Here is a 72089-nt window from a genome sequence, read left to right as displayed (position 1 = left end):
AGACTTAGAACTACTTAAACCTAACTACCCTAAGGACATCACACACATCCATGCCCGAGACAGGATTCGAACCTGCGACCGTAGCAGAAGCGCGGTTCCGGACTGAAGAGCCTAGAGCCGCTCGGTCACAGCGGCTGGCTTCACGAAGAATCTCCGTAATATTCGCGTGCTGATCGAACCTACGGTTAACAAATCTAGCTCCACAGAGCCGCCGTAGCTGAAATTTTGGAGCATTGTTAGGGACCATCCTAGAGATTTGCAATGAGTAAGGAAATATTCACCTGTAGCCTTGGCTACATTTATTGAAGAACGCGAATTTATTTACTCACTTTCGGCCGATTTCGACTTTACAACAATCCAAAGTGGACAGTGATTGCCACTTTGACTGCTAATCTCGTCAACTGAAGGGACACGAAAATTGCGGTCGACTGCAGATGCTGTCATTTGACGGGGTACGATTTCTCCCAATTTTAAGTACGAAACCACGCATACTGACTGGATGGATCTGTCTCCATTGTGTTGCGAGGGACATGAAGTTCTTAAAACGGCCGTTTGTTGTATGAAAACATGCTGCCCGAGGGCAGCAGTTGTTCATTCAGAACGCAAAGAAACTAAAGACGTGGCTTTGCGGGAACTGGAGAAAGATTTCGTTGACAATGACAGTAGGATGCAGAGGATGATCACGACTTTGTGCAAGGAGAATTATGTCAAATCTCAGGTGGACATGTCTCGTTTTTGTTTTTTTTTTTCGTAAAACGTTTGCTGAGACGTTACGTTCTTTTATGATGTTCTTTTTCATTTTTCTGAAAGTTGAAACTTTCTTTTGTTTGTTAGGGGTAAAATGGAAAGGCTGGAAGCAAAGACGCTTGGTAGAGTTCAGTGAATGCAAACTCGCGATGTGCAGAGAGCCCTGTTTCAAAGTGTATCACACAAAACTATTATACTGTTTGAAAAAGGATGTGTAACAATTTGTAATTATGGTTTTAGGATTTAAACCTTCAATTATTGAAAGCAGAATAGTGGACTAGCGTAATAAATAAAAACTATTTTGACTTTGTTAAACTTTCATATTTTTCAAAAATTCATTAAAAACGTAATGAAAACGCTATAGATTCAAAGAAGCTAGACATAAGTAGTCCAGAAGAAAAAAGTTTCAGGATTTCGTGAAAGTTTAGTATCACAGTTAACTATTGCCTAGTGTTCTCAGTGATCCCAATAAAAAATATTGAAAAACCATTAAAATGGTCAGCATTCTGAGATACGGCAAGGCTTACGGGCTGGCAGTGAAAGTGTTAAAGCCGATGTCGGCCGATCGTTTTTTAACAATATGTGTTACCAAGATGGGGGACTGATATATCCTTCTCAATGAATGTTAACTGACGGTGGAAAACTGCTGACCAATGTGAGACACTCGACTGTCGTGAAAAGAGACGACTGGGGTGTTTACATTGACTTTAGCTCTGTAGTGAGCATCTTGAGGGCAACCGGCACATTACCCAGCACTTTTAACAAACTACTAAAAAAAGGCTTTCTGCAGTCTGATGAACTGCTTATTTTTTTCCTTCAATCGGAAACCACATTTTCAATACTCTTTTTGCCAGAAGAAATCGCCACGTGCTCGTACATCCACCTGTGTGACAGAGGTAAAAGTGAAACCCCTTATTTCTGAGTGTAATTCAGTATTCTAGGCGCGCAGTCTGGAACCGTGCGACTGCTACGGTCGCAGGTTCGAATCCTGCCTCGGGCATGGATGTGTGTGATGTCCTTAGGTTAGTTAGGTTTCAGTAGATCTAAGTTCTAGGGGACTAATGACCACAGCAGTTGAGTCCCATAGTGCTCAGAGCCATTTGAACAATTTTTTGTAATTCAGTAGAGTGCTCTTTCGCTCCGTTCGCCAACGGCAGAATCAGCTGGTGTGCAGCGTCCAGGTTGTCTGCGTGCCCAGAACAGTGATTTCCAGCTCAGCCCGTGGCGGAATGTCGTCCCTACGCAGCAAAAAGCCTTGTCAGCAAGGGGAAGTTGCACGCTGAATTGGCGCATACCAAAGTGACGCCACTAGGACATTTAACGGCTACCGTCAAAGACAAATCATTAAAGCACTCCGTTGTACAATAAGGTCACAACATGATCCAGTTATTTTTTTGCGCTACATGAGTTTTTGATTTTCATTTATATCCAAGCAGGTATTAAAGTGTAATTTGTTTATGTACGAAAGTAAAAATATGTATAGAAAAATTATTTTGGATGAAGCAGCGTAATACTGTGAAATCTGTGAAACGTATTTTGTCCTCTTGAAATGACCAGTAATGTTAATCATAGTTTTTATAATTTTCTACTATTACTTACGGCATTAATTTTGAATTTAAAAATAATAAAATCAAAGCACTACATTGTAAACGAAAAAATATAATTAAACATAATTTCATCTCAATGTCATATAGCACTTCTGCGTAGTTAGATGTATCTTTGTTCACTTTGCGTTCTGAAAGAACTGAGTAGTTGTGAGTCAAGTCTGTAGTTTTGTGGTGTTAAGGTGGACATTTGCTATAAGGATGTATATTATTTGACGGTCATGAATATTGTGAACTGTTCTTCAAAAGAAGTTTTTAAAACAGAGATACACACTATTCTTAAGGCTGGAAATATACAGGGTGTCCAGCAAAGGAGTCCCTGATTTCAGAATTAAATATCTTGATAAATGAGATCGACAGACAAGTGCAACAATCGGTATGTTTCTTGTGAAAGCCGTAAGAATTTAATACAAAAGTTTCAAAGTAGTTCGAAAATCTGCAAACTGACGGCACTGTAATCGCAATATGCAGGGCCTATAAATAGTGGAGCGACCAGTCCCACCGTTGCTAGCGCACCGAAGGAAGAGGTCTAAATCACGTCTTCTATTGAAAGTGTTTTTCTGCTACTGGAATATCACAGAATAGAATACAGTCCTATGGTAACAAGTCGCAGTTTTAAAGCACGATTTAATGTTCCAAAATGATCTGATGCGTAAAACCATTTGCAAGCTATTTGCCGAATTCCAAAGGGCACGCAGGTGGGTGAGGAACTAGCTTGGAATGTTGGCCCCAGACAAATTAGTTCCCCCAGAAAATATCACTATACTTTCTGTAATTGTTCAGAAAAATACAAGGATATCCCTCCGATAGATTTCAGTAGAGACTGGTTTGAAGAGTACCAGCCCGCAGGAAATACTGAAGTAAAGCCCACACATGCTTCCATTCAAAATAAAATTCCACCTGGTCATACCTGTACGAGGTGTGTGACGGAGAGCCGACTTTTCGAACTAGATTCTTACATAGTAAGTATTTTATGTTGGTTGCATCTGATTCACAGATGAAGCACCCTTTCACCTGAATGGAGTCCTGAATAAACAAAATTGACGATTTTGGGGTTTCGAAAATGCTCATTTGTGTGAAGCGAAATTGCTGTATTCTTCCAAAGTTACTGTTTGGGCTGCATTATTGGCCCTTCCTCATGGGAGAAACGATCACTAGTGAACGTTACGCTTGCAATCTCGCAACAGTTTGTCGCCACACAGCTAGCGGCGGAATATCGACCAGGAACCGAGTGGTTCATGCACGATAGAGCACGACCACATCGTACCGCACAGGTGTTTCGCTTTTTGCGGGAAATACGTAGGGAATACAGTTATTGCTTTGGATTATTGCACATTTACTAACGTATGCGTGAACTGCCCTCCACATTTGGTGGATCTGACTCATTGCTACTAATTTTTGTGGGACACATTGAAAGACATTATCTACTGGAACCATCTCACCACTCTGGACGAGCTTGAATCGGAGATCTGTGTGGCATCTGACTCCGTTTCGGTTGAGACACTACAAGATGTGAAGCCAAATTTCATTGTTCATTTGTACCAACTAGAGACTGTGAGCGGTGGACTTTTCGAAAAGACTGTGATGTGACTCCAAACACTGCTTACAGAGGACGAGTTTAATTATGCAACGCTGATACCCTACGAGCTGCACAGCGCACGGCGTCATCTGTTAGCATCTTTTCGAACTATTTTGAAACTTCCGCATAAAATTCTTACTGCTTTCACAAGGTACATACATCTTGTTTCACTCATCTCTCGATCTTAGTTTTCGAGATATTTAATTTTGAAATCAGGGACATCTTCGCTGGATATCCTTTACCAAGAGGCATGCTACGCCAACGAGATCCGTCGAGTACCCTACGAATTAGAAATACCACTATTAAAAACTATTTGGAGGTTGTAATTATCAATAAACGTTTTAACCATTTGTCTTTCCCTGTCCTCAAAATATTTAGAACTATTTAAGCGAACCAGATCATTGTTACAGAAGTGTTTGCCGAAAATAATGCAGTAATATTACTTTTATGCTAATACAGATGGGAATGTTAGGGGTCAATCACGAAAAACTTGCTTAATCAAACAAGCATCATGGCGCACGAAAAAAATCTGTAACAGAATCTGTTACAACAGAAACAAGCGTAACTTCAGGTGTGCCCCAGGGCAGCGTAATAGGTCCGCTGCTTTTTACGATTTACATAAGCGATCTGGTTGGTGGTATTGACAGCGGCATTAGACTGTTGCCGATGATGCTGTAGTCTACAAGAAAGTAGTATCACACGAAAGTTGTGAACAAATCATTGAGGATTTGTAGATGTAGATGTATGTAGATGTATCAGTGGGGTTAGGTCCTTGTCAATTGGGAATGCAGGATTTGTCTGAAGCCCCGTATTCGTTCTAGATGGGGAGGTGGCCTCGGCTACCAGTGCTCATCACAGCCACACCCCCCCACATATTCGGCGGGGAGGTGGGTCAGTCATATCTTGTGCCATTATCATATACGGATGTTCATTTCCTCCTATGGCTACGATGATATTTTGAGGGCTGTGAAGTCATGGGACACGACCCTGTATATTGTTATCTAGCCATACATTCAACATTTCCACGATGTGTTTGTCTATATACATACACGTACATACCTCACAAGTCACTATATGGTGCATGGCAGAGGGTACCTAGTACCATTAACAGTCATCCTCTTTCCGGTTCCAGTCGCAAATGGAGTCCTAATTTCTCTTGTCCTCGTTGTCCTTACGGCAAATGTACGTTGGCGGAAGCCCAACAGTTCTGCATTCAGTCGCAAATGTCAAAAATGGTTCAAATGGCTCTGAGCACTATGGGACTTAACAGATAAGGTCATCAGTCCCCTAGAACTTAGAACTACTTAAACCTAACTAACCTAAGGACATCACACACATCCATGCCCGAGGCAGGACTCGAACCTGCGACCGTAACAGTCACGCGGTTCCGGACAGTCGTAAAAAAAAAAAAAAAAAAAAAAATGGCGCCCTTCCAGGGATTCCCATTTGAGTACACGAAGCGTCTCCGCAATACTCCTGCGTTGATCGAACCTACTGGTAACCAACCTAGCAGCACGCCTGTGAATTGCTCCAATGCCTTCCTTTAATTCGATCTGGTGGGGACCCCAAACACTCGAACAGTTTTCAAGGATTTCTACTAGTGCTATATACGCGATCTGTAGATGAGCTATACTTTCCCATGTTCTAGACCAAAGGCTCCCAACCTTTCTGAGATAATTACCCGTGGACAAGATCAGCTATCATGCAGTGCCTTAAACATTATTTTACTCCTAACCGAACATTAGACTAAAAAAATTAACGCTCCTTTTCTTAAAGTTACAAATGATTTATAATAGTTAGTGCTCAAACAGCTTCACGAAACCAAAAAAATAATGATTCAACTGAGTGTCTATTTCTGCTTGTGTCTAACAACGTTTTTATATTTCATTTTGTCCGCCATTGCACAAAGGAAGTCGTGTATCAAGTTCATTCAGGTTTTAGCTTTTGTTTTTATCGCTACCGTAATCGAAAGTCTACTTTCACACCTGCAATTTGTGGCGAATGGAATCGGTATAGCAACTAACGACAGTCAGTTCGCAAAACAAGTTCTGTTCTCTATATGAAACTGTTAATAGTGTATTGGCCTTTGCAAGGTTCAAGAAATCTGATTTTTTATCGAATTTCACTACCTGAAAATATTCCTTCATCCACTGAAACTGGTCAGTTAACCAAATCTGAAAAAAATAGAATTTATTACTGACAGCAAGTGATTACTATCACTGGATGGACAGGGAAAGCAATAAATAGAACAGTAAAGCTGACCTTGAGTGCTATTGTAAACGAAAAAAATTCCAAAATGAAGCTTTTAATGTGTATGAAACTGAACGTTAACAGACAATTCGTATTAAGAGTTTTGATTCTCAACAGTGAGATGTGATATTTTAACACAATGGCATTCTAATTTTGGGGATGACTCATCGACTGAATGAGAAATGCTTGTTGCAAATTACTGGGAGAGGGAGGAAAGAAAAGTAATTGGATTAGGGAGTAGATTAGAGTGGGAGACGTAACTATGATACTAATGAAAGTTAGTGGAGATGGGCTGAAGAGCACTCAGTAAGATGGATGGTAAGTACCCAAAGAAGTTCTTTTCTGTATGCCAAGAAATGAGAGAAGACTGACCACGCAAACTAAGTGAAGTCAGATAGCTGACGTTACAAGATATGCAAGAGCGACAATTGATTCGTGTCTCTGAAGACCGCAATGCATTGAGTTTCTAGAGGAGGCTTTTATCCTGCAGTGGACATCAGATGCCTGATGATTTGTTATATACAATTGCCCAGAATTTTGGTAACAGAGATCTTTTTTAACGAATTAATTTGAATGGTCAATAAAACTTCATCGAAAACATTTTTTTTTTACCCCCAACAAATTTTCATTTTACGACTTTAGCGGTAATTACCCCCAAGTTCGGAAGCACAGGTTTAGGCGGAAATATACGATCACATTGTTCCCAAATAGGGAACATCTTCCTCGAAGGTGTAGGAATCAACCGCATGGAATTCGGTATCTGCTTATATGAAACCGACCTTCTCGGACTCTGGATGACCTCAAGAGGGTCGAGAGGTGGGGTAGATTTGAACAGCAACTTCTCGACCACATTGTAGACAGCTTGCCAAGGAGCAACCAAACATCTTACAATGCATCAAGTGTAGTAACACTGTACTGAATGTTACCAGCAGGAGAGAATTGATTTTAAAGCTGTACATTCTGCCTTAAGTTAGTTATTGTTTTGTTTTTGTTATACAGTAATTTTTATAGTTTCATAATGCTTGTTCTTTCAGCCCCGGCTGCCCTTGAATCGACATTTATTGACGTCCTCGGATACGTAAATGATCCAAAAATTTTTGCGAGCAGCTGACACTGAGAAGGCTTACCTGGAGTGCAGGGGATGTGGCCCGGCGGCAGTGAGCGAGTACTGCAGTACGTGCACCTTCTCGGCGTGCCCCCAGCTCGCCTTGACTGACAGCCGGACGCGACGCGCTAGCAGGTTGATGGCCCAGACTGCCACTCCCCCTTCGACGTGAGGAATGGACCCAGGTCTCGCGCATGCGCTGAAGGCGTGCACATGCGATCGGTTACCGGCAAGACGCGTGTCCAGCACGGTGCGTCCCACCAACCGCTTGTGTAGTACCGACACCCAGTATTCCTGAAATACCGTGTGAGATCCTTAACGATACACACTTAAATCCTAAAAAAATAGCTAACAAATTATGGGAGTTACGTGTGCACTAGGCAATCGACACAGTATTGACACTGTGTGACAAAGAAACTGAAGCAGCCAGAAGACATGGTCGGATGCCAGTGTAACTACACTACTGGCCATTAAAACTGCTACACCACGAAGATGACGTGCTACAGACGCGAAATTTAACCGACAGGAAGAAGATGCTGTGATATGCAAATGATTAGCTTTTCAGAGCATTCACACAAGGTTGGCGCCGGTGGCGACACCTACAACGTGCTGACATGAGGAAAGTTTCCAACCGATTTCTCATACACAAACAGCAGTTGACCGGCGTTGTCTGGTGAAACGTTGTTGTGATGCCTCGTGTAAGGAGGAGACATGCGTACCATCACGTTTACGACTTTGATAAAGGTCGGAATGTAGCCTATCGCGATTGCGGTTTCTCATATCGCGACATTGCTGCTCGCGTTGGTCGAGATCCAATGACTGTTAGCAGAATATGGAATCGGTCGGTTCAGGAGAGTAATACGGAACGCCGTGCTGGATCCCAACGGTCTCGCATCACTAGCAGTCGAGATGAAAGGCATCTTATCCGCATGGCTGTAACGGATCGTGCAGCCACGTCTCGATCCCTGAGTCAACAGATGGGGACGTTTGCAAGACAACAACCATCTGCACGAACAGTTCGACGACGTTTGCAGCAGCATGGACTATCAGCTCGGAGACCACGGCTGCGGTTACCCTTGACGCTGCATCACAGACAGGAGCGCCTGCGATGGTGTACTCAACAACGTACCTGGGTGCACGAATGGCAAAACGTCATTTTTTCGGATGAATCCAGGTACTGTTTACAGCATCATGATGGTCGCATCCGTGTTTGGTGACATCGCGGTGAACCCTCGTTGGAAGCGTGTATTCGTCATCGCCATACTGGCATATCACCCGGCGTGATGGTATAGGGTGCCATCGGCTACACGTCTCGATCACCTCTTGTTCGCATTGACGGCACTTTGAACAGTGGACTTTACATTTCAGATGTGTTACGACCCGTGGCTCTAACCTTCATTCGATCCCTGCGAAACCCTACATTTCAGCAGGATAATGCACGACCGCATGTTGCAGGTCCTGTAGGGGCCTTTCTGGATACAGAAAATGTTCGACTGCTGCCCTGGCCAGCACATTCACCAGATCTCTCACCAATTGAAAACGTCTGGTCAATGGTGGCCGAGCAACTGGCTCGCCACAATACGCCAGTCACTACTCTTGATGAACTGTGGTATCGTATTGAAGCTGTATGGGCAGCTGTACCTGTACGCGCCATCCAAGCTCTGTTTCACTCAATGGCTAGGCGTATCAAGGCCGTTATTACTGCCAGAGGTGGTTGTTCTGGGTACTGATTTCTTAGGATCTGTGCACCCAAATTGCGTGAAAATGTAATCACTTGTCAGTTCTAGTATAATAAATTTGTCCAATGAATACCCGTTTATCATCTGCATTTCTTCTTGGTGTAGCAATTTTAATGGCCGGTAGTGTATGTTCATCATTGGCGGCCTTGTAAATGATGAGAGTGATTCTCTGTGACAGGTACAACTGCTGCCAGACTTCATTAGTGTCGTTGGTGTTAAGTGTTATTACCAGGACTTAGAGGGAATATGAGGGACATTAGCGTTAGATGATAAGTGATCACTGTGAAGACACTGAGATGCCGTACATCCGTATGAGATAGCGTTATCAGAACCTGACGGTGTTTGAAAGGCGGCTCATCATGGGTTTCCACTTGGCCGGCTGGCAGAATCGTGCAACATCCAGAGCTGTGGAGGACTGGGATGTGACAGCGGCTCGATGACAGACTGGATGGGAAAGTGAGGGCAGGCATGTTCGTCGTCAGGGTTCTGGTCGGCCACGTCTGACCACCATTATGGATAATGGCGCTAAGCACATCGTTAGCCCTTCGCGTCTTCACCTGCCCTCCGAGAACAAGTAATGGACTCTCAGCAACATTCGGTGTCATGATGCACTGTTGATCAGAGACTATCAACAGCCGTACTAGGTAACTGCGATCGCGTGCTTAGGCTGCTGTCACCACCACAACTAAAACTGGTGCTTTTGATGTGGCATCACGGTCACGGAGCATAGTCTGCATGGTTACCTCTCATGCTACAGTATCGTGATGCCTTTTCTCAACAGAGGACAATAGTCATCCACACATGGAACATGTGTTTATGAAGTCTGCTTGACGATGAGGTACCCCCATCGCCCGTAAGGTCTCCAGATCTGTCTCTGACAGAACATGTGTGGACCAATTCGGACGTCAACTCTGTCCCGTTGCCAGTATACAGCATCTGAAGGAATAGTTACAAGAGATGTCGGGCAGCTTGCCTCGGGAGAGGATACAGTGGGTTTATGACACCATTTTCAACCGAATAAGGGCTTGCACCCAGAACAAATGGGCTCATACCGCAAAGTTCTTCGTAAACTTGAGTCGATTTGGCAATCACTGGAATGATATCTATTACCCTCTCAACCCGTGAAGTTCCATTTCATTTTTCCCCTCCCCTGCTGAACAATTCACTTTTTTGTCAGACGTGTGTTTACAGGACAGAGTCTCTCGCTAAAAACATCATAGAAATCGACAGTTTTGATTGTGCAGATAGCCAAGCCTGTGGTGGTGGCCTGGATGTCATTGTTCAACTGGCCTGCTGTAGTACTGACGACAGTTCCCGAGAAGCAGCGAGCTTAAACTCTTATCGGAACGGAGTCATCGTAGTAAGCTAGGCTCATTTGCCACTGACCACAGTTCTCAACAAGAATACAGCCAAATATTTTCCGTAGTCGGATGATGCAGGTGAAAGTCTGATTACAGTCAAGAACAACATATATGTGGCTCAGTACAACGGAAATCAGGTAGGCATAACTCTATGCTGAGGGGTACAGAACGGGACTCAGAAGGTTTACTATTGGCGTGACTTCCTGTAGTTGGTTGGTTACAAGGGTTACCTCAAAGCTGGCTAAATGACAGCTACTGAAACTGGTGTATATTGCCTGGATTATTTGGGTACTGTAAAGTGGGACATTCTACTTGATGAACGTTGTAGAAGCTAAAGTGGACAATATTTTGAATGACTCTAAAGCATGGATATCACGAGGTTCTTACCTTATTTCTTTCATCTGTCTGTTCACATTTTGATGGTTGACAATAAATTCCAATGATATTCCAATATCAGCACCTACGCACATCTACACACTTACGGTTTCTGATGTCACCTAGCATTGGATTACAGCTTAAACATTAATATGTTGTTGTTGTGGTCTTCAGTCCACAGACTGGTTTGATGCAGATCTCCATGCTACTCTATCCTGTGCAAGCTTCTTCATCTCCCAGTACCTACTGCAACCTACATCCTTCTGAATCTGCTTAGTGTATTCATCTCTTGGTCTCCCTCTATGATTTTTACCCTCCACGCTGCCCTCCAATACTAAATTGGTAATCCCTTGATGCCTCAGAACATGTCCTACCAACCGATCCCTTCTTCTAGTCAAGTTGTGCCACAAACTCCTCTTCTCCCCAATCCTATTCAATACCTCCTCATTAGTTACGTGATCTACCCATCTAATCTTCAGCATTCTTCTGTAGCATCACATTTCGAAAGCTTCTATTCTGTTCTTGTCTAAACTATTTATCGTTCATGTTTCACTTCCATACATGGGTACACTCCATACAGATACTTTCAGAAACGACTTCCTGACATTTAAATCTATACTCGATGTTAACAAATTTCTCTTCTTCAGAAACGCTATCCTTGCCATTGCCAGTCTATATTTTATATCCACTTCACTACTACATTAATAATCAAATACTACTTTCTGTTCTACTATTCCCGCTGTCGTTCGATTAGTTGGTACTCCTTGATTCAGTAAATGTCATGCAAGTCTTTGTACTCGTTTTGTAAGAGTTCTTTTATCTTCTTCCTCTTTGAAACATTTGTATCGCCCTGTTTTGTAGTATCCTAGCTGTCAACAGCGTACAAGACGTCACAAAGGAAGTGGACCACGCCATTTGCTCAGGATTTCTGATATTTACGTCTTTTTTAACATAAACATACTGTCCAGTTATATTAATGTGGCCAGCTTTGAAAAGCCTTTTGCAGCGCAAGACGTGCAGGAAGAAAGTCATTGAGGTTCAGGAAGGTACCGACAGGCATGTCGAGCCATGCTCACTCCAGTGCTGTGGCCAGGTGCGCTAGGTTTCTTGGTTGATGATCGAATGCGCGGACGGCCCGATTGTGGTGGTCCCACACTTTCTCGACCGGGATTAAATCCGGGGAGTCTAGTGGCCAGAGAAGTACGGTAAAGTCACCCTGGTGCTCTTCGAACCATGAATGTACTCTATGAGCTGTGTGACTCGTCGCTTCTAGATGCCACCATGCAGAGGAAACAAAAACTTCACGTACAGGTGCGCATGGTCTCCAAAGATAGATACAAACTTGTATTGATCTATTGTGCCTTCCAGAATGACGAAATCGCCCGTTTTCGTAGCCGATGAACAGTACTTAGCATGGATGCACGAACCGAGCGCCTGCTGCGGGGGCTCATACGCATCAAGGTTCATTGAACGCTCTTTGAAGGGACACTGCTGCTAGCCCCTTGGTTCATCTGGGCGGTCAGTTGCTCAATAGTTACTCGTCTGTTCGCAGCCGTCGTTCAGCCCTGTCATCTACGGCCCTTACCGCACCACAGTTGCCTCAGCGCCGGTAACGTCCGTCAAGTATCTGGGTGTGACTATTCGAAATGATCTCAAAAGGAATGATCATATTACACAAGTAACGGGTAAGGCGAACTCTAGATTGCGGTTTATAGGTAGAATCCTGAAGCGATGCTGTCCTTCAACAAAGGAAATAGCTTACAATACGTTAGTTCGTCCAGTCTTGGAGTATTGTTCGTCTGTGTGGGACCCTTACCAGTTGGGTCTGATTCAAGAGATTGAGAAGGTCCAAAGAAGAGCGGCAAGATTCGTGACTGGTACATTTAGCCATCGTGAGAGCGTTACAAATCTCATAGAAAGTTTGAAGAGGGACACTCTTGGAGATAGACGGAGCGCTAAACAGAAGGGGCTGCTCACTAAATTCCGAAATCCGATCTTCACCCAGGATGTAGATCATATGTTGTTACCACCAACTTTCAAATCGCGCAATGATCACCATTCAAAGGACTTATGACCTCAGCAGTTGAGTCCCATAGTGCTCAGAGCCATTTGAACCATTTTGAACCATTCAAAGACAAGGGAAATAAGAGCTCGTACTGAGTCGTTCAGACAGTCGTTTTTCGCTCTCGCGATCCGCGACTGGAACAGAGGGGGGAATATAACTTTGGCGCGAATTGTGCCCACCGCCACACACCGCTTGGTGGCTAGCGGAGTATATATGTAGATGTAGGTTTTGGATAGCGCCAGCTTGCCGTGCACGGTATGCTTTAACGATGGCGGCACGCAAACAGTTTACAAATTTAGGCATTCCGGAAATGCTTCCACCCTTGACCCGGAAATCGATGGTCTTGCCCTTTTGGACGTCAGATAAATCACTCCATTTCTGCATTACAACGACTGCATTATGATTTCTAAGACTTTCCCGGCAGTACAGCCGATCCTACGAGATAACGACTGCATTGTTTTCCGCATCCCCCTGACACGCTCTGCCGCCTGCCGTCTCCGAGTGATTACTGAACGTTGACGTCGAAAATAGGTGATGGTCACATTAATGTAACTAGGCCGAGTATGATACTTTGGTGCGATTAATGCATATTAGGACTTTAGACGTGTCTCTGCAAAGAAACAAAAATAATTACGTAACTTTACTTTTTTGAAGTGATAACTAAAACTTTACGGCTAACGCTCATACGCGTGTGAGTTGCGGGAGTATTTTAGTGAGATATTCTTGGAAGTTGACAGGTGTACCGAACTACGAGTTTCATAAGTCACGGCTGCAAAATACTAACAAGAATCCTTTACAGACGAATGGAAACACTATTAGAAGCCGACCTCGGGGAAGATCAGTTTGGATTCTGTAGAAATATTGGAACACGTGAGGCAATACTGACCCTACGACTTATCTTAGAAGATAGATTAAGGAAAGACAAACCTACGTTTCTAGCATTTGTAGACTTAGAGAAAGCTTTTGAAAATGTTGACTGGAATACTTTCTTTGAAATTCTTATGGTGGGAGGGACAAAATACAGGGAGCGAAAGGCTATTTGCGATTTGTACAGAAGGCAGATGGCAGTTATAAGAGTCGAGGGGCATGAAAGGGAAGCAGTGGTTGGGAAGGGATTGAGACAGGGTTGTAGCGTCTCCCCGATGTCATTCAATCTGTATATTGAGCAAGCAGTAAAGGAAATAAAGGAAAAATTCGGAGAAGGAATTAAAATCCATGGAGAAGAAATAAAAACTTTGAGGTTCCCTGATAACATCGTAATTCTGTGAGAGACAGCACAGAACCTGAAAGATCAGTTGAACGGAATGGACATTGTCTTGAAAGGTGGATATAAGATGAACGTCAACAAAAGCAAAACCAAGATAATGGAATGTAGCCTAATTAAATCGGGTGATGCTGAGGGAATTACATTAGGAAATGAGACACTTAAAGTAGTAAATGAGTTTTGCTATTTGGGGAGCAAAATAACTGATGATGGTCAAAGTAGAGAGGATATAAAATGTAGACTGGCAATGGCAAGGAAAGCGTTTCTGAAGAAGAGAAATTTGTTAACCTCGAGTATAGATTTAAATGTCAGGAAGTCGTTTCTGAAAGTATTTGTATGGAGTGTACCCATGCATCGAAGTGAAACATGAACGATAAATAGTTTAGACAAGAAGAGAATAGAAGCTTTCGAAATGTGGTGCTACAGAAGAATGCTGAAGATTAGATAGGTAGATCACAACTAATGAGCAGATACTGAATAGAATTGGGGAGAAGAGAAATTTGTGGCACAACTTGACTAGGAGAAGGGATCGGTTGGTAGGACACGCTCTGAGGCATCAAGGGATCACCAATTTAGTATTAGAGGGCAGCGTGGAGGGTAAAAATCGTAGCGGGAGCCCAAGAGATGAATACACTAAGCAGATTCAGAAGGATGTAGGTTGCAGTAGGTACTGGGAGATGAAGAAGCTTGCACAGGATAGAGTAGCATGGAGAGCTGCATCAAACCAGTCTCTGGACTGAAGACCACAACAACAAAAATATTCTTGGAAGTTTTAATCAGTGATGAAAGTACGCTGTTTTTAGTAGTGGTGAAGGTTTAGTAGGCAGGCGGCACGCACCGGCGTGGGCGTGCTGAAGGCCCTGGGGTCGGGCTGTCGGAAGACGACACTGGCGCCGGTTCGAGTGACCACGCCCAGCTTGTGCGCCCATTGCAGCGCGTCCACGAACCAGCCACGGCTCTCCCCGCTGTGTGACTCCGCTGCAACACACACGCACTCTGGCTCACTACACAGGCACACTTATGTCATTATCGTTATGTCTCATGTGCCTAGTTACCAACATTCCGAAGCCAATTTCCTAAGAGTGATGACCTCAGATGTTAAGTCCCATAGTGCTCAGAGCCATTTGACCCATTTGACCCAATTTTCTAACGTTAGAGATATGCCATTGGAGTCTTTCTCGGCGTATTCAAAATCAAATGTGTGTGACATCTTATGGGACTTAACTGCTAAGGTCATCAGTCTCTAAGCTTACACACTGCTTAACCTAAATTATCCTAAGGACAAACACACACACCCATGCCCGAGGGAGGACTCGAACCTCCGCCGGGACCAGCCGCACAGTCCGTGACTGCAGCGCCTCTGACCGCTCGGCTAATTCCGCGCGGCTCGGCGTATTCCAATGATGAATTCTTTTCGGGTTATCGACCGAGTGGTGGCGTCTCTTGTCGCAATGTTTAGATGAGTTTCGTAGCCATCATCTTGTGGTGAAGTGAAGTGACTTCGCCAGAAGATGATGGGTAGGAAACTCATCGAAACGTTGCGACAAGAGACGCCACCACTCGGTCGATAACCCGCGAAGAATTCATCAACATTAGGGATGCATTTACTGGGAGAAATTTTTAGTTCATACACGAATGTAGTGTCTTACGAAACACTTCTTCGACGGAGTCTTGAATTTTGTTCGTCTCCCTGGGAGCCTCGCCAAGCAGTATTGATACACTCAAAGGGGAAAAAAAAAGTTGCACTAAGAAGGAATTATCCGAATGGGACGGAAATCGGTACATGTGAAGTAACAGTACAGACAAACAGCTGATTACAAATTCAGAAAAACTATATGTTAATTCAAGAGAAAGAGCTTACAAACTTAGCAAGTCAATAATGCGTTGGCCCATCTCTGGCCCTTATGCAAGTAGTTATTCGGCTTGGCATTGATTGAAAGAGTTTCTGGATGTCCTTCTGAAGGATATCGTGCCAAATTCTGTCCAACTGGTGTAGTAGATCGTCAAAATCCCGAGGTAGTTGGAGAGCCCTGCGCATAATGCTGCAAACGTTCTCAACTGGGGAGAGATCCGGCGACCTTGTTGGCCATGGTAGGGTCTGGCAAGCGGGAAGACAAGCAGTAGAACTCTCGCCGTGTGTGGTGAGCCCAGGGTCGCTTGCCGTGAAGGACAACAAAACGTGACGTAGAATATCGTCGACGTACCAGCGTGCTGTAATGGTGCCGCGGATGACAACCAAGGAGGTCCTGCTATTAAAAAAAAAAAAAAGGGGGCATTTCAGAACATCATTCCTGGTGGTCGGGCACCACGGCGGGCGCAGTCAGGTTGGTATTCCGTCACTGTCTGGGGCGTCCCCAGACAAGTCTTTGCTGGTTATTAGGGCTCAGTTCTAATCGGGACTCACAACTGAAAACAATTCTATTCCAGTCAGTGAGATTCCATGCCGAAGACATGTCCAGAAATTCCTCGGGCAGTGATGGGATACTAGCCTGACTGTCGCCCCCCAAATGTCCCGACAGCTGGGATTGAGGATCTAGGGTACCACTTCTTTTCGTAGCAGGATCACTTTGGTTGTCACTGCGGCACCCTTACAGCACAGCGGTAAGCGACGATGTTCTACGCATCGTCTTGTTGCCATCCTGGGCTTATATTTCAGGAAGATAATGCCTACCCACAGACGTCGAGTGTCTCTACTGCTTGTCCTTGTGGTTTCCGAATCCTACCTTGGTCAGAAAGGCTCCGGATCTCTGCCGAATTGAGAACTTTTGGAGCATTATGCACGAGGCGCTCCAACCAGCTCGGGATTCTGACGATCTAACGCGCCAACTGGACAGCATGTTGGTATGTTTGCCACTATACGTTTCTTAGCGTGTCTGATCACATAAGTGATACGTATTCTTTGGCTACCAGAGGCTTATTACCGAGTAGAGCTCGGGCAAGTGAGTGAGTGGGTTGCAGAGAGGGAGAAAGGGAGTTGTGTCGTCGCAGATGTTGGATGGCGAACGTGCGGTACAAAGAATGGAATTTTATTTGAGACGCTCCCTGCTGTATGACTAAGGGTAAAGCCTAACTTCTGAGAAGATTTTATAGTGAGACGACGCTTCTGTGTAAAGGTAATTTACAGTGCGCTCTAATTGCACCAAGCGCTAGCTGAGTAATTATTGTAGTGCAAAGATTTCATTGTGTTTAACAGTATCTGCGTGTTGGTATACAGGAGTAATCATCAGTCGTGGGTTCAGTATTCTGTCTCCCTCCACTGGTAGTTAATAATATTTCATTTGGAAAGCAAAGAATAAACTTTACGTAATTTAAATATTGGGAATAAATGTAATTTTTATGATGTATGACAACAATTAGAAAAAGCTATAGTTTGTGTTAGTGCGAGTCGCTTCTGTGTCATTAAAAGGATGTAATCTAATTTCAAAATACCGTTTATTCGTTCACAAATATTTCACTGGAGCTAAACCTCACTGTTAAATGTCACGCCTTTCACTGCTGCGTGGAAAGTGAGCTACATTTTTAAACAGGAAATAAATGTCTAATTTATAAAAGGGGCTGAAATATGGTGATAGCTGTCTTGGTGAATGAAAAGCTTACAAGTGGATACACTGCTTTAAAAGCGAGTATGTATCTCATGAAGAAAGTTTGGCTGTCATCCACATCAAAAACGAGCAGGAAATGCGAGGCATCTGAGCGAGTGACTAGCGATGATTGCCATTTATGAATTGATGATGTTGCAACTAAGCTGAGTATTAGCAACTGTTGAACATTTTAAGTCGTTCATGAATATCTTAACTATGGTGAATTTAGTACTCATTACATTCAATGTCAAGTGACAAACCGAACAATAACGTTTGGAAATGTCGAAATCACGTTGAAGGTATTTTGAAGAGGAGGGAGATGAGTCGCATAGCTTTTTCTTTTCGTTTTTTAGTTTATTGGCTATCAGGACGTGCCCATACAGCCATTTCAACGGTGGAATGCCATTTACACAGATACGAATGTAAGGACAACACAACACTCAGCCCCCAAGCAGATAAAATCTCCGACCGGGCCGGAAATCGAACCCGAGCTTCTTCGGTTAGCAATCCGCTGCATTGACCGCGCAACTACCGAGGCGGACGTCGCAGAGGTATCATTGACGAGACTTGGGTTTATTGTAACAAAACGTAAACTTTAGAACAGGGCTGGCCACGGCGTGCCGAAGTTCACGCGGGCCGGGTGTGCGTGAAGGCTTGTCCTGTGTCAGTTTTGATCGGTCCTTCACGGAGGTACTCGATACAACGCGACATTTTGTTTAGTATTGCAGTGTGGCATTCTTCGGTCGGTACAACTCTTTTCAGTTCGGCAGAAACATGGTGTCATCGCTATTTACCCTTTGCTATTTATTCATAGTACGAAGCACGTTCACATGTCCAGCGGCTGCAGTTTAGCGATCCATGGATGGGAAAGACAGAAGACAGGGATGAGAATCCTCAGTGTATATTGTTCAGTCTTACAAGTGACGAGTACTGCATATTTGCTATGAAATGATATTAGAACACCATGCAGAAGGAATTTAAAGAATTTGTTGACAGTTAAAAAGCGAAAAATTACGATCGACAGACGAGATTCACTGTTCTGTGCATCAAGAATCACTTTGTGCTAAATTTGTACGCATGCAGCTTGTGAAGAAATTGGTGGTATGAACAGTAAAATTGCTGAATTCACAGGCATTATTCCACTGTCAGTTGCAACTGTTTTCGATAGAACTGAACGAAGAGTATGGAGACTTTATGTACTACTGAAAAGTACATTGGCTAAGTTAAGGGGCCTGCCTGGAATGATTTTTCGATTCAAAATTCGCTGTTGTGGAATTTATTAAAGAAAAGGGAATGCAGGAACGAAAATTCGAACATCCGGAATGGATTATAGACCTAACGTTTTAAGTAGGCCTTACTGCTCAGTGCCCACAGAAAGGCATTGCAAGTTGAGAAACAAGTTATTTATGATTTGATGGGGATTCATTTAAAAGGAAAGTCACGTTATAGAAGGTACACCTTCTAACAAACACAGTCCGGTTCCCTAAGCTCACAACCGTTACGGAAAAACAGGAGGTATGAAGAATTCATTGTGACCTTGAAGGGTTTACAAGGACAGTTTCCTAGACGTTCAGAGTACATTGGCAGTCTTACACCTGTTTTCGAGTTGTTTCCGACACCGTTTCAGATGGAAGCGCCCCTTTCATGTGCAGATGTAACTGATTGACCTGAAAGGTAATGCGCGTTTTAATGACAAATCCTTTGACGTTGAAACTGACAGGACATCTTCGTTGCATCCTCTGGTAGAGTTTCGACGACTCCATAACGAGGTTGCAAAAGTGCTACAATATTTTGGTTGAGATGTTTGTGAGGAGACCTTTTTTCGACTGTGAAACTAAAAAAGTCACGATTACGTGGCAGTCTGAGTGCGAAAATCTGTAAAACTGGGTATGTCCGTATGCCGACAGTTTTTACCATATAAAAATTATGTCTTCAGCGCGCCAAAAATAATTAAATAATACTGAAAATCGGTTTTATTTGTTACGTATGTCGTTGCGATATGTGAAATATAAAACCAAGTATTATGCAAAAAACTGGAAAGGCACTGAAATGCAGTCTGCAGTTTCCCCCTCTTTCCTCTTGCCGCCCTCTAACGTCGTGGCATGACGGTGGGGGAAATGTGCAGGGAATCTGAGCCTTATGTCATTCGTGTCAGGGCACAGCTCGCTAGCTATATTCTTTACTACCCCTGCGTTAGAACATGACGTAGAAACATCCATCTTCGCCTACAGATAAAAGTTCATAGCCCTAGTTTCTACAGAAAAATTGATGATTACATTGTTTTTGTATATGAACGATGCACGCCTAAAGATCAAACAGTGAGTAGTGTCAGCTACTGAGAGCACAGCGAGATCTGATATTCGAAACCAAAACTAAAGGGAAATGGAAGCTTTCAAAAAGTGTGATTTTCCAACAGGATAATGAATCTCCTCATCCATCTGGGAAAACAATTCATTGTATTCAAAATATTGGTGAGCTGTAACAGCACTTAACTAAAAGTGGCTTTCACCTTTTTAGATCTATGAAGTATCATCTACATCTACATCTACATCCATGTTACAACCTCTCGATACACCACAGCATCATCTGCAAAAAGCCTCAGTGAACTTCCGATGTCATCCACAAGGTCATTTATGTATATTGTGAATAGCAACGGTCCTATGACACTCCCCTGCGGCACACCTGAAATCGCTCTTACTTCGGAAGACTTCTCTCCATTGAGAATGACATGCTGCGTTCTGTTATCTAGGAACTCTTCAATCCAATCACACAATTGGTCTGATAGTCCATATGCTCTTACTTTGCTCATTAAGCGACTGTGGGAAACTGTATCGAACGCCTTGCGGAAGTCAAGAAACACGGCATCTACCTGTGAACCCATGTCTATGGCCCTCTGAGTCTCGTGGACGAATAGCGCGAGCTGGGTTTCACACGACCGTCTTTTTCGAAACCCATGCTGATTCCTACAGAGTAGATTTCTAGCCTCCAGAAAAGTCATTATACTCGAACATAATACGTGTTCCAAAATTCTACAACTGATCGACGTTAGAGATATAGGTCTATATTTCTGCATATCTGTTCGACGTCCCTTCTTGATAACGGGGATGACGTGTGCCCTTTTCCAATCCTTTGGAACGCTACGCTCTTCTAGAGACCTACGGTACACCGCTGCAAGAAGGGGGGCAAGTTCCTTCGCGTACTCTGTGTAAAATCGAACTGGTATCCCATCTGGTCCAGCGGCCTTTCCTCTTTTGAGCGATTTTAATTGTTTCTCTATCCCTCTGTCGTCTATTTCGATATCTACCATTTTGTCATCTGTGCGACAATCTAGAGAAGGAACTACAATGCAGTCTTCCTCTGTGAAACAGCTTTGGAAAAAGACATTTAGTATTTCGGCCTTTAGTCTGTCATCCTCTGTTTCAGTACCATTTTGGTCACAGAATGTCTGGACATTTTGTTTTGTAGTAGTAGTAGTAGAGGGGTTTTGTGGGCGCACGACAGCAAGGTCTTCAGCGCCCGATTTTGTTTTGATCCACCTACCGCTTTGACATAAGACCAAAATTTCTTACGCTTTTCTGCCAAGTCAGTACATAGAACTTTACTTTCGAATTCATTGAACGCCTCTCGCATAGCCCTCCTCACACTTCCCTTTGCATGTGAATCAAAGTTTTTCATTGTCTGACGAGGTTGTGAAGGGGGGCGGGGGGGGGGGGGGCAGCAATGGATGCTGTCAGTGCTACGAAGTTTCTTCCAGGACAGAAGTAGGACGCTTTCCATGGTATAGAGCAAGTGGTATAAATGTTGAGGGAGTTATGTAGAGAAACGATTTTTCTTGCAAGGTTGCTTTCACAATACGATGTTTGTTTTCAAAGAAGTGCCTTTACTTTTTGGGTTTTCCTCGTATGTATGGGTCCCGCTCACCAAACAGGTATCCTAGACTACATTCACCCACCTATCCAGAGGGGCAGCCTAGCGCCCTGCCGGCCGAGCGCCTTGTTGAGCGCCTCTCGGTCCCACACTATCGAATCTGGTGGGAAGTACAGCTCGCCTTCAGTGTCATCTTCTTCGTATTCTCCGTCTTCTCTTCGCTCTTGGTGCTGGTGCAACCCTGCGGCAGGCGCCACAAAATGCCTGTGGACGAGAAACATGGACAATATGTAATGACAGTGCCTTACTTGCGAAGAGGAAATTCATCTAATCAACAGGTATGATAATAAACTTCCAAATCCAGATACACAGTAGCAGTCAACACCGGAAATTATTGACTGAGTAGCACGTTACATTCAGAAAATTACAGTAGAAGGGAATATACTGCATTAATGTTCACATTTTATATAAAAAATGGTTCAAATGGCTCTGAGCACTATGGGACTTAACATCTGTGGTCATCAGTCCCCTAGAACTTAGAACTACTTAAACCTAACTAACCTAAGGACAACATACACATCCATGCCCGAGGCAGGATTCGAACCTGCGACCGTAGCGGTCACGCGGTTCCAGACTGAAGCGCCTAGAACCGCTTGGCCACACCGGCCGGCTCCACATTTTATCGTGAGTGGTATTGACGAAACAAAAGTTGCTATATGACAAGGTGACCTGCTACACAGAGCTACGTCTACTATCGTACACAGCCATGTACATGTTCTGCGTACACGCTTCTGCTGACATTGCACCTTTACTCAACAGTGGTATCAAAGGGATTTTCAGGCCAATGAGAACAGCCGTCTGTAACATTTGTAAACAAGCCCTCTGAACGCCCACAATACGTCGTTAGTGAAAAACTGATAAACCATTTCCTATGTCCAGCTTGATAGAACACTTTCTACCCACTCATTAGTCCCACGTGATACAAAACTATGTTGTGCAATTAATGTCCCATACCGTGTAGTGGTCATACAACAGAGCTTACAGCCATGGGGTCATATTTCAGTGATAATCTAGTGCACATTTTGTATAGTTGTGACATTGGAGAGATGTACAAGAATGTCTTGGCCTGTACCCGTAGTGTATAAATTTCTATGAAGTGAGCATTCGGATGCGCAGAACGACAAATCTGTCCCCAACATGTCCTGCTGCTCAAGTCACGTGGTATTAGGACGGCGCAAGTTACTCCGTATAGCGTTTAGCGTATTTTGAGTGTTATTACTTCGCTAGAACAGATAGATCGTCTTCAGAAGTATCCTGAAACTTTGTATATTCGTTTTGTAGATATCTTAACAATTTTATACCTGGAACTGAAATAGTTTTAAAGCTGTGAAGAGCAAGGGTATTGTGCTTCTTCGCCACAATATCATAGCTCAGTCCATTTTACTTACGTTTTTTCAGGTGCGGTAAAAAAATTTTGGGTCACTGATTAGCATCACATGAATTACCTTAGTAATGGGTAGGACAAATAAGTCTTTTTTGGAATAAATACAGACTTGTAACTTTGCTTAAGGTCGTTCCCATTTTATAGAAATTCGAGGAAGCACACGGAAAAAATAAATAAATAAAAAATAAATAAAAATAAAAATCAGAAATTTGCTCTACCATACAAGACATTATAATACCGTGTCCCGATATTTTTAAACATATGAAGCGCCTCACATCAATATGATATTCACTATCAGAGATTTGTTGTACGTACCTATGAAAAGTAACTGGTCCTACTGTCACGTACTTCTCTTTACATCCGTAGCAACAACAAATGCATCATGGCTCTTATTACTACTAAACGTGTAGAAATGTATGTACAAACAAGTGAATACGTGTAATATTAAAGTTTCGCTGTTATCAAAAATTGCAGCGACGTCCCAATACCACGTGACTAGCACGGTTTGATGTCGAGAACATGCGCAGTCGGCTATGCTCACTCCATAGATATTTATACTCTATGCCTGTACCTGGACAGTTTAGAATGGTTTATATTTATTAGTATGTTCCATGAAAACACTTTTTTCAGTTAAAAATGGTTCAAATGGCTCTGAGCACTATGGTACTTAACATCTGAGGTCATCAGTCCCGTAGAACTTAGAACTACTTAAACCTAACTACCCTAAGGACATCACACACATCCATGACCGAGGCAGGATTCGAACCTGCGACCGTAGCGATCGCGCGGGTCCAGACTGAAGCACTTAGATCCGCTCGGCCACAGTGGCCGACTTTTCAGTTAAAACTTACGGACTGAGACCCCATGGTCGATACATAAAACTGTTCCCTTTTTGGGACCTCATCTGTAACAAGTAGAGTTCTAAAACTACCGTAGGCTACAGTAGACTATCATAAGTAAGCGTAGACTGCGATAGTTGTACAAGTAGCTTTGGCCGGTTAAGATCGTTACCGCATTTCGATACCTTTGTTTGCGTATGCGATCAGTGTCTCACAAGGTTCCCCTAGCTGGCAGGAGTGGCCGAGCGGTTCTAGGCGCTACAGTCTGGAACCGCGCGTCCGCTACGAGCCAGAGCCATTTGAATCATTTGATTCCCCTAGAAACCGGGAACGGTGAACCGCCCAGAAAATGAGTGAGGTTATATAAAGGGCCATGTAACCTGAGGAACATTTTTGTTCTACATAGTTTTCTCCTGCCTGTTACTTATAAAGAAATAGTGTTTACAGCAAAAAGGAAACTGTCAATGTTTTATTCAGATTTTGTTCGAAAAATGTTTATATGTAATGTGAAGCAGACAGATGTTGTAGTAAAAATAGAAAAACTACAGATTGATGATACAGAAGTTTGTTACAAAAGGTGAAATTAAAAAAGACTCAAAACAAAAACATATCAAACATCGCTTTAATATTTCGCCGAGCTTCCGTAACACTTTTCCGTTATTCATAAAGGACTTTCGCTCATATCAATAATAACAGAAAATTCTTGCCTTCGATCATGATGAACAACATTCTACTGAGTGCAAAATAACAACAATAATGTATAGATTTTTTACGATTGTGTGTGTAAACTGCAATTGTATCAAAAATAATTACTGTGGTGGCGTAAAAGCGCTGAAATTACGCGATCAATTTGTTTTTATTACTTACAAAACGCATTTTATGTTTTGTGACTATATAAAATACATAACGGACTAACATTGGACGATGTGCGGTTCTAATCATGTGCAAAACAGAGACAAATCGTCGGTTCCTACTTTCTCTCTCACACATTCATTTATGTTTCTTTCCCTGCCAATGTTATCAATACTACAGACAATCCTACCATTGGCGGCCGCTGTGGCCGAGCGATTCTAGGCGCTTCAGTCTGGAACCACGCTGCTGCTACGGTCGCAGGTTCGAATCCTGCCTCTGGCATAGCTGTGTGTGATGTCCTTAGGTTAGTTAGGTTTAAGTAGTTCTAAGTCTAGGGGACTGATGACCTCAGATGTTGAGTCCCATAGTGCTTAGAGCCAATCCTACCATTAAGTATGTCATTTATGTGCTATTCCAAAAAGACTGAGCCTTTGTTTTGGTCGAGCGCCATCTAGTACCAAGTTAACGTCGGTGTCAAGTCGTACGTCGCCTTCAGACTTCGGCCAACCGACCAACTTGGTGGCAGCGTCCACACGGCCCAACGGCACGCAGCGGTCACAGCACCACTCTCTTTTCCAAGCGCTGGCTGTTTGTTGTTTATGTTCGTTGAGGCTACGATGCTCCAATGCCATACGATATAATGGAGGCCTAAAACTTTAAATTTTAGAAGTGCCAAGACCAGAAAAAGAAGAGAGAAAACTGTGGGCGTAGAAACGGCTTCCTCAAAGAAAGAAATTCGCCCACATTTTAAACGGAGCTGGGTTCCGCGCGACTTCCAAAATTACTTCGGACAAGACATGTTTACCGCAGCTGCTAAGACTCGCCAAGCCGCTTTTAACGAAAAATAATACTCGTACTGTAATAAAAGACACTTTAAAGTATGAATAGAGGCTCTTAGTTATTTTAAAGTTTCTAGCTACCGGCAAAACTTGTCAATACATCTTATTCAGTGCACCTGTATCTCCATAGTTACTTTGTTGAATTATTTCTAAAAAGTACAAAAGATTTTCAGGTGCATGAGGAAATACGACGTGATAAAACAAACTGTATTTATTTATGTATGTATCTATCGTAAATGATGTCCCCTCATACGTTGAAGAAACTCATTTCCAATTAGAGAGACTACAAATAGTAGTCGCGCACATAATGTTACAAATATAGCAACAGATATACAAGATATGAAACATTTAACAACTGTTAAAACAGTAAAAAAAGATCAGTATTACACTTTGGAAATTGGAAATTTGTTGTAAGGTCATATGGGACCAAACTGCTGAGGTCATCGGTCTCTAAGCCTACACACTATTTAATCTAACTTAAACTAACTTACGATATGGAGAACACACACACTCATGGCCGAGGGTTCATAGCACACGGCCTGACGTTCGGATGGATTTCTTAATTCAAATGGTTCAAATGGCTCTGAGCACTATGGGACTCAACTGCTGTGGTCATCAGTCCCCTAGAACTTAGAACTACTTAAACCTAACTAACCTAAGGACATCACACACATCCATGCCCGAGGCAGGATTCGAACCTGCGACCGTAGCAGTCGCACGGTTCCGGACTGCGCGCCTAGAACCGCGAGACCACCGCGGCCGGCCGATTTCTTAATTCTTCTTAAAAAGAAGCAAGCATTATTTATGACTAAAATTCCGTCGACTATCTGTATTTTGGTTTCCAGGTTTTATTTTCAGTACGTATCGGAAATAAAACCTAAAAATCTAAATAAAGATAGCGTGTAAGTTCTTTAAATGTCCTACAGTTACAAATAAATATTCTGCTGTCTCCGTACGGCAAAGATATCGTAGGGATGTATGATTATATCTACGCTGACAGAAAATTGAAGAATAAAAATTGCAGTCATTTTATATACCTCTTATGTCTTTTTTCACCGATGTCTGTCGGTCTTCTGAGTTGGTGTGAGAAAGACGCATTTAACTGAGTCTCAGTAATTTGTTAAGTAAAAGTTATAATATGAGGGAATCGAAAGTTTTCATTCTACACCGAGTTACGTCCTAATTTTGCTTCTCCCGATGCGACGAGAACTTGAATTTTAAAATGACCACGTTAGGAGACGAAGTTATTCAAATGGTTCAAATGGCTTTGAGCACTATGGGACTTGACTTCTGTGGTCATCAGTCCACTATAACTTAGAACTACTTAAGCCTAACTAACCTAAGGACATCACACACACCCATGCCCGAGGCAGGATTCAAACCTGCGACCGCAGCGGTCCCCCGGCTCCAGACTGTAGCGTCTAGAATCGCTCGGCCACTCCGGCCGGCAGACGAAGTTATTACGAAGAGAGAATAGCCGGCGTAGCCACGCCGGCATTGTTGTATGTCATTGCAGAGGAAGGGTGCATTACCATGCCGCACACCAAAATTACAAGATTAACATTTATCTAATATTTTAGAACGCATATATGCGAGATCGCGTTTCTGGGGAGAATTTTTGGTGCGGCTTACCGATAATTACTGCATATATATCTCTCCACAACCAATATAACAGTCGACGGAATTTTGCTCAGAAAGTGTATATCTTTCACTCCCTCTGTGTGTCACATGAAACCATTATTAGAATTATATCAATATCTTCAGCTGCTGACGGGCGTTGATATATATCAACGGGGACAGGTGAAAATGTGTGTCCCGACCGGGCCTCGAACCCGGGATCTCCTGCTTACATGGCAGACACGCTAGCCATCTTAGCCACCGAGAACACAGAGGATAGCGCCACTGCAGGGACTATCTCACGCACGCCTCCCGCGAGACCCACATTCTCACCTTGTACGTCCACACACTACATTCGTAGTGTCCCACCCTAACACACTCATTATTCGTGGAAGACATTCTTACCAAGTCCCGTAAGAGTTCGGGGAGTATGTGTGCATCCGCACAGAAGAAGAAGATCAGGTCAGGACATGTCCGAAAGAACGGAGACCATATCCATTTAAGTAAATAGTTCTGGCAATACCGGCCGTGACCTTCTTCTTCTGCGCAGATGCACACATATTCCCCGAACTCTTACGGGACTTGGCAAGAATGTCTTCCACGAATAATTAGTGTGTCGGGGTGGGACACTACGAATGTATTGTGTGGACGTGCAAGGTGAGAATGTGGGTCTCGCGGGAGGCGTGCGCGAGATAGTTCCCGCAGTCGCCCTATCTTCTGTTTTCTCGGTGACTCACATGGATGGAGCCTCTGCCGTGTAAGCAGGAGATCCCGGGTTCGAGTCCCGGTCGGGGCACACATTTTCACCTCTCCCCGTTGATATATACCAACGCCCGTCAGCAGCTGAAGGTATTAATATAATTCTAATTTCGTTCTAGACGGCTGCAGGTCATCAATGGTATCTGTTCTTGCGTACATGTCCATATCTATATAAGTATATGAAACCATTATTGTTTCGTTAAAAATGAAACAATTGCTACATTTTTTGCATCTGTATTAGCATACTCTTCGCACGATTTGTCCCACAAACTTTTGCAGCCTCTGAGCTTCTCGAGAAACTGTCACCAAAATTTCGTGCGCCTAGCATTTTCATGTTACCAATATATGAAAAGGGATAATTTCCGCGTGCAGTGAAAAAAAAGAAAAAAAAACGAACTTTCGGGTGGTTGGCACAACAGCGCGCGCGCACACACACAGCATGGTTTATTTGGTCTGGTGGTTCGGGAATAGGCTGTCTAGTGCTCAGACCAAACCGACAGACCGACAAGCAGACTCGGCCTGTCGGTTGCACAAAAGGCCTGCTACACACGCACCACTTGATGGTCGGTCTGACGATAGATCAGAGCGTGTTGTAAACTTTAGTTACTTATTAATGACAGTTCAGTCAATTTTAGTGGCAGCGGGACGAGTGAAAAGGTTAGTCGGCAGCTAATGATTTTACCGTATGCCCAAACCGACCTGTGCACTGCTTCCTAGTATATAGGGATCTGTGCTAAAAGTAAATCAATTTTAATAGAATTATTTATACTTGAAAGATGTATATGGACCCTAGTCAGTGTCACACAGTCTCTAATCAACCAGTTTAGCCACTATTAAAAGATTCACCATGTGATTTACTTTCAGAAAAATTTAACTGTCTCTCTAGCTCACGCGATAGCTTACAATGAAGCGCCAAAGAAAATGGTAAAGGCATGCATATTAAAATACAGAGATATATAAAAAGACAGAATACGACGCAGCGGTCGGCAACGCCTGTATGACACAAAAAGTGTCTGGCGTAGTTGTTAGATCCGTTCTGCTGCTACAATGGCAGGCTATCAAGATTCAAAGTTAGTTTGGACGTGGTGTTATAGTCGGCGCACGAGCGATGGGACACAGTACCTCCGTGGTAGCGATGAAGTGGGGATTTTCCCGTACGACCATTTCACGAGTGCACCACGAATAAAAGGAATCCGGTAAAACATCAAATCTCTGACATCGCTGCGGTCGGAAAATGATCCTGCAAGAACGGGGCCAACGACGACTGAAGAGAATCGTTCAACGTGATAGAAGTGCAACTCTTCCGCAAATTGCTGCAGATTTCAATGCTAGGCCATCAACAAGTGTCAGCGTGCGAGCCATTCAACGAAACATCATCGATGTTTCTAATCTATAGCTACATCTACATCTACATGGATGCCGCGCGGAGTGGCCGTGCGGTTTGAGGCGCCATGTCACGGGCAGCGCGGCCCTCCCGATGGAGGTTCGAATGGGTGTGTGTGTGTTGTTCTTAGCATATGTTAGTTTAGTTAGTTTAAGTAGTGTGTAAGTCTAGGGACCGCTGACCTCTTCCGTTTGGTCCCTTGGGAATTCACACACATTTTTTTCAACATGGATACTCTGCAAATCACATTTAAGTGCCTGGCAGAGGGTTCATCGAACCACCTTCACAATTCCCTATTATTTCAATCTCGTACAGCGCGCGGAAAGAATGAACACCTATATCTTTCCGTACGAGCTCTGATTTCCCTTATTTTATCGTGGTAATCGTTTCTCCCTACGTAGGTCGGTGTCAACAAAATATTTTCGGAGGAGAAAGTTGTTGATTTGAATTTCGTGAGAAAATTCTGTCGCAACGAAACACGCCTATCTTTTAATGATGTCCAGCCCAAAACCTGTATCATTTCAGTGACACTCCATCCCATTTTTCGCGATAATACAAAACGTGCTGCCCTTCTCTGAACTTTTTCGATGTACTGCGTCAGTCCTATCTGGTAAGGATTCCACACCGCGCAGCACAGTATACTAAAAGAGGACGGACAAGCGTAGTTCGGCAGTCTCCCCACAACGTTTTCTGTGTGTTCCTTCCAATTTAAGTTGTTCGTAATTGTAGTTCCTAGGCATCTAGTTGAATTTACGGCCTTTAGATTTGACTGATTTATTGTGTAACCAAAGTTTAACGAATTCCTTTTAGCACTCATGTGGATGACCTCACACTTTTTGTTAATTAGGATCAACTGCCACTTTTCACACCAATCAGATATTTTTTCTAAATCGTTTTGCAGTTTGTTTTGATCTTCTGATGACTTTATTAGTCGATAAATCTGCAAACAACTGAAACGGTTGCTCCGATTGTCTCCCAAGTCGTTTATATAGATAAGGAACAGCAAAGGGCCTATAACACTGCCTTGGGGAACGCCAGAAATGACTTCTGTTTTACTCGATGACTTTCCGAAAGTTACTACGAACTGTGACCTCTCTGACAGGAAATCGCAAATCCAGTCAAATAACTAAGACGATATTCCACAAACACGCAATTTCTCTACGAGCCGCTTGTGTGGTACAGTGTCAAAAGCCTTCCAGTAATCCAGAAATACGGAATCGATCTGAAGTTTCTTGTCAATAGCACTCAACTCTTCATGTGAATAAAGAGCTAGTTGTGTTTCACAGGAACGATGTTTTCTAAACCCATGTTGACTGTGTGTCAGTAGACCATTTTCTTCGAGGTAATTCATTATGTTCGAACACAATATATGTTCCAAAATCCTGCTGCACATCGACGTTAATGATATGGGCCTGAAATTTAGTGGATTACTCCTACTAGCTTTTTTGAATATTGGTGTGACCTGTGCAACTTTCCAGTCTTTGGGTACAGATCTTTCGTCGAGTGAACGGTTGTATATTGTTGTTAAGTAAGGAGCTAATGCATCAGCATGCTTTGAAAGGAACCTAATTTCTGTACAGTCTGGACCAGAAGACTTGCCTTTACTAAGTTGCTTCACTACTCCGAGGATATTTACTTCTATGTTCCTCAAGTTGGCAGCAGTTCTTGATTCGAATTCTGGATTATTTACTTCATCTTCTTTTGTGAAGGCATTTCAGAAGGCTGTGTTTAGTAACTCTGCCTTGGCAGCACTGTCTTCGGTAGTATCTCCATTGCTATCCCGCAGAGAAGGCATTGATTGTTTCTTGCCGCTAACATACTTCACATACGACCAGAATCTCTTTGGATTTTCTGCCAGGTTTTGAGTCAAAGTTTCGTTGTGGAAACTGCATCTCGCATTGAAGTCCGAGCTAAATTTCAAGCTTCTTTAAAAGATCGCCAATCATGGGGATTTTGCGTCTGCTTAAATTTGGCATGTTTGTTTCGTTTTTTCTGCCCACTCATGTACCCTTAATGACTGCACACAAAGCTTTACGCCCCGTCTGTGCTTATCAACACCGACATTGGACTGTTGATAACTAGAAACATGTTGCCTGGTCTGACAAGTCTCGTTTCAAACTGTATTGAGCGGATGGACGTGTACGCGTATGGAGACAACCTCATGAAACCATGAACCCTGCATGTCGGCAGGGGACAAGCTGGTGGAGGCTCTGTAGTGGTGTGAGGCGTGTGCAGTTGGAGTGATATGTAACCCCTGATACGTCTAGATACGATTCTGACAGGTGACAGATATGTAAGTATTCTGTCTGATCACCTGCATCCATTCATGTCCATTGTGGATTTGGGAAATTCCAGGAGGCCAATGGTACAACCCACACGTGCAGAATTGCTACAGAGTGGCTCCAGGAACACTCTTCTGAGTTTAAACACTTCCGCTGGCCACTAAACTCCCCAGACATGAATATTATTGAGCTTATCAGGGATTCCTTGCAAAGTGCTGTTCGGAAGAGATCTCCACCCCCTCGTAACGTTAGGATTTATGGACAGCCCTGCAGGATTCATGGTGTTGGTTCCGTCCAGCACTACTTCAGACATTAGTCGAGTCCATGCCACGTCGTGTTGCGGCACTTCTGCGAGCTCGCGAGGGCCCTACACGATATTAGGCAGGTGTACCAGTTTCTTTGGCTCTTCAGTGTATATACTTTCTCCTGGTATCCAGTTATGTTGACTGTCACCTTTACTACAATCAGATTCTCATGCGATATCAAAGCCTGCCACTCACGTGTTATTCCACTATCCTCTTTCATTACTTATAGTGTTCGATGCTTCACTTATTCACGAAACTTCTTCCACGTGAACATAAACGCATCCTCTATTCACGATATTTCCCTTATTTTCAATCGAACCAAGATTTCCTCAACTATAATAAATTATTTCGTTTCTGGGCCTCAGCCCGACCATGACCTTCAGCCACTTGTAACCGTTGACGCCACTCCAACGTCTCCCAAACGCGCGCAGTCTAATGGGGGCCTTCCCGACCGTTTGGGGCGAAATAGCCCCGTCTGGAACCTTCTGGAAGGTCAACGGTTTAGTAGTCACCAGAAATAGGTGACTGTTATGGAATATTAGTAACGGCACGGATAATTTATGTTATTTATTTATTTGTGGAACCTTATCTGATTATGGCCATCATGCCTTCTCTTTCATCGGTCCAGGCTTTCGCACATACAATACGTCTTTAACATCACAATTACCCCCGAAATAACCAAGAAATAATTTAATATGAAATATGATACTAAAAAGATTTCAGTGTCTATAGAGACAGTGTGAGTAAATAGCACTAACTATGAGCTGATAAAGTTAATTTTAAAAAGATTACACCAGTTGGTAAGGAACCGTGTTCATTGTGTCGAACAGTGAATGTCTTGGTGTAAGTGGTTGAGTTCAACCACGATTCGGTAGCAGTCATCTCGTGTATCTACACATAGCAAGATAATGTCATCCACATATCTATACCAGGCAACAGTTTTCAAACTAGATGTAGAGAAACGGTTCATGACATCGCCATTGAATGCGGTCATGAAGATATTCGCAAGGTACAAGGCAAGCGGGGAACCCATAGCTAACACTTGCTTTTGTAAATATGTGGACTCCGCGAATGTAAAATAATGAAATCTGAGAAATAACCCAAGTAAATTCAGCACCGCTAAGTGCCCTGAGGTTGTGACCGATTATGTACTCTAGCTGATCAATAGATGTATTCGTATACACGTATACACGTTCCGAATGTCCAACAGGGCCAGATGGGTACGTACTGAGATTGATAAGTTCATGAGTTTTTCAATGAAATATTCCCTATTACGTACTTATAAATGAAGGATGTGCAGCTCAAACGGTCTTATGTTTTGAAAGTTGTTTATCCAGGCTCGGCTGCCCTGACGAAGGTCTGATGCCTAATAAAGTTAATACTAGCAGTATTTCTTCTGCTACTCCTGCTGCTGCTACTACTACTACTGCTAATAGTAATAATAATAATATGACAATAGTAATAATGACACTAACAACAATAATAATGGTGGCAGATATACGAAGAATTTATAGGTGTGCAAAATAGAATTTTTCTGATATAGGGAGTTCTGGGAAAGGAAATTTAAGAGGACTGCACCACCTAAGAATATTGGGAAGTGAGGAAGATCTGGTTGGAAAGAAGGATGTAGAGGGATAACGTACAGGGGTAACGGTAATCATCGTTTTTGCTTCAGTAGATATGTCATTAACCGTCTTCTGAAGCGGGAGGCGTTACTCAGTTCTCTAATATAACACGGGAGGTTATTCCGGAGTCCGATTCCTGCTACTGAGAAGAACTTCAAGAAAGGAGATGAACGATGAAATGGGACAGAAAGGATTTTGCTCTAATGGGAACAGACGTTTCTACCACGTTGTTGAAATAAGATAATTCAAGTCGACGTGAGACATGAGGAAAAATGTTCGCTGATAAGACAGTAAGAAGATAGAAAGTACAGGAATCTACGCACTTGTCTGCGCACAGCCTGGATAGCTGTGCATGTGATGATGAAGTGTGGTGAAAGAGTCTGAAATCAGAGATATTACGAATACAGGCACTCATAACCAGTTCCAGGCGCCCTGAGCTTTCCAGAAAAAGACATTGCAGGATATGTCAGTGTAATCAATAATGGGAGTATAAGTTTTGGCACAAATTTCTTTTTCAGGTCAGTAGGGAAGAGCTTTTTATATTTTTATAGGTCAGGGAGAGGTATTGATGCAGTCTTGGACGTTGCAGTTATGTGCTCAGTCCAATTTAGATTTATATCTATGATTATGCATAGAATTTTTGCTCATTGAGAGAGGTTGATATTTGCCCCATTTAGGATTAAAGGCACTCCTAATATCGCAGACTAACAAGCCTAAATGACCAACCAGAACCGTTTGGGTTTCGGATGGTTTGAGTTCTAACCCTCTATTCTGTGCTCCTTTTGACAGTGCTCACAGGTCGGTGTTGAGATTTTCGATAGCTGGCTTCAGGTTAATTGGTTTTGCACTTAGATAAAACTGGAGGTCATCAGCGTACATGCGGTATTGTAGTAGGACAACACTAACGACATATCATTGACATACAATGAAAAGACTCTATGACCTAACGGTATCCTTTAACAAGACCAGTTGCCAAAATACGAGGGATATTCGGAAAGTAAGGTCCGATCGGGCGCCAAATGGAAATCATTGTGAAAATCTTATGAAGCTTTGCACAGACGTGTTGGGCAGTGACTTTAGTAGGCCCGTCGATAGCGTATGTTGGTCTGTTCTGTTTTGAACGTACATGACCATGCAAAGGTACGTAGAAAGTAGTTCTGCCGACAAGTATGGGAGCCTGGTGACAGATACCGCCTGATGTTATGCAGCCCATATAACATAACTGTCACGCATTACCTCCTACGTGACAGTTCTCGGCCGCAGTCTGCAGGTTCAATATGGCTCTAAGCACTATGGGACTTAACATCTGAGGTCATCAGTCTCCTAGAACTTAGAACTACTTAAACCTAACTAACCTAAGGACATCACACACATGCATGCCCGAGGCAGGATTCGAACCTGCGACCGTAGCGGTCGCGCGGTTCCAGACGGAAGCGGCTAGAACCGCTCGGCCACACCGGCCGACCCAGTACGCAGGGGCAATGAAGATGTTCCTTCATAGTTTCCGATTGGAAGCGTCTGATCACCCACAATACAGCCCGTCAATGGCTCCCCCTGAGTATCACCTCTGCTAACATGAACTGCTGGCTTTGAAAACAACATTTTGCCCCAGGCAATGAGCAGTAGAGTAATGTAGAGAGTTGGTAGAAAGCACAGGTGGCTGCCTCCTACTGGAAAGTTGGTACAACGCAGTGACAATTGTCTAAGATGGGGCGGCGACTATGCAGAAAAGTAGCTGGACTGTAGCTACACTACTGGCCATTAAAATTGATACACCACGAAGATGACGTGCTACAGACGCGAAATTTAACTGACAATGCTGTGATATGCAAATGATTAGCTTTTCAGAGCATTCACACAAGGTTGGCAGCGGTGGCGACACCTACAACGTGCTGACTTGAGGAAAGTTTCGAACCGATTTCTCATACACAAACAGCAGTTGAGCGGCGTTGCCTGGTGAAACGTTGTTGTGATGCCTCGTGTAAGGAGGAGAAATGCGTACCATCACATTTCCGACTTTGATAAAGGTCGGATTATAGCCTATCGGGATTGCGAATTTGCTGCTCGCGTTGGTCGAGATCCAATGACTGTTAGCAGAATATGGAATCGGTGGGTTCAGGAGGGTAATACGGAACGCCGTACTGGATCCCAACGTCCTCTTATCACTAGCAGTCGAGATGACAGGTATCTTATCCGCATGGCTGTAACGTCTCCATCCCTGAATCAACAGATGGGGACGTTTGCAAGATAACAACCATCTGCACGAACAGTTCGACGACGTTTGCTGCAGCACGGACTATCAACTCGGAGACCACGGCTGCGGTTACCCTTGACGCTGCATCACAGACAGGAGCGCCTGCGATGGTGTACTCAACGACGAACCTGGGTGCACGAATGGCAAAACGTCATTGTTTCAGATGAATCCAGGTTCTGTTTACAGCATCATGATGGTCGCATCCGTGTTTGGCGCCATCGCGGTGAACGCAGATTGGAAACGTGTATTCGTCACCGCCATACTGGCGTATCACCCGGCGTGATGGTATGGGGCGACATTGTTTACTCGTCTCGCTCACCCCTTGTTCGCATTGGCGGCACTTTGAACACTGGACGTTACATTTCAGATGTGTTACGACCCGTGGCTCTACCCTTCATTCGATCCCTGCGAAACCCTACATTTCAGCAGGATAATGCACGACCGCATGTTGCAGGTCCTGTACGGGCCTTTCTGGATACAGAAAATGTTCGACTGCTGCCCTGGCCAGCACATTCTCCAGATCTCTCACCAATTGAAAACGTCTAGTCAATGGTGGCCGAGCAACTGGCTCATCACAATACGCCATTCACTACTCTTGATGAACTGTGTTATCGTGTTGAAGCAGCATGGGCAGCTCTGTACCTGTACACGCCATTCAAGCTCTGTGTGACTCAATGGCTAGGCGTATCAAGGCCGTTATTACGGCCTGAGGTGGTTGTTCTGGGTACTGATTTCTCAGAATTTATGCACCCAAATTGCGTTAAAATGTAATCACATGTCAGTTGCAGTATACTGTATTTGTCCAATGAATACCCGTTTATCATCTGCGTTTCTTCTTGGTGTAGCAATTTTAATGGCCAGTAGTGTATGTTGCAAATAAAACGTTTTTGATTCTCACTGTGGTTTCCATTTCACGACCGATCGGACCTTACTTTCAGAATAGCCGTCAAGGTTAGGTGAGTACTCACGGGTGCCAGGTGAGCGCGGAGAGCGCGTCGCCGGCGCTGTCTAGGAAGGAGCGCAGCCACTCTGCGTCTGCGCGCTCACGGAAGCGCACCACGTCCGGCGCCACCACCTGCGAGCCCGCGTAGCGCGGGAAGGCGTCCAGCAGGCGGCGCAGGCGCAGCACGTCGCGGCCCAGCTGCCACGCCGTCGCGCGCTCGTACTGCAGCTCTGCCGGCACGCGCAACACACCAGCTCACGGCGAGGCATCCGCACTCTAACACGCAGACTGGACAAAAACTTAGACCACACTGGACGCTCTGAGCCCTGTAGATGGTAGGGACCTGATTCCAGGCGATCACGTGACCCACCACCACTGGCTTATCCGTGAAACAACGTCGTGTGTATGTATCAGTTACTTACATGGATGACGATGAGGATGATGTTTGGTTTGCGGGGTGCCCAACTGCGCGGTTATCAGCGCCCGTACAAATTCCCAACCTTTGCTCAGTCCAATCTCGCGACTCTTCATGAATCATGATGAAATGACGGGGACAGCACAAACACCCAGTCATCTGGAGGCAAGTGAAAATCCCTGACCCCTCCGGGAATCGAAGCCGGGACTCCGTGCTCGGGAAGCGAGAACGCCACGGCGAGACAACGAGCTGAGGACTACTTGCATGGAGTCAGCATAGTAAGGTCATCAATGTGAGGGCGTGCCAACATAGCAGCAGAATCCTATACAGACCGCACCTGGTGTGGAGGCGGCCTTTGTCCAGGATGGGAGAGGGATGGGTTCTGAGAGCCGGAAGGGGAGCCATTGTAAAATGAAAACAGAGGATTAAAAGAAACTCGTGGTATGTACGAATGCATGCTTTCACCTCGATATCCGTTAGTAAAACATTCTCGGGTTTCAAGACGCGTCAAGTGGTTTACTGCCCACGAGCTTCCTGAAACTTATTGAATACATGAGGGCTCGTCCGGACTGGAATGTAGAGGCATCTGCCAGTCTGGGTGTTCGAAAAATACGGAAAAGAAGGAGAGGGAAAGTTAGTTCACTTTGAACTAGCTGGCAGTCGGTCAGCGAGAGCAGAGACACAGGCAGGCGGTACGAGAACGTCTGCTGCGTCACGAGGTTAGAAAGAAAGGAAGAGCGTCTGCTGTGTCTGTATGCTGGTCACAAGTGAGTGAAGCTACGAAATTCTGTTCCCAAGGACGCGGATAGTAGCCCCTCTCTCATGCCTCTCACTGGTTGATCGGTGGCGTGGGCCTTTAGCGTATTCACGAGATGCTGAAATTGTACCCTGTCAGCGGCTTTTACCAGAAAGGACGGCTCCTGTTCTGATGGGCAGGCCGCTTGGTTACGTAAGCTCTGCAAGAACTCAGTCTACATTCCAAGCCTGTAGCTCGCTTGTGGGTATGTATAAAAGAAAATTTTGAATTCTGAGTAAATTACACCCAATAAACCAAACTGGCTAGACACCCTGTACAGACCTAAAGCATTCAGATGTCACCACGAACACACTGTTTAACAACCTGCCCGAATTATTACTGTATCAATGGTGAACGACCAACGTGTCTGCAATAAATGTTGTACCACTCGCAGCCATCCAGTGTGAGAACAGTGGCCATGAAAAGATCATAACCAACAGGGATTGGGAATTAGTGATACGCCTTGTCAATGAGAATCGTCTTCAGACCCGAACAGAATTGCTGCTTTCAGTGAATGCAGTTCTCAACCAATTGCTGAGCAAAGTTTTGAAAAGGGATCTGCATCCAGTTGCCATTTAGAGTCAGCACTGCGCAAAAGGCCTCATACTGACACATCAGGCTGCACGTCTTCAGTGTACCAAACAACACAGGGACAGCACAGTAGCCGGCCTGTGTGGCCGTGCGGTTCTACGCGCTTCAGTCTGGAACCGCGTGACCGCTCCGGTCGCAGGTTCGAATCCTGCCTCGGGCATGGATGTGTGTGATGTCCTTAGGTTAGTTAGGTTTAAGTAGTTCTAAGTTCTATGGGACTGGTGACCACAGATGTTAAGTCCCATAGTGCTCAGAGCCATTTGAACAATTTGATAGCACAGTAGCTAACTACAGACACACAGAAAATCCAGAGTTCCATCTCATTTTAAGTTATGCAAGTCATCAAACGTACCAACGGCTCAATGAGGCGCTCAACCCACAGCGTGTGGAGGGTGTAGGTCAGGCTGGAATGGTCCTATGATGTTTTGAGGGTATTTCACGTACCATGACTGGGGCCCACTTATTCACATTACCGTGACCATGAACCAGTATGTATATTTAAGCATTCTCGGTGACAGACTGTCCCTCTTTTTTCAACAGACATGGCAAAAAAGTGAAGCATCAAGGAGACATGGTCCGATGTCAATGTAGCTTCGTACATGTACGTATCATCAGTGGTTGCAGAAATGATTAGAGTTGCAATTCTCTGTGACAGGTGTAGCGGCTACCAGAGTCTGTCAGTGTTGTTGGTGTTTAGTGTTTTTATCAGGCCTGGTAAGGTATATAATTATTGTGAATGTAGTCACATGTGATCACTGTGGGGGACACAGAAATTCTATATACTTGTAAGAGACAACGTTATCATCACCTGAGAGTGCTTGAGAGAGGTCGGATTGTGGGTTTCCATTTGGGTTGCTAGTTGACTTAGCTGTATTCAGATTTGTGGGGCTTTCCAATGTGACAGAGTTCCGATGTTGAACTGCATGGGAACGTGAGGGCAGGAGTACTTGTCGTCATGTTCCGGCCGGCCGCTACTGACCACCACAGGGGAGGATCACTCTAATGTGCGCCTGCGCTTAAAATCCGAGAACAAGTAGCAGAGTCGCTATGCCATTCCGCACCATAAGACAGTGGCTAGTAGCATCCGAATTAGGGCTACAGTTAACACCATAATACAATCGGCTCCGACTGGAATGATGCAGTGGCCAAAAAACATGGACTCCTAGTATAGCATCACACTGTGTTCAGCATGACTCACAGTTCTGCACTACTTCATAACCACAAAGGCCTGTGAGTAGTGAGGCGACTTGGAGAGAGGTACCAGTCTTTCAGTGTTTCGGAGAGACACAGGATGGTTACTCTTGGCACAATAGTACGCCAGGGACATCCTGTGTCCTCGTGGGTTACCTCTCATGCGAGAGTATTTTGGTGCCAATTTTCAACAGGACAATGCTAGTCCACGGATGGCACGTGTATCTGTGGACTGCGTGATGTTGAGGTACTCTTGTGACCGGTGAGATCCCTAGATCTGTCCCCGGTCTACCATGTATGGGAGCAGCTTGGACTTACGTTCCGGTGCCAGTATCGACGATATCGAGGACCATTTGCAACAGTTGTGTGTCAGTTTGCCGTAGGAGAAGATACAACAGCTTTGACACCCTTCCACATCGAATCAGTATACGTATCCAAGCCAGAAGGGGTGAAACATCTTACTGATAAAGAGGCTCATACTGCCAACTCTGTAAATTTGACTCGATTTTATAATCACTGCAGTAACATCAGATATCCTCTCAACTCGTGAAGTTTCCTTTCGTTTCCTCCTCTCCTTGTATGTGCTTCACTTTTCTTGTCAGGCAGTGTACGTCTTCATGATGAGTACGCTATGAATACTTTCATTTTTCAAGATGAGAACATCCGTTTTCATAGAGCTCTACATATACATTCCTGTTCTCACTTAGACACCCTGTCGCACCTCGGCTGTCTCGCTAAATCGCCCGATCCTAATACACTAGGAAATGTCTGGGACTGTTTGTAACAGCGGGTGATACATAGCAATCAACATCCCCGCAGTTTGTTGGCTCTGTGGGATCCAAACATCAATGATTCGCTTTAATATGATATGGCAGACCAGAAGAAACTTTTTAAATCTCTTTCTCATCATATGCAGCCCATAATCAAGGTTAGAGACGGTGTTGCACAGTTTTAGTGTGATATCGAAGGTACTGACTACTTTCGTGTTCATTTGATTATCAACCTTGTTCTAGTCTTCAGCCTGAAGACTAGTGTGATGCAGCTCCCCACAACAGCGCAAGTCTCTTCATCTCTGCATAATATTCACTTGAACGTGATTTCTTTAGTCACGTATTGGTCACCATCTACAATTTTCACCGTTCGCACTTTCCTCCATTACCATATCACCTTTCGCTTGATTTCTTTGCCTTGATGCCTGAAAAATTCGGAATTTAATGTTTTCCAGTCAACATTGTCAGAAACTCTTCTATATCTACGAATGCTGTACAGTGGTTTTGCCTTATTTCAACCTATCTACTGGGCTAAGTCATACGCTCAGTGTCACCTTGCGTGTTCCTACATTTCTTGGTAACCCAAATTCATCTTCTCCCAGACTGGCTTCTGTATTACCTCTGGCCATAACAAAGCCCACAGCCATGATATGAACAAGTAGTGTAAGTTAGTGCGTATTGCAAAGCATATTGCAACTGATTCGAGTCGCGCTTGTCTCTGAAAACGATTGATTAATTTGCAGGAAAGGAACTCCCAAACTTGTTCGCAGAATATCTGCAGAGGGTGACAGTTTCCCAGAACTAGAACATGGTTGTTAGTTCACTACAAGGAAAATAACAAGAGATAAAAACTATAGACCTAACAGTATCTTCCCTGGAATGGACATGATATTCACCAATATTAACCCCAACAGAATAGAAAAAAATTGCAAGTCGTTATGGAAATTAAAAAACGGAGCAATGAATATGAATTCGTGCTTAGTTTCAGCCACATCGATATCTAATCTAGGAGAAGAAGGCAGAATATGTGATAGCGGAACATGCCTGAACAACCGTTGTTTGCAGTGTACTGTTTGCCTCTAATGCAGGTATACTCCAGGAACGAATGGCTGAACTTAGCAGTTTGTTTGATGCCTGGAAATCAATTTTAATGTACAGGTTTCCCCTAAGTCGTACTACTATTTCAAGAAAATCATAACTTGGAAACTATTAGAGGTAGAGAATTGTAGTTTGCTGTTAAATAGTGTTGTTGTTGTTGTCTTCAGTCCTGAGACTGGTTTGATGCAGATCTCCATGCTACTCTGTCCTGTGCAAGCTTCTTCATCTCCCAGTACTTACTGCAACCTACATCCTTCTGAATCTGCTTATTGTATTCATCTCTTGGGCTCCCTCTACGATTTTTACCCTCCACGCTGCCCTCCGATGCTAAATTTGTGGTCCCTTGATGCCTCAGAACATGTCCTACCAACCAGTCCCTTCTTCTTGTCAAGTTGTGCCACAAACTCCTCTTCTCCCCAATTCTATTCAATACCTCCTCATTACTTATGTGATCTACCCATCTAATCTTCAGCAGTCTTCTGTAGCACCACATTTCGAAAGCTTCTATTCTCTTCTTGTCTAAACTATTTATCGTCCATGTTTCACTTCCATACATGGCTACACTCCATACAAATAATTTCAGAAACGACTTCCTGACACTTAAATCTATACTCGATGTTAACAAATTTCTCTTCTTCAGAAATGCTATCCTTGCCATTGCCAGTCTACATTTTATATCCTCTCTACTTCGACCATCATCAGTTATTTTGCCCCCCAAATAGCAAAACGCCTTTACTACTTTAAGTGTCTCATTTCCTAATTTAATTGCCTCAGCATCACCCGACTTAATTCGACTGCATTCCATTATCCTCGTTTTGGTTTCGTTGATGTTCATCTTATATTCTCCTTTCAAGACACTATCCATTCCGTTCAACTGCTCTTCCAAGTCCTTTGCTGTCTCTGACAGAATTACAATGTCATCCGCGAACCTCAACGTTTTTATTTCTTCTCCATGGACTTTAATACCTACTCCGAATTTTTCTTTTGTTTCCTTTACAGCTTGCTCAATATACAGATTGAATAACATCGGGGACAGGCTACAACCCTGTCTCACTCCCTTCCCAACCGCTGCTTCCCTTTGATGCCCCTCGACTCTTATAACTGCCATCTGGTTTCTGTACAAATTGTAAATAGCCTTTCGTTCCCTGTATTTTACCCCTGCCACCTTCAGAATTTGAAAGAGAGTATTCCAGTCAACATTGTCAAAAGCTTTCTCTAAGTCTACAAATGATAGAAACGTAGGTTTGCCTTTTCTTAATCTAGCTTCTAAGATAAGTCGTAGGGTCATTATTGCCTCACGTGTTCCAACATTTCTACGGAATCCAAACTGATCTTCGCCGAGGTCGGCTTCTACCAGTTTTTCCATTCGTCTGTAAAGAATTCGCGTTAGTATTTTGCATCTGTGACTTATTAAACTGATAGTTCGGTAGTTTTCACATCTGTCAATACCTGCTTTCATTGGGATTGGAATTATTATATTCTTCTTGAAGTCTGAGGGTATTTCACCTGTCTCATACATCTTGCTCACCAGATGGTAGAGTTTTGTCAGGACTGGCTCTCCCAAGGCCGTCAGTAGTTCCAATGGAATGTTGTCTACTCCCGGGGCCTTGTTTCGCTCAGGTCTTTCAGTGCTCTATCAAACTCATCACGCAGTATCGTATCTCCCATTTCATCTTCATCTACATCCTCTTCCATTTCCATAATATTGTCCTCAAGTACATTGCCCTTGTATAGACTCTCTATATACTCCTTCCACCTTTCTGCTTTCCCTTCTTTGCTTAGAACTGGGTTGCCATCTGAGTTCTTGATATTCATACAAGTGGTACTCTTCTCTCCAAAGGTCTCTTTAATTTTCCTGTAGGCAGTATCTATCTTACCCCTAGTGAGACAAGCCTCTACATCCTTACATTTGTCCTCTAGCCATCCCTGCTTAGCCATTTTGCACTTCCTGTCGATCTCATTTTTGAGACGTTTGTATTCCCTTTTGCCTGCTTCATTTACTGCGTTTTTATATTTTCTCCTTTCATCAATTAAATTCAATATTTCTTCTGTTACCCAAGGATTTCTACTAGCCCTTGTCTTTTTACCTACTTGATCCTCTGCTGCCTTCACTACTTCATCCCTCAGAGCTACCCATTCTTCTTCTACTGTATTTCTTTCCCCCATTCCTGTCATTTGTTCCCTTACGCTCTCCCTGAAACTCTGTACAACCTCTAGTTTAGTCAGTTTATCCAGGTCCCATCTCCTTAAATTCCCACCTTTTTGCAGTTTCTTCAGTTTTAATCTACAGTTCATGACCAATAGATTGTGGTCAGAGTCCACATCTGCCACTGGAAATGTCTTACAATTTAAAACATGGTTCCTAAATCTCTGTCTTACCATTATATAATCTATCTGATACCTATTAGTATCTCCAGGATTCTTCCATGTATACAACCTTCTTTTATGATTCTTGAACCAAGTGTTGGCTATGATTAAGTTATGCTCTGTGCAAAATTCTACCAGATGGCTTCCTCTTTCATTTCTCTCCCCCAATCCATATTCACCCACTATGTTTCCTTCTCTCCTTTTTCCTACTCTCGAATTCCAGTCACCCATGACTATTAAATTTCCGTCTCCCTTCACTACCTGAATAATTTCTTTTATCTCATCATACATTTCATCAATTTCTTCATCATCTGCAGAGCTCGTTGGCATATAAACTTGTACTACTGTAGTAGGCACGGGCTTCGTGTCTATCTTGGTCACAATAATGCGTTCACTATGCTGTTGGTAGTAGCTTACCCGCACTCCTATTTTTTTTATTCATTATTAAACCTACTCCTGCATTAGCCCTATTTGATTTTGTATTTATAACCCTGTATTCACCTGACCGAAAGTCTTGTTCCTCCTGCCACCGAACTTCACTAATTTCCACTATATCTAACTTCAACCTATCCATTTCCCTTTTTAAATTTTCTAACGTACCTGCCCGATTAATGGATCTGACATTCCACGCTCCGATCCGTAGAACGCCAGTTTTCTTTCTCCTGATAACGACGTCCCCTTGAGTAGTCCCCGCCCGGAGATCCGAATGGGGGACTATTTTGCCTCCGGAATATTTTACCCAAGAGGACGCCATCATCATTTAACAATACAGTAAAGCTGCATGCCCTCGGGAAAAATTACGGCTGTAGTTTCCCCTTGATTTCAGCCGTTTGATAAATATTAGGGCACTCAAACCTTTTTTTTTTTTTTTTGCTTTGTGCTTTGTTACAGATTTGACTTGGAATATATCAGATTGGCGACAGAGCAGAAGAAGTTGAATTGTCTCGTCTGATTTGTAGAATCTAAATATGTGACAATGGTACTGAGGAATTACCGAACCCAGTAAAGGAGCGAAACGCTAGCAAAAACGGAATGAGGTGGTTCAAAAACTTTAGAGAGACAGGAAAAGATCTCCCTCGAAGTGGAAATCCCTAAGTGCCTCAAGTACGTGTCGACAGAGTGCAAATTGCATTTCAACGCGTTCTCCAGAAGTCAATTCACCGTACGTCGTGCAAATTGCAGGGAGAAAGATCCACTGTCCATGAAGCGTTATGCCTTTTTACGCACGAAGTGCATATGGTCCAAGTACTGCATCCAAACGATCGTCCACTGCAGTATACGTGTCCTCCATGTTGGCCTCAACAGATACTGACAAGACTACCTGAAAAAGTGCCTATTTTTGGATGAAGCAACGCTCCGCATTTCTGGACATGTGAATCTCCACAAGATTAGTATTTGGTGCACAAAAAGCCCAGAAAACATCAGCGAACACATCCATGATAGCCCTAAGCTTAATGTTTGGTGTGATCGTATGCTAGATAGGGTGACACCCAATATCTCTTTGGAAAGAAAGCCATGACAGGAAATGTTTTCATGGACATGCGTGACCAGTTCCTGCTACCACAAACTAAAGAGGTGCAGGTGTCTATCACCTTCCAGCATGATGGTGCACCCCCACAGTGGTGTTTGAACGTTTGGTGTGTGCTGAATGACACAGTTCGTGAGAGGTGGGTGGGTCGTGATGGTCCCGTCACATGTGCCCTGTACTATCCCAATGGCCATTACACCTCTTTTTGTGGGGTTATGTCAAGGATCATCTGTACGCACCACCAGTGAATGAAATTGCTACGTTTCGTGCATGAGTCAATGAATCAATCGGGACTGTTGATGCTGCAGTGTTGATCCTTATATGGGAAGTATTCCAATGTCATCTTGACGTTCTATGAGCAACGAAAACTTTGAGAGCAGCTAAATATGTTGTAACAGAGCATGATTCTCTACCTGTAATAGTTTACAAGATATGATTTTTTGAAATTATAGCAGGACTTCATGGGTACCATGTAAGTCAACATATCATACACCTGTAGAAATTCTACAAATCTGTTATGTATATGAAGCAGAGTGTATGTGTATATGTCTGGGATCTTCTCTCAAATCTCTGGATCGATTTCAACGAAATTTGGCACAGAAACAGGAGGTCTCATTAGTATCAGCACTGTGGTGCTTATAACCTCCTAGCTGCTCACACAATAGAAGCGGATATACGGGCAAAAACCTGTTGTTCGAGCCCCCTGGCTTTTAGGCTGCGATGCACGACAGGCATGTTATGTAGGAACATTATTGGCCTGCTAAATCATCTTACTTTGTAGGGCAGCCTATATGTCAGCGGCGCGAAACGGTTTTCTGGGCTCTGCTATGTAGGCTGCCCTCCCTGACGGAAGTGTTATCTTGGAGTAGTATTAGCCTGCTTTATCGACCTGATTTGCATGGTAGCTTGTACGCCAGGGACAGATAAATGATTTTCAATCCCCTGATATGTAATTTGTCCTGCTTGATTGAACTCTATTGCATGGACTGTATGTACCAATGAGCATGGCTGGGGACAGGGTGAGAAGGATGCAGGAGGGAACAGACAGAGAGAAGGGAGCAGGGTGAGATGTATGAGAGAGATGGAAGGTGTAGGGGGCGGTGGTCAGTTGTAAAAAGAAGAGTGGGAGGTGGAGATGGAAAGAGGGAGAGGAAGGAGGATGTGATCAGAGGGAGGGGGAAGGAAGATATGGTGAGAAAGAAGGACTGGATGAATTGAAAAGGGAGAGGGAGAAGGACATAAAGAGACAGAGGGATTGGGGAGGAAGAGATAGATATAGGTGGGAGGCTGAGGTGGACAGAGAGAGAAAGGAAGAGGTGGACATAAAGATGGGGAGGAGGAAGTGTGTTCAGCGTATACATGAAATGCATATGCAGGCAAAGCCAGGGGAAAAAAGGCTAGTTAACTATAAAATTGTAAAACTAGGGTACCATAAACTTTATTCTGTTTCTGAATCCGAGAGGTAAGGAGTGTAGGGCTGGCTCTGAGCACTATGGGACTCAACATCAGAGGTCATAAGTCCCTTAGAACTTAAACCTAACTAACCTAAGGACATCACACACATCCATGCCTGAGGCAGGATTCGAACCTGCGACCGTAGCGGTCGCGTGGTTCCAGACTGAAGCGCCTCGAACCGCTCGGCCACACCGGCCGGCGGAGTGTAGGGACAATGAGCATGTTGTGCACTCATCACAATATCCAGTATCCAGTATCCTGGGAAAACTGTCAGTATGGACACTGGGTCAGCAGACTCATGTGGTCTCACATGCATATCCTTGGGGCAGTGTTTGAGGTACAGTGGAACCTCCTTTATCTAGCCCTCGTTAACCATGTACTACTATTCATTAATCTGTGGCTCATCCGCTACTTATGCTGAAGTGATGGAGTGTTCAGGGTAACGGAGCATTGGCGTGCCATACCATATCCGAGCTGCCAGGCAGCAATGGGCAGCCGCAGACGGTCACAGAAGGCGATGAACTCGAGGGCAGGTCGCGGGTCCCAGTCGAGGCCGTCCCTGGGCCGTGCTGGCAACGCCACCACCAGCTGCAGGCCCGCGTGCTGCGCAAACCCTGCCACCGACACCCACTGCCTCTCTGCAACATGCAACATACGCAAACTGTACTTACCCCACGGTACATCAGTATGCAAGCTATAAGTGAAGTATTGAATTATCTGAGTAAAATGAATTAGGAAAATCTTAAAGTTACATCCCTGTATTACTTCTGTACTATCCAAATACCCAAGACTTGCTTGTGTATGTATTCGCCAAACTTCAGCCTGCCATCCCTTTCTATTCACCTTGACTACACACATGTCCACATATATTTTCTTTCTTTGTGTGTGAGGAATGTTTCCTGAAAGTTTGGCCGTACCTTTGTGTAACACCATATATATATATATATATATATATGTATATATATATATATATATATATATATATATATATATATATATATAGGGTGGTCTATCTGAAGTTTCGGATGAGATTATGTAAAAAACTATACATCGGGTAAAAATAGTGGGTAAGACAAGTTCGTAAGCTCAAAGGGGGATATCAAATGATACTACACATGACCTCCAGCTTCCACCCCATTGGGTGGGGCGGGGGGCAACTTTTAAATCTTAAATGGAAACACCCATTTTTTATTGCAGATTCGGATTCTCCACAAGAAAAGTAATCAAGTTTTGTCTGAAACATTTTTTACACCATTGACAGATGGCGCTGAAATCGAGAAGAAAGTAAAATTGGGGAAGAACTCTGATTTATTTAGAATTATCCGAGAAAGACGCATTACATTGGTAAAAAATGTGCCAAATTAAGATATTTTTGTACAAAATGTACTGTATCCTACTTTTAGCGTTACCCAGAAAGAACGACATGGACGTAGTAGAATGATGTTCCCATGGGGTGCTTTATTAGTGTGAGTCCCCTTGCCTCTCACATGTTGGGGTGCTTCGTTAGTGTGAGTCCTCTTGCCTCTCACATGTTGGGGTGCTTCACTAGGGTGAGACCCCTTGCCTCTCACAATTTGGGGTACTTAATAAATGAAATTATCCACGAAGAAATTGTTCAAAATTATCCACATTTGCTTCAATGCATAATCGTCTGTGAAAGTTGTCCACAGTTTTTAGCAGCACATCCCGTGGTATGGCTGCACACGCTCTTCGAATGTCGTCTGTTTGGGAAACGACCCGCATAGAATTGCGCAGCTGCAGCGTAATTGTTATGGCATTCGCCTAAAATTAACATCATGTCAACAATCTCTGTAGGAGGATAGTGAGCCATGTTTCGCTAAAGAATAATTTACTTTCGTCAGTTGATGTTTACGATTCACATTCTGAAAGTGAAGTGACGTCTGATCGCATTGCACCGACCTTTATACTGAGCCATAGTTCGCAGTTTGGCCACGGTAGCGACACAGTCGGGTGAGTAATGCAATTGTGAAGAGTTCCCTAACTAGATTTTAATACCATTCCGCCTCTCTCCATCAAAAACTGTGGCGGGTAGGATACATTTTGTAAAAGAATAACTTAATTTGGTGCAATGAAAGAATTGGTGCACATTTGTATCGATTTGATGCGTCCTTCACGGATCATTCTAAATAAATCGGAGTTCTTCCCCGATTTTAATTTTTCTCGATTTCAGCGGCATCTGTCAATGGTTTAAAAAAATGTTTCAGACAAAAATTGATTACTTTTTTTATGGAGATCCGAATCTGCCTTAAAAAATGGGGGTTTTCATTTAAGATTTAAAAGTTGCCACCCCGCCCCACCCAAGGGGGCGGGGACTGGGGGTCACGTGTAGTTTTATTTGACGTCCCCCTTTGAGCTTACGAAATAGACTTACCTACTATTTTAACCCGATGTATAGTTTTCGAGATAATCTCATCCGAAACTTCAGGTGGACCACCCTATACAGGGTGTATCATAATTAATGGTGTAAACGCTTACAGTTGAAAGTACAGGATACTAGAAGCAAAAAAGTCTCAGTAAACATAGGGTCGAAAATGCATACCTTAAGAGCTACGAGCAATTTTTCATCTTCGATAATGTGAAACAAATCTCTTCTACTGCACGTTCTTTGCTTTCCGTATTTTGGGAGTTGGTAGTATGAATCAAAATAAGAAAAATGTCCAGAAAACATGTGCTCTAGAACGCATTCCTTAAAAGTTACGACCACTTGATCATTAGAAGAGTTGTGTTTCAAAGCAGCAAAGATGAACAAGTACTCTTAGCTCTTATGGAATGCATTTTAGAAGACATGTTCACTGGACTTTTTTTCTTATTTTGGTCCATACTATTAGTTCCCAAAATATGGAAAGCAAAGAGCTTGCAGTAGAAGAGCTTTGTTTCACAGTATCGAAGATGAAAAATTGCTCATAACTCTTAAGGTATGCATTTTCGACCCTATGTTTACGGAGACTTTTTTGCTTCTGGTATCGTGTACTTTCAGCTGCATGCGTTTACGCCATTAATTATGATACACCATGTATATAAAAGACCAAATCAACATTCAGATTTCCGCATTCGACATATCTCTTCACATGTTAACAAGTTCTCTCTTGACAAATTCTCTCTGCTTGAATCTGGCGCCTGAAATTGCAGCCAGCCCGTAACAGTGCCTTGAAGTTCTTTGTCGGAATCCAGATGTTGCAATCCAAGCTGCTTTTTCAGATGTATGCTGAGGATGAAATTTCTTGGATAAAAGTCTGGACTGTAGGCCGGATGTCCAAAACTGCCCTATCTGAACTGTCATAACAATTACTGTTCCTTCCGGGCCGTACAAAAACACGACACAGTTACTCAAGAGACGGCGTCTCATAAGAATGGCTCTTCTCAGTTTTCTTAATGTCTCACAGTAGGCAGCGTCTTAAAAAATGGCAAGCAATAGCTCTCTGCCTGACGGAGTTCTGTATCTACATCTACACTGCTGGCCACCGTAAATGCAACACCAAGAAAGACAAGAGGTAGCACAACAAAATTTATTTTGTAGATAACATGTTGACCAAGCATCAAATGATTACGTTTACAGACGTCTGTGACATGTGGTTCCTGACAGAATCAGTAGCCAGAGTAGCCGCCATTGTTGGAGATCACCGCTGCCACACGTCTCGGCATTGAGTCAAAGAGAAGTTGGATGTGTTCCTGGGGTACAGCAGCCCAAGCAGCTTCCACACGTTGCCAAAGATCATCTGGTGTGGCAGCTGGGGATGTAATCTGGGTCACTCGGTGAGCAACCATGGACCACATGTTTTCTATCGGCGAAAGATCCGGCGAGCGAGCCGGCCAGGGAAGCACTTCAATCTGGTTATTGACGAAGAACCTTTGGACAATGCGTGCCACGTGTGGTCGTGCATTATCCTGTTGAAATATGGCTGTGGCCGAGCCCTGAAGGTAAGGAAGGACAACTGGCTCCAGCACCTCGGATATGTAGCGCCGGCTATTTAAAGTACCGGCAATGCGTACTAGAGGCGTGCGAGAGTAATATCCAATACCGCCCCATACCATAATACCCGGTGCAAGACCAGTGTGGCGGTGCATAATGCAGCTGTCCAGCATCCTCTCTCCACGGTGTCTCCACACTCGAATCCGACCATCGTGGTGCTGCAGACAGAAGCGTGCCTCGTCAGTAAAGACAACGTCATTCCATTCTGCCGTCCACATCCGTCTGTCATCACACCATTGGCGACGGAGACGTCTGTGGTTCTGCGGCAATGGTAGACGAAGCAATGGACGTCTTGCGGACAGACCACTCTGCTGTAAACGGCGTCGAATGGTACGCGCAGACACTGGATGATGCGTTACAGACGCAATGTGCTGTGCTATGGTTCGGGATGTCACTGAGCGATCCGTCACTGCCATGCGCACAATTTGCCTATCAGCACGTGCAGTGGTGCACCGAGGTGAATGCGATCGACCACGTCGGTCCGTCGTACCCTCCTGCATCCAACGGTCACATATCCGCATTACAGTTGTTTGGTTTCGTCCAACACGACTAGCGATTTCTCTGTATGATAATCCACAATCTCGGTAAGCCACTATCCTTCCTCTGTCGAACTCGGATACTTGATCAAACGATGTTCGCTGTTGTCTACGAGGCATAACTGATCGTCTTGTGAAACAACCACAAGGTAAACACACGTGCCGAACGTACACTCGTCGAAATCGCCAAGCCTTAAATGGCGCTATGAGGTGGCGCCACAGGTGCGCGTGATGTGCGTCTGCGCTGAAATTCTAATCAGTTGCATATCTCATCGCTGCAAACCCATGGTGTAAATTTCACTTGATTCGGATGCTTCCTTCAGGGTGTTGCATTTACGGTGGCCAGCAGTGTACATACATACTCCACAACACACCATAGAGCGAGAGGCGGAGGGTACCCTGCACCACTATTAGTTATTTCCTTTCCTGTTCCACTCGCAAATAGAACAAGGGAAAACGGCTATCTAATATGCCTCCGTACGTGCCCTGTTTTATCTTACCTTCGGCAGTACAATCATTCAGCAGTCTGCTTCATATATCGGTTCCTAGAAAGAACAACGCCTTCCCTCCATGAATTCCTATTTGAGTTCCTGATGCATCTCCGTACTACTTGTGTTGTTCGAACCTACAGGCAACAAATCTAGCAGCCCGCCTCTAAATTCTTCACGCCTTTCTTTAATCCGAACTGATGCGAATCCCAAACATTCGACCAGTACTCAAGAGTGGGTCGCGCTAGCGATATACACGCTGCCTGCTTTACACTTTCCTAGAACACTCCCAATAAACCGAAGTCGAACATTCGCCTTCCCTACTACAATTCTTACATGCTCGTTGCGTTTCGTATCGGTTTGCAACGTTACATCTAGATATTTAATCGACGTTACCATGTCAAGCACCACACTGCTAATGCTGTATTCGAACATTAAGCGTTTGTTTTTCTACACATCTACATTAACTTACATTTTTCTATATTTAGAGATAGCTACCATTCGTCACACCAGCTACAAATTTTCTCTAGGTCATCCTGCATCCTCCTGTAGTCACTTAACGACAACACCTTCTCGTATACTACAGCATCATCAGCAAACAGACGCAGACTGCAGCTCACTCAGATCATTTATGAATACGGAAAATAATAGTAGTCCCATTACATTTCGGCGAGGCACTTCTGAGGATACCCTTATCTCTGACCAACACTCGCCATCGAGGACAGTGTATTGGGTTCCGTTACTTAAAATGTCTTCGAGCTACTCACATATCTGGGAACCTATTCCGTATGCTCGTACCTTCGTTAACAGTCTGGAGTGAGGCACCGTCTCAAATGCTTGAGTTGGATATGCTTTACTAGTTTGTTTATAGGACGAGGCAGTCTGACACTATTGACTGTTTTTTTTTCTCCGAGCTAGCTTAGAGAACCCATTTCACCAGGCACGATTCTTGTCCGCAGAACGAAGTCAAGACAGACAGTCACCCGTTGACTTCTGAGTGGCTACTGTAGGCGAACAAGGAGCTTTGTGACTTCCTCTCTTGCAGTTCTGAACACGTTGACGTACTGAATGAGTCAGTGTAGTGGCGCTTCCTCCCCTCTCCTCCATCCCTCTTCCCTACCCTCTTATAAATAGTTCCACATTTTGCCCTACTTCACCTTAACACTCATTATTGGTGCGTTCGATTGGACCTCTGGAGCAGTTCTACAAGCCTCAGGAAGTACACGATGTAACATTCACCGTGTCGGGCATCATAACTTCGATCTCACCATTCACAAGCACTCAAGCCCTTTAAAAGCAAAATATCAGTCACTTCTCAAAGTAAACTTGAAGTGATCGAGTATGAAGCCCACAACTATGACCTGTGTATAGCCTCTCATTCCGCATCCGGCTACCGGTCCCAATCAAACAACCAACCAACGAGGTGGTGCAGTTTAGTACCCTGGACTTGCATTAGAAATGGCGATGGTTCAAATCCCCGTTTGTGTATCTAGATTAAATTTTCCATGATTTCCCAATGACGGCATGGTTCCCCTTTAATGGTAAGACCGAATTCCTTCCACATTCTTCCCTAATTCGAGCTTGTACTCCGTCTCTAATGGCCTCGTTATCGATGGGCCGTACAGTCCTAATATTCCTTCCTTCCTTTTTCGTTGCCAGTCACGGACCACTTAAAGAAGTACACTACTTTTTCCACAAATATCACTATCTCTGAAAGCTCGACAGTCACTTCTCAATCCTTCGCAACCACGGACTACTGATGCTGATGCCTGTATCAGCTGCTTGCCTCTATTTCCTCCGTACTCTTTCTGAACAAAGTCGAATACGGTATATTCCTAAACGTATCCTTCGTACCAGGTACAAAATTTCCCTCTTCTATCCTTTCTACACAGATCAGGCACTCAATATCACGTATCTTTGCCACTCGTCCCCTGACTCAAACGCAGGCACACATAAGACTTAAGGAGTGATCGTATTTCGTGTACACGAAACGTGACAGCAACAGACATACATCGTCGGGCATCTACAGTTTATGGGGACAGGGAAAGTAGTAGATCTCTGCTTGATAGGTCGATCCCGTTGCTCGTTTCAGGACGAGATAAGATGCACTATGAAGAGTGAACTGACTGAGGAAGAGATGAAGAGCTTTAATGAGAGTCTTAGAGGCAATTAACGTTGCACGCATCAGCAGTGTTCCAGTTTCCATCAAATTCACCAGTTTATGGGTGAACTAATCATAACAACATTTGAACATGCGTAAATTGTTACAATGCTACTATAAACATCAAAGCAGTGGAGGTAGGAGGGCGCTACAGTATGTCACGAGTTACCAATATTGCTTTACATTTTTAGACAAACCATTTATAGTTCGAAATTTCCTGGAAGGCAAAAGTTTGTACCGCATCAGGGCTCTAACCTGGGAGTTTTACTTCAGGAAGGTAAGTGCTCTAACAACTGAGCTATCCAAGCACGACTCACGTCCCGCCGTCGGAACTTCACTTCCGCCAGTACCTCTTTTCCTACGTTCTAAACTTCATTCTGGCATGTATATTATGTTAATCGAATGATGTTTTGTCTCTTGTAAATATACTCTCCATTTCTTTTCACACATTTTCCCCATTGATCAGTAAGTCTGTTACGGATACACAAGTCTGTTACGGATACCAGTTCTCCGTTACGTTGGGTTCACGGGTGTTCTTTCACAGAAAAGAAATGACGGTAGTCTGAAGATGTCGTGTCAGAATTGTAGGGAGGGTGCAGAAGACTTTTCCACCCAAATGTCCTAATTTTCTTCACAGTGGTTGGAGCAATATGAAGCGCTTTATTGTGCTGCAGAATGATCTCATTCCCAGGTCGTTTATCGCACAATGCAGGACACAGCCTCTAAAGTGTCTGGATGCAGCGGATAGCATTTATGATCAGTTCATGTTCAAGAAAACCAACCTTAACGCACCCTTCTGCGTCAAGAATATGCAGCTCATAACTGATAGCGACTCCAAGTGGTGATCTGTTGTAGGCTGAAAATGTGGTGATCAGTTTTCAGCTCCTGTCACACAAATCAACAAAACATTGGCTGCTTCATTTGTAAATCTCTTTAACACGCAGTGGGTGATGGATCCTCTATGAACTTCGCACCCGTGGTCTAGTGGTAGCGTATTCATAATCAAAACGTCTTCGGTCACGGGTTCGAATCCTGCCGCTGCTTAAATTTTGATAAATAATCACCGTTGGCGGCCGAAGACTTCCGGCATAAGAAGTCCCCCTCATTCTCCCAACGGCCTTGTCAAAGAGGGCGGAGGAGCGGACACCGATTCAGGACACTCTTTCGTCCTAGGGGCGAGAAAGTGCCCCTAAAGGCGGAAGAACCAGCAATGATCAACGACATGAGGATACAGAAGGCAATGGAAACTACTGCATTGAAGATACGTAACGTGTATCCACAGGACATGTGGCCTGTAATTGAAGTGTCATGATGATCTCTCCATTGGCAAAACATTCCGCAATAGTCACCCATTCGGATCTACGGGAAGGGACTGCCAAGGGGGAGGTTACTATGAGAAAAAGATTGAATAATCAACGAAAGGATAACGTTCTACGAGTCGGGGAGTAGAAAGTCAGAAGTTTGAAAGTGGTAGGGAAACTAGAAAATCTGAAAAGAGAAATGCAAATGTCAATCTAGATACAGTAGTGGTCAGTGAAGTGAAGCGGAAAGAAGACAAGGATTTTTGGTCAGATGAGTATAGGGTAATATCAACAGCAGCAGAAAATGGTATAATAGATGTAGGATTCGATATGAATAGGAAGGTAGGGTAGAGAGTGTGTTACTGTGAACAGTTCAGTGACAGGGTTGTTGTTATCAGAATGGACAGAAAACCAACACCGACAACGATAGTTCAGGTATACATGCGGACGTCGCAAGCTGAAGATGAAGAGACAGAGGAAGTGTATGAGGATATTGAAACGGTAATACAGTATGTAAAGGGGGATGAAAATCTAATAGTCATGGGCGACTGGAATGCAGTTGTAGGGGAAGGAGTAGAAGAAAAGTTTATAGGAGAATATGGGCTTGGGACAAAGAATGAGAGAGGAGAAAGACTAATTGAGTTCTGTAACAAGTTTCAGCTGGTAATAGCGAACAACCTGTACAAGAATCACAAGAGGAGGAGGTATACTTCGAAAAGGCCGGGTGATACGGGAAGACTTCAGTTAGATTACATCATGGTCAGACAGAGATTCCGAAATCAGATACTGGATTGTAAGGCGTACTCAGGAGGAGATATAGATTCAGATCACAATACAGTAGTGGAAGAGTAGGCTGAAGTTTCAGAAATTAATCAGGAAGAATCAATATACGAAGAAGTGGGATACGGAAGTAATAAGGAATGACAAGATACGCTTGAAGTTCTCTAAGGCTATAGATACAGCAGTAAGGAATAGCTCAGTAGGCAGTACAGTTGAAGAGGAATGGACATCTCTAAAAAGGGCCATCACAGAAGCTGGGAAGGAAAATACAGGTACAAAGAAGGTAACCGCGAAGAAACCATTGGCAACAGAAGAAATACTTCAGTTGATTGATGAAACGAGGAAGTACAAAAATGTTCCGGGATACTCAGAAATAGAGAAACACAAGTCGCTGAGGAATGCAATAAATAGGAAGTGCAGGGAAGCTAAGACGAATGGCTGCAGGAAAAATGTGAAGACATCGAAAAGGAAATGATTGTCTGAAGGACAGACTCAGCATACAGGAAAGTCAAAACAACCTTCGGTGACTTTAAAAGTAAGGGTGGTAACATTAAGAGTGCAAAGAGAATTCCACTGTTAAATGCAGAGGAGAGAGTGGATAGGTGGAAAGAATACATTGAAAACCTCTCTGAGGGGGAAGATTTGTATGATGTGACAGAAGAAGAAACAGGAGTCGACTTAGAAGCGGTAGGGGATCCAGTATTAGAATCAGAATTTAAAAGAGCTTTGGAGGACTTAAGTCAGGCAGAAGGGATAGATAACTTCTATCAGAATTTCTAAAATCATCTGGGGAAGTGGCAACAAAACGACTATTCACGTTGGTGTGTATAATATATGAGTCTGGCGACATACCATCTGACTTTCGGAAAAAGATCATCCAAACAATGCCGAAGACGGCAAGAGCTGACAAGTGCGAGAATCATCGCACAATCAGCTTAACAGCTCATGCATCCAAGTTGCTTACAAGAATAATATACAGAAGAAAGGAAAAGAAAATTGAAGATACGCTAGATGACGATCAGTATGGGTTTAGGAAAAGTTAAGGCACGATAGAGGCAATTCTGACAATGCGGTTAATAATGGAAGCAAGACTAAAGAAAAATCAAGACACGTTCATAGGATTTGTCGATCTGGAAAAAGCGTTCGAGAGTATAAAATGGTGCAAGATTTTCGTAATTCTAGGGGTGGGGGTAAGTTATAGGGAGAGACAGGTCATAAAGAATATGTACGACAACCAAGAGGGAATCTTAAGAGTGGACGACCAAGAACGAAGTACTCTTATTAAAAAGGGGATAAGACAAGGATATAGCCTTTCGTCCCTACCGTTCAATCTGTATATCGAGGAAGCAATGATGGAAATAAAAGAAAGGTTAAGGAGTGGAATTAAAATTCAAAGTGAAAGGACATCAGTAATACGATTCGCTGATGACATTGCTATCCTGAGTGAAAGAGAAGAATAATTATATGATCTGCTGAACGGAATGAACAGTCTAATGAATACAGAGTATGGACTGAGAGTAAGTAGGAGAAAGACGAAGGTAATGAAAAGTAGTAGAAATGAGAACAGCAGAAACATAACATCATTATTGATGGTCACCAAGTCGATGAAGTTAAGGAACTCTGCTACCTAGGCAGTAAAACGACCAGTGACGCACGGAACAAGGAGGACATCAAAAGCAGACTAGTTATGGTAAAAAAGGCATTCCTGGCCAAGAGAAGTCTACTAATATCAAACATCGGCTTTAATTTGACGAAGAAATTTCTGAGAATGTACGTCTGGGCTACAGCATTGTATGGTAGTGAAAATGGACTGTGGGAAAACCGGAACGGAAGAGAATGGAAACATTTGGTATGTGGTGCTACAGACGAATGTTGAAAATTAGGTGGACTGATAATGTAAGGAATGAGAAGGTTCTACGCAGAATCGGAGAGGAAAGGAATATGTTGAAAACACTGGAATGGAGAAGGGACAGGATGATAGGACATCTGTTAAAGCATGAGGGAATGACTTCCATGGTACTAGAAGGAGCTGTAGAGGGCAAAAGCTGTAGGCATACATCCAGCAAATAATTGAGGATGTAGGTTGCATTTGCTACTCTGAGATGAAGAGGTTAGCATAAGAGAGGAAATCGTGGCGGACCGCATCAAACCAATCAGAAGACTGATGAAAAAAAAAAAAAAAGAACTTTGTGGTCTTGAGACAATAAAACTATGACCCAAAGCACATACACTGTTTTCGATCGCTCGTTCTTCGAATATTTCCTGCACCTCACTATATCTGTTGCAAGTTTTGGCGCAGTTTTATTCCTAGCGACAGCTCTACCTCCTCTGACGAACTCGTCACTCCTCGTTCCGTACCGTGAAGGCAATTTGGGAGCGACCGTTTTGATGTTCATCTTCGATGCTCGTGTTTCCATCTTCGAACTGCTTCATCCATCCCCTAACACCACTGACACCCATGGAAACACCTCCGAATGTGCGATGAATTTCAGCGGCAGATTTTTCCTGTTAATAAGGCCTTTTAGAGAGAACACGCTGTCGAAATGTCACATCGAAGTATGCCATTTTATAAGTACAAGGCGTGCTAGGGGGAATGGTGAATCTTCAGGGATATGACAGGAATGATAACTCGAATCAAAAAAATCTAGTAAATATGAGTTCTGAAATGCATACCTTAAGAGCTATGAGCACCTGTTCATCTTCGCCACTGTGAAATACATCTCTTCTACTGAACTGGTTTTCGTAGCTCTTAAGGGACCCACTTTACAGACTTTTTTGCTTCGCAAAACTGTTCCTGTCATATCGCTCAATACTGTCCAATCCTCTTAGGACAAGCAGTATAATTTGTGTCACATCACGAAGTGTAAGTCTGAGCTTTCGACAATGCATTCGTTTTTACTACATCGCTGGCATTGCAGTTGTTACAAAGGGCTGCTTACGACTTTTACTGTGGCCTTTGAATTACATAATAACTTAGAACGTATGTTCTTGCATTACATGTATATTATATAGAATTGGTATTGGTGTATATTTGTGGATGTAGAGAATGGTTTTGACAATGTCGAGTGGAACACAATGTTTCAAATGCTGAAAGCTACAGGGGTAAAATACAGAGACCGAAAGGTTATTTACAACTGCTACAGAAGCCAAACAGCTGTTATAAGAGTCGAAGGACATGAAGAGGAAGCAGTGGTTGAGAAGACAGTGAGACAGGAATGTAAGGTATCTCGTTTTTATTCAGTCTGTACACTGAGCAGGCAGTAAAAGAAACGAAGGACAATTTTGGAGCGGGAGCTACAGTTCAGGGGGAAGAAATCAATAATTTGAGTTTTGTCGATGGCCTTGTAATTCTGTGAGAGACAGCAAACGAGTTGGAAGAGCAGCTGAACGAAATGAACAGCGTCTTAAAATGAGGTTACAAGATGAAACATCAGCAAAAATAAAAGAACAGTAATGGAATGTCGTCAAATTAAATCAAATTGTAGATGAGTGTTGCTATTTGCTCGGTAAAATAAATGATGGTGGAAAAGGTGGAAAGTACAGACTGGTCATAGCAAGAAAAAAGAGAAATTTGTTGACGTGTAATATAAATTTATGTTTTGGTAAGTCTTTTCTGATGGTATTTTATGGAGTGTAGCCTTGTACGGAAGTGAAATATAAATGGTAAGCAATTCAAGGATGAAGAGAACAGAAACTTTTGAAATGTTGTGCCGGAGAAGAATCGTGAATATGAGATGGGTAACTCGTGTAACTAATCAGACGCTACTGAATGGAATTGGGGAGAAAGGAAATTTATGGTATAAACTGTCTAAAAGAAGGGATCGACTGATAGGACACATACTAAGCCATGAAGGGATCATCAATTTGGTAATGGATGGATAAAAAAAATTGTAGAGGGAGGGAGATAAAGACGCGAAAGCAGTTGTTGTTGTTGTGGTCTTCAGTCCTGAGACTGGTTTGATGCAGCTCTCCATACTACTCTATCCTGTGCAAGCTTTTTCATCTACCAGTGCCTACTGCAACCTACGTTCTTCTGAATCTGCTTAGTGTATTCATCTCTTGGTCTCCCTCTACAATTTTTACCCTCCACGCTGCCCTCCAATACTAAATTGGTGATCCCTTGATGCCTGAGTACATGTCCTACCAACCGATCCTTCCTTCTAGTCAAGTTGTGCCACAAACTTCTCTTCTCCCCAATTCTATTCAATACCTCCTCATTAGTTATGTGATCTACTCATCTAATCTTCAGCACTCTTCTGTAACACCACATTTCGAAAGCTTCTATTCTCTTCTTGTCCAAACTATTTATCATCCATGCTTCACTTCAATACATGGCTACAATCCATACAAATACTTTCAGAAACGACTTCCTGACATTTAAATCTATAGTCGATGTTAACAAATTTCTCTTCTTCAGAAACGCTTTCCTTGCCATTGCCAGTCCAAGCAAGTTAAAATTGATGTAGGTTGCAGTAGTTATACGGAGATGAAGAGGCTTCAGTGGAGAGCTGCATCATACGAGTCTTCGAACTAAAGACCGCAGCAACAAATCTTGTGTTATTTTTCCTTCATTTATGGTTCAAATAGCTCTAAGCACTATGGGACTTAATATCCGAGGTCATCAGTCCCATAGACTTAGAACTACTTAAACCTAACTAACCTAAAGACATCACACACATCCATGCCCGAGGCAGGATTCGAACCTGCGACTGAAGCGCCTAGAACCGCTCGGCCACAGCGGCCGGCCATTCATTTTTACTTCGCGTGAAAGCCAACTTTCCGGACGACGCTATTGTAGCAGTGGCAGGGAACGCAGCGGTACGTACCGGTGATGGTGTAGTTGTCGGCGAGCTCCTCGGGCAGGCTGTCCTTATGGAAACTGAGGCGGTTGGTGCAGTGTCCGGCCAACCGCAGGTAGGCAGGGGACAGCTCTCTCGCCATGGCCAGCGCCGTCAGCGACCGCGACCTGCCAGCAACACCACCGCTTTGGAAAGGCGCCACACTCAGTCACGCACACACGCTCACAGCCATGCTTAGTTCAGGCATTTTACCGGTTAGCGTTGAACGGCTCTGACGATGTCGGGACCGATGCTTCGCAGCTAATGTTAATAAATTTCCGCATTTCTTCAGGGAATATGGTAAGTAAATAAGCACGTCGGAAAAAAATAGCCGGCCTCAATTCGACGAGGAAAAAGAATCCACAAGTTTCTTGAAGGGTGTCATGCGTAGGAGAAGCCACTCGTTGGTAATCAGATCTCTTATACTTACCATACTTCAGTCACGTTGATTCTTACGGCTCACCCGGTGTTCCACATTGTCCCACATGATTTCTACAAGATTAACATCAGTTGATTTAGCGGACTGTAAGAGGTGCGATGCGTTGTTCATCTTCTTATGTACACTGTCATTCCGACATTTTCCGCCCCCGGTGTCTGTGTGGTGCCGGCACGGTAGCTCAGCGTGTTCGGTCAGAGGGCTACTCGCCCTCTGTAATAAAAAAAAAACTGAGTAAAGCAATCAACGATCAACTTGAACGGATGTCTTGTGACGTCCGCCTAGACCAAACGCAACGAACAATATCGAACAAAATGAAAAAAAAGTGGTCAGCGCGATAGAATGTCAATTCTAAGGGCCCGGGTTCTATTCCAGGCTGGGTCGGAGATTTTCTGCGCTCAGGGACTTGGTGTTTTGTTGTCCTAATCATCATCATTTTCATCCCAATCGACGCGCTAGTCGCGGTAGCGGCGTGAAATCGAAGGACTTGCACCCGGCGAACGGTCTACCCCACGGGAGGCCCTAGTTACACGACATTTACATTTTTATTACATTTTGTTCACCGTATCTATGAGTACATGTTTTTTGTCGTTTAATGTTACAGAATCTGCAGTCCTCCTGATCGAGCACAGCAGCAGCAGCAGAAGAAGAAGACAACCGTATCTTTGAGGACATTGTAGTCGTCAACTTGACAGCAAGGGAAGTAATACTTTGCGAAGGCATGAGTGAGCCGTCTACAAATCAGTGATAATAGTCTACAATAGGTTTTTGATGATTCAGCTTTTAAAAACCAAATGTGTACTGGCGAAAGAGTCAGTTGTCATGGGTTCAAAGAACCCAAACGATTTCTTGTCGCATGTCTCCCTATGTTTATGAACAAAGTTTTGGAGCCGAATCGGTATGTCAGGATAAATGTGTCACTACTCTGCAAGTCCCTTTTTGCTGAAGACAGGCGAGGTTAGGGAAATGTACATGAACACCAAGAACATTCTTCTATCGTCTTTTGACGGGTCAGTGAATGTTTCTCAAACAGTGTCATAGAGCGACTTTTGGAAAAAAAAAGCTGTTAAACTTTCCAATTTTGCGATTACAGGGTGCGAGTGAAAAGAAACCACAAGATTTTGTGTTAACGTATTATAAATAAAGGTTTTTTCTCAGAAATAGATATGAAACTTCAGTAATAGCAAATAACATGAAGTAATAAACGGAAAGCCTAAGGACAATGCCCACTTCATGTGGTCCATTCTAAAGCGACAATATCAGAGAAAGAATGTAAGAGTATCTGTTAATGTGTACAGCATACTGTAATCTGAGTACGAGTGGATGATTATAGGAGGAGCAGAAGAGGAACACGAAGGAAAAAAGTTTCAAATGGTTTCACGCGTCGAAACATCATAAAAGCGAGAAACACGTGAATCTCTTAATGCCGCCTCTCGCAAGCATTCTACTACATTAAAAGCCGATTGAGATTATTACGAAGCAGCACTCGATTGAGGTACGTCAACGATGTTTATGCTACTTCTGTTCTAAAGAGAAGTTGGTTGACTGTTTATAATTGAAACTAGTTCGAAGTATCATGCCCCAGCAGAGAAATAGTTCATTAAATATAAGCCGTGTAACAAACAATTAATATTACTATTTGTCATTTATGCCGACATCGAATGCTTGGTGAAACCAGTCTTAGCAACGAAATTCATACACATGAACCTTATAGCATACATTTCTAGGTGCACTGCAGTTACAGTGACCAGTGTTCAGAGTTACAGCTGTACTGCAGTCAGCTGTATCAGACTGCCGAGCGAATAAAAAATTACCCGTTGCAGAAAATGCAGATGATTACTATTGCAGAAGAGAAAGAACCAGAAATTTGTCTCATCTGCAAAGAACGCTTCACGACAACAGATGTGAAGCACAGGAATCACTGCCATTTTACAGGCGGATTTCGTGCTGCCGCACTGCAATGTAAACTGTAGACCTAATTTTACGATACCTTCTGCGTTTCATAATCTAAAGAGTTATAACGCACACGCAGTTCATAATCATAAACATCTGTATACGAGCAGAAGAATCAGCTAAAATGAATCGAAGCCATGTTACTGTGATTGCGAAGAATATGGAAAAATATATGTAGAATATTCTCTAAATCTGTCGCCGTGAGGTATCGGAGTATGTGTTCTATTACGCAAAAAGTTATGAGAGATGACATTTAATAAGACACAGGTGGACAGATGTGCGCAAATACATATGTGAGATGAGATTTAATGAGGAAATATTTTAATTTAAATGACGAGACGGTACAGAGGGTAATTCTGGGAATTTCATGGGAAATTTGTTGCAATTTCTGGAAAAATTGACAAAAACTATTTACTGATCACACATGTGTTTAAGGAGTATATTATAGCTGACTTATGAAATACTGAGGTGTGTGTGTGTGTGTGTTTGTCTGAGAGAGAGAGAGAGAGAGAGAGAGAGAGAGAGAGAGAGGGAGGGAGGGAGGGGGAGACGGAGAGGGAGAGGGAGAGAAGAGAAAATGATTACTTTGCATGAGAGGGAGTGCAAGTGTGTACAATAATTTTTTACTTGGAAAATACAGAGCAAAAAAATACTTTGATTGAGAGACATGTTTAATTAGTATAGTATTTGATGTGATTTGAAATACAGAGAGATAACGTGTTTGTAAGAGGAACAGAATTTGACTAACAGAGACAACAGTTTCCATAGATAGGGAGTTTGTTAACTTTTTACTGCATATCTGGCGCTTAATTTTAATACTGTGCTCTGACTGGGTCAGAAATAATGTAATTTGACACCATTTTTGCACAACCGTCTGAATGGTTGGCGATAGGGAGGAAGACGTGGGATATAAAGCACAACTGGTTTGTCTCCATAAATATGAATGTTTAATATTGAGCTATGACTGACTGGAGTCAGGTAGCGAGGAGGGTTATTAGTTTTCCATTAATTTAGTTGGACTATTTCCGGCATCTCGGCTGGAGGTAAAGAGGGGAGGAAGGAGAACGGGCGTGATATGTATGTGTTGGAAATAATGTAATTTGGCACATTTTTACATATAATTTAAATACTACCTTCTGATTTATTGGAGAGAGAGAGTAGGGGCATGGGTTATAAAGCACAACTGGTTTGCTTCCGCCAACTTCGGATTTTTTCATACTGAAGATAGGAAAGGGGCGAGGGTTTTTTTCAATTTACAATTAGCACAGTTGGGCTACTTTCTAATGCTATGCTCTGATTGGTGGCAAAGAGAAAGATTATATAGCACAACTGATCCATTTCCATCATCTTGAGATGTTTATTACTGCACTTTGATTGACTGGAGATATGGAGTACTGCACTGTGACTGGTTGGAGATGGGCAGGTGAGGACATAATTTATAATTTTCCATTAACTTAATGGGGCTATTATTAACACTGCACTATGGTCGGCTAGGCATAAGGATCGGGACGTGGCTTCTCACAGATAAGGATGACATGATATCATGAGTCCAAGGTCATTGATGACATTATGCATGGTATCACTGATAAGGATGATGGTGTCATTAGGTCATTGTCCTCAGTCACATAATGACCTTGAAGATCAATGACCGCATTCCAAGTCAGAGAGGTCTGGGAATGTCCATTGTAAACAAAGTGTACCAGAATCCTTACAGTACTCCTACTCAGGTGATAGATTATTCATTGTAGACACACTGGACAATCCGCATTGATACAAAAACAAATTGGACAACTTCTTTCAAAGTGTGGTCCATCCTGACGTTGTGTCATGATGAGCCGCCTTACTGTGGTGATTCAATATAACGAACAGGCATTTACACATCATTTTGTGACAGGTAAAACACCGACTAGGGTGCTGAGTGTTTTTCGTGTCTAATATTGTTACTAGGTCTGCTAGGTATATCAATGAGATGCACAGCGTCAGATGTCGAGTGATCGTTGTAAAGGACGTGATGCCATGTACTCATGTGAGACAGTACTACCAGCACCTAACAGAGTTTGAAAGGGACCTCATATGGATCCCCACTTGGCCATCTGGTCGAAACGTGCAGCATCCAGAATTTTAGGGCAATAAGATGTGACAGTGACCAAATGTTGGACTGTATGGGAACATAAGGGCATTCGGCTGGTAGTGATCGAGGGAAATCTAAAGGCACTAGGATACAACATAGACATCCTTCGTTCTCCTGTGTTGCCTCTCATGCAACTGTATCGGTTGTCATTTTTAAAGAGGACAATACTCGTTCACACGTGGCAGATGTCTCTATGATCTGTGTGCGTGTTGATGAGGTACTCCCGTGGCCAATGAGATCCCCAGGTATGTCCCCTCTCCTCCAGTGAAGTTCCATTTGGTTTCCTCCTACCTTTTTGAGTGCTTCACTTTTCTCGTCAGGCAGAGTATATAAATTAACTGTGAAAGACACTCTGACAATTTTTCATTTACTTTTCATCTCTTTAGCTGTACTGTCTGCTGTTCCATTGTGTTCTAAGAGTTTGTCATAAAGTCGGCAGAGCGTAGGAATGGGAATGATTACAGATTTGTGTAAATGTGCTCAGGACGGGATTTGAAAGAATCTGAATTCAGTGATATCGTTTCCAAGAGTCTGAGGGATACTTTCCTCTCGATGAAAGAATAATGTTCTCTTACTATGGGGAGATGCTGCCACAATTGTAACACATCTTCATAACAAATGCAGCATAGACAGCAGGATGCGTCTGGCGAGCACATAGATAACGGAATTCGAATCTTACCCTCACTTTGTGTAATGTTGTCTACAAATGGAGCTCTTAACCGACGAGCGTCTTAGTTCATATGAAATAATGAATCGTCAATGGCATCTTCTTAAGATGTAAATGTCCTCCTATACCGACTGCTACTTCACGCCACCTATCCGTCGTCTCGTATTCGAACGCTTTACGTGCAAATATAGTTTTCAGGCTTTCAGTCTCATGTTCGTTGTGAGACTCGCATTAATTCTGAAGTAAGAAGACTTCGAAATACGGCTCCAGTATGGCTTCTTTAATTTAGAATGCCTCCGCCTCAAGTCTATGGCTACTACGGTGCAGTGGTGTTACTGGGCCTAGCTGAAAGAAGATAAATGCAGACAGTTTGCATAGATATTCTGCCCCGTGTTGCTGTCTGAACGGTCTGCTACAAAGAACTGCATTCCGGCACCTATCATGAAGGATTGTGAGTGGTATGCAGTGATCGTTTTCTGGCTATAGCTGGTCATGAATGACCTTGCTCTGAAGTACCTCTCGTTGTATCAATGTAAATCCGCAGCAGATAAAATTAGCTGGAAGTACTTTAATCACATTTATAATAAAAAATTCTGTGTTTCAGCTTATCTTCCGACGTTTCTCGCCATGCCACAATTTCCAGTATTCGATTCTGTTGAGGTCCTGAACACTTTTCTTTGCACTAATGTAAACGCTAACAACGACGAAGTACGAATAATAATTGTTTCATTTAGCAGTTGTGTAACCTTGTGTACCCACCTAAGGACGTACTCACGCTTCTATTGTAGGACGAGGGTAATTTAGCTAATGATATCGAGGTATGTAATCGGGCTAAAAGTGTTCGTAACAGTTACGAACAGCGTTCAGAAAAATTAGGAAGAATGAATTGGCCGTTTAGCACCAGACATAAAACTAACATCATCTCTTTAGCGTCCTCCCCCGGTAGCTGCGTGGTCAGCGCGACAGAATGTCAATCCTAAGGGCCTGGGTTCGATTCTCGGCTGGGTCGGAGATTTTCTCCGTTCAGGGACTGGGTATTGTGTCGTCCTAATCATAATCATTTCATCCCCATCGACGCGCAAGTCGCCGAAGTGGCGTCAAATCGAAAGACTTGCACCCGACGAACGGTCTACCCGATGTGAGGCGCTAGTCACACGACATTTACATTTTTTAAAATGTTTTTAGTATATAAAATATAAAATGCTCCATCCGAGACCATGATCATAGACTGGATCAGATTATTTTAATTTTTTTGCTTGCCTGCTGATCGTCTGTCGTTTAGTGTCTAACGTAGCCAGCGTTGAATTGTACGAGGAAGCCAGATGGACATCAGGCATCACCACTTTATAAAAAAAGAAAAAATAAAGACAGTTGAGATAGTGAATACTAATGACATGGTGTAACAAATGTGCCGGAGACTTGTCGTAATTGGTGCAGTTCAGGCAGCGCCAGAGGTGGCTTGTGGTTTCAACACTAGGGAAGGATGCGAATCCGTTACCAGTCAATGTGATATCGTTCTCGAGTGCCACAGAGTTCTACCGATTTTTAGTCTTTTCAGTTATCTCTCAAAATATGTGTTTTGGACACTTATACCTAAGCTACACGTCGCGAAAACCACCCAAAGGCACGTCAAGCAACAACAAGAAACTTACACCGTACCGAGCAAACGCCGCCAGTTTGCGGAACTTGATTAACAATGAAGTCACAACACAGGTGATGTTTCACAACCTTCTGTCATCTAATCGTTCGTGAAACTCCCGCTAAGTGGTGACACGCATATTACTGTATCCTAGTAGACTCTTGCGAACACTTGCAAACTTGGCATGTCTTTACTGCAGTGGACAGATTTACCAATTATGTAAATTGAAGGTCGAACGGGGAGAAAGGAGAGGAAAGGGAAGGAATTATTGATTTCACCTGCATTGGGAGTTTATGCGGAATCAGCGGCGAGGCGCGAAAATGTGTGATGAATCAGGTTCAAAAATGGTTCAAATGGCTCTGAGCACTATGGGACTCAACATCTGTGGTCATAAGTCCCCTAGAACTTAGAGCTACTTAAACCTAACTAACCTAAGGACATCACGCACATCCATGCCCGAGGCAGGATTCGAACCTGCGATCGTAGCGGTCACGCGGTTCCAGACTGAAGCGCCTAGAACCGCACGGCCACACCGGCCGGCGATGAACCAGGACTCTCAGCCGGGATCGCCTACTTTCTAGGCAGTGACGTTAACCACTGTGCCATCTGGATACGGTGTGTATCGCCGTTGTGTGGGATATCTCGGAACTCGTCCCGACCGACCCACACTGCTATCGAGTGACACCTATCCGCCGTCCCCGTCCACTCTGAGATTTCCGCAGGAGGTCGAACGTAATTTTGCGTCCGCGCTGTAGGTGGTGGATCCACGGCCCATCAACAAGAATCAATTATATGAATACGTGATGTCTGTTCTTTGGGACATGTCTGAAAGAACAGACACCACGCATTCATATAAAAGATTTATCGAAGTCAAAGGCAAAAAATATGTTTACCACTATCAAAACATTAACATTAAACATCGATCAATGATGCAGCAAAGCATAACAAAGAGATACTGAGGCGGGCATCTAGTAGTGAAGGTCCAGGCAATCTGTTGATTCCATTTAGCTGCAGCCAGTGGAAAGTAAAAAATCATAAGGAGGTCTTCAGCTAGTTGAGCATTGTGAAGGCAATTACAGCAGTACTCGGTAGTAGCCACGCCGTAAAACCTCTGCTACATTAAGCTAACCAGCATTACATTTGCGCAGCATGAAGACTAGTTGCTACTAGCTTCAAAAACACCATTCGATATCAACAGTTCAAAAAAATTGACTGCAATTATTTAAATTAGTGTCGGAAATATTATAAATGCTTCCTGCTAATTTAAATACTATAATAAATTGTTGAGAAATAAATTTTAACTAGCTTAGCGCCTGCTGCCTCACCTGCGTACACAATGTGGTCTGCACATTCTTTTTTTTTCGACTTTCACGAATGTTCTTCTCATCAAAAAACGATTCTGGTAGCCTGTGTCGGAGGTCTTTTTTAATCCTGCCTTTTGAGTTCTAGTGGTGATATTTCCATAGAAACTTTCATTCCCTAACACGTTTTTCTTTAGAAGTCAATTACCAGTTTTAATAGACGTATCTTTAAAAATGCTTGAGTAGCACTTTAATGAAGATTTATTTTTTAAAAAGAGCAGTCACCCACTATTTCACTCCATTTTCGCATGTTCCTCTTTGCAAGACCAACAAGCGAAAATGGGGCATTTTTCCAGCTGATGGAGATACATCCAGCGAGTGCGAAACACCTGCTAATTTGTCCTCAACTTGAACAACCCTGCACAACACAGGACCTGATCGAGGGAAACAACAAGGCCATCGGAGTTGCTACCATCTGGAAATGCTGACCGGACACGGAAATGAATGACTCCATTAAAGATTGAATTTCCAAAAATGATGAAACACATATTTCATGTAACTCTTCGGGCTTTCCCGGCGAGATCAGGTAGCACCTGAAGAAGGCAACGAGTTACGGGGCCGAAATATTGTGCACAGCGACATCCGGTAGTAGACCCGATTATTCCATATGTCACATATTTCATATTTCTGGCCGAGAAACGAAATAGCAATTTTCGTGACTCCGAAATTGCCTTAATAGTTACTCATTTTCAAAAAACCCTTCACACTCTACTTCACCATCATAGGACTGTAATTTCGAACAATCCCTTACAAAACGATGGCTACAGTAAAATGTAAACAAGCTCTCCAAAATTCAAGTTTCTGTCCTTAGCGATTTGGGTTGTTTGATGATGAGTCAGTGAATACGTCACACTCTGCTTTAATCCCTTGGGAGCTGAATTTCCAAAAATACTGAAATACGTAATTTTTTGTTTCCAACCGAAAAGTTAAATTCTAATTTTCATAGATTTAGCTAAAATGCTTAAGTAGTTATTTAATAATAATTTATTTTCAAAAACACTTTCACCGATTGTTATATCTCGAAAGGGGTTAAATTTCCAAAAAAGTCGAAAGATGTATTTCTTTGTTTCAATTATCATAAACCTAGCTTCAAAATTCCTTAATAAAAGTAGCGACATATTTTCAAAAAACACTTCATCCCCTATTTCACCCATTAGCGGGAGATTTTCGAAAAATCCCTTCACGATGCTTGCAGTATAAAATCAACATCCTCTCCAAATTCGAAGTCCTGACTGACTGACTCATCATCGCCTAGGCCAAACGGCTATGGATAGGATCCATAGCGATTTGGCCTAGTCAGTCAATCAGGACATTTCTTTTACATGCAGATATTATTTCTTGGGCTAGTCCCATCTCAGAGCTTTTAGCAGCCAGCCATTTATTTATCACGCCTAATTCTTACATTCCAGGTTACTGAAAGAGGTCTTTCCCAATGTCGGTTAGGTATGCTGTGGCTTTTGGGTTTTCAATGTAATGTCTCGTTCTTTAGCCGCTTGTCCTCTGCCCTACGAGGCTGTTCCACTGTACAAAAATAGCATAAACTTACCCTAGCTCCGGGCCGAAGAGCAGCGACGCTGGATCGACGGTGACGCTGAGGAAGTTGTGGCTGCACACGTGGACGGCCTTCTTGGTGCTGATGCTGAGCATCACCTCCTCTGAGGCGCGCGTCCGCTGGACTGCCGCCACAAGCAGCAGCAGCAGTAGCGGCGGCAGCGACCACTGCATGATCGCTGGACACGCCATCTCTCCTCTAAGTACCTGCAAACCAGAATGGCGTCAGCAAAGGGACACGGCTTCAGAGGCCAGGGAACTGTTGTAGCTCCTGCACGTTCGTACATTTATTTATTCTTTATTGATTGTGCATCACCTAGCTAACTAGACTAGCGAGCCAAATCGTTCTAACCCCTATCCACCATGATACTGAAAGCCGCCCAGTGGCATGTGGGCATCCATAGCAATAAGAAAGCATAGTTACGCATAAGATAGTAAGGGAATGGTAGAGAGGTAAATTTTCTTAACAAGAAAAGCTGCTACACCTAAACATTTCAAAACTGTTAGTCTGTCACCAGCGAACGACATCGACATTTCTGTGTGTGAGCGTGAGCGAATGCAGCAGAAATTGTAAGATAATTGCAGGTCAATCTGCCTCTGTTCCTCTCCCAACATTATGCAAGAAGCATTAAGTAGAATGCAACAACTATCAGGGGTTTGACGAAGCAGTAATGATACCGAAAATAATTGATTAAGCCAATACAGCAAAACTCAAGAGCGCTGACGACTCGTAATGAGCGAGATGATACAAACGACACTGTACAGTAAAGCCATTCCTTGAGGCCATAAATACTCCATCTGCTAGCCTAGAGAGGGTCAGTCTGCAGGATCGATGCCATTCATGTCAGTTACACTCGAGTCTCTATTATTATATTGTAACTTGTTGTATGAGATTGTTCCAGTATTAGTCATACTCTTGCTGCATGATGTGATGACCACTGATCCATAGCCATGGATGAATACTGAACCATAATCCAATAGTGCAGCCACCATTGATGGGTATCCACGAGTCTACAAACACTGTTCGAGCTCAGAGCAGCAAGTGCTCTGAATTTTCAGCATTGTTTGGGTCAATCGGCCTAGTAAACAGTCAGGCTAGGATGAACACTTAACATGGCATTACAGCATCCGACTTTGCAGTCCGTCTGATGGGACAACAAGGGCACTGACCTGAGAGAGACAGAGTTCCCACAGGAAGGCGTGTGAGCCAAACATGCACACGCCACAGTTACGACCTCATCAGTAGGAGACAAGCCCATTAAAAGCCTCTTCTGAACCGAACTGGTGGCCAACCTGCCACACTCCGAGTCACCGGCCTGCACTCAGGGCTGATGCAGCGATCTTTGGCAGCCGTGATTCTTCCTC

The sequence above is a fragment of the Schistocerca nitens genome, chromosome 4 (assembly GCF_023898315.1).
Source record: "Schistocerca nitens isolate TAMUIC-IGC-003100 chromosome 4, iqSchNite1.1, whole genome shotgun sequence".
NCBI classification, from domain to species: domain Eukaryota; kingdom Metazoa; phylum Arthropoda; class Insecta; order Orthoptera; family Acrididae; genus Schistocerca; species Schistocerca nitens.
This window is presented reverse-complemented; position numbering follows the sequence as displayed.